Source organism: Pyrus communis, chromosome 13 (genome assembly GCF_963583255.1).
Source record: "Pyrus communis chromosome 13, drPyrComm1.1, whole genome shotgun sequence".
Lineage (NCBI taxonomy): Eukaryota > Viridiplantae > Streptophyta > Magnoliopsida > Rosales > Rosaceae > Pyrus > Pyrus communis.
The window spans coordinates 23,954,061-24,020,324 of NC_084815.1; the positions used below are offsets into that span (position 1 = coordinate 23,954,061).

Below are 66,264 nucleotides of genomic sequence, written 5' to 3' on the forward strand. Positions count from 1 at the left end.
TATGAGGCCCATTTATGTGTCATATTAGCACTTAACAGAATTTTTGACAGAATTGTGACGGAAGGACCACATTGATTTGTGACACCTATTTTTAGGGACTACATTGATTGATTTTCAATTTTAAGGACCATTTTGATGGTGAAGGTCAATTTCAAGGACCATTTGTGATAAAAACCCCAAATTAAAGTCAAATTTAGCCAAATGTTAGGGACATATAGTAAGTCCTCAAGCTCTTTGGTGGACTCCAACACGTGCATTCGATTTTTTTTTTTTTTTTTTGAGTACATCGATATTTTTATAGAAGGGATAGTTCCACACAATGGGCAGCCGAATTTGATATCGAATTTGCCATCCACGAGATTCGAATCTAAGACCTCTCAATTTTAAGTGAATACGAATATCACTAGATTGTAGTACTTAGTAATAACACGTGCATTCTAAACTAAGATGGAAATATTTAGCCTTGCACGGTTGGAGATAGAAAACTTTAGCCTACATTATTTTTTAAAGACTTTTTAGCCAAAATGGTTCCTGAGATTTGCATAACACATAATTTTGGTCCTTGAGATTTAAAATCAATAGAATTGGTCTCTGAGATTGTCCACATCCATTATTTTGGTCATTCCATTAAAAAACTTCATTAAGTGGTCCCTAAGCTTTTTAATGGAAGAACCAAAATGATGGATGATGGACAATCTCAGATACCAAAGTTATGTGCTATGCAAATTTCAGGGACCAAAATTATGTGTTATGCAAATCTCAAGGATTAAAGTTATGTGTTATACCCTCAATTTAACGGAGTTTTTTAACGGAATAATCAAAATAATGGATAGTGGACAATCTCGAGGACCACTTCTATTGATTTTAAATCACAGGGACCAAAATTATGTGTTATAAAAATCTCAATAACCATTTTGATTAAAAAGCCTTTTTTTAAATTATTAATTTTGAGGGGCCACGTTTAGCCTTCATGACAGGAGATGACCCAAGAGGGAGAATAAATTGGCATCAAATTTGTTATTTATGAAATTCAAATCTTAAACCTCTTACTATAGTTTTAGATTTCGTCGTTGAATATGACAAAATGTGGAGAATTGGTCCTTCATCATTAACTTTGTTAGATCTTTTGTTATTTCTCTTACATGGCATCAAAAAAATAAATAAATAAATAAATAAATAATAAAAAAGCTTGAAAAGAAAAAATCGTACCCAGACCTCTCTCCTCTCTCCCACCGCCTCCCACCAAATACTTGCGACTTCACCACCGTTTCTCTCTCTCTCTCTCTCTCTCTCTCTCTCTCTCTCTCTCAGATCTTAAATGATCAACATATTTTACTTTCAGAAAGAGCTAAGGGGTGGTGTGGATGCGAGATAGGTTGGAGATAGGGGGTTGGGCGGTTTGTTGGAGGTAGGCGTTTGGGGTGGATGGCGGGAGGTGGGGGGCTGGGGTGGTTGCGGGTTGCTGGAGGTAAAACTAGTTTAATTGTTTTTTTCTTTTTCTTTTAATGATCTCTTTTCTTTGTTTAATTTTTCTTAAAACATTTCAGAATTTGTATAAAAAAAAATAAAAAAAAAGATTTTGCCAGAAAAGTTAACAAATAGACCAATGCTATATGTACTATAAAATTTAAAAATTAAAACTAAAGAATTTTTAATTCAAAAAACGAAATTAATTTCAAAATAAAAATATAGGAATCAATTTTATAGTTTCCTCAATAAATTTATTTAAGGATTTTTATCACAAATAGTTCCTGAAATTGACCAAACACATTAAGATAGTCCTTGAAATTGAAAATCAATCAATTTAATCTCTGAAAATGGGTGTTGCAAATCAATGTGGTCATTCCGTCACAATTCTGTAAAAAAATTATGTTATGTGGTGATGTGACACATAACTGGACCTCACAAATGTAATTAAATATTATCACTTGAAATTAAAAATATTTAAATATTTAAAAAAACTATTTTTATTTTTGTATAATCGAAAACTTGAAAAAATAAAATAAAATAAAAGATGAATAGACATCTTCTTCTTCCCCTCCCCAATTCAAAACCTTCATTGCCTTTTAAAAGCTTTCGGGACTTCAGAAATCCTTCACACTTTGGATAGATTTTCGCTACTAGAGTCCATCATATGATCAACCTCCAATTTGGTTGGTTGGTTAAACAGTTAACATCAGCATCGCCTTTTCTTGGGCTTAGGCTCCGGTGGCTTCCTTTCCTTCGCCACAACCATCGCCTTCTCTTCCTCATCGGAACTCGCTGACAACTCACCATCCTCAACTATGTTTGTCCCACCCACACTCAATCCCGACTCGCCGTCGCTGAACTCGAACCGTGGCGCAGTCGAATCCCAGACCCAACTCAACCGAGTTTTTCCATTTTTATTTTTTTAAGTTTTTAATTATATAAAAATATTTTTTTAATTATTTACATATTTTTAGTTTGACATGGTAATATTTAATTGGATTTGTGGGATCCAATCATGTACCACATCAGCCCATAACAGAATTTTTTACGGAATTGTGAAGAAATGACCATATTGATTTGCGACATCCATTTTCAAAGACTACATTGATTGATTTTTAATTTCAAAGACCATCTTAATAGAGTGAGTCAATTTTAAAGATCATTTATAACAAAAACCCTTTATTTAATTATATATTGAAATATTAAAATAAGATAAAATGTACTCGAATAGTTTAGTAGATAGAGTAGTGTTATTTGGATACTTATTTTATTATTTTTTTTTTACATACTCTTCTTAATTTTTAATCATAAAATTGAATTAATAAAAAAATATCAATGAAAATTAATTTAACAAAAATGTACAAAAATATAAAATGGACGTAGATCGGACAAAATATATCATGGGTTTAAAATTGAAAAAATATATGTGGTTTCGAGCCATACGGGCCCGGGAATGACCGACTGCTGCAGTGCCTCTGGCCAATCCCAACTCGACAACGTTTTTGACGAAACCACTCTGGTTTTCCAACCCCACCCATTGCACTCTTACAGCGGTTTTGAAATATCCTAAAATTATATCATATAAATACAGCAGAGAATTTTTTTTTGTCAAAATATACAACAGAGAATTGAGTCACTCGTATATAGACAGAGAAGGAGATATACAGCGAGAGAGAGAGAGAGAGAGAGAGAGAGAGAGAGAGAGGGAGCAGAAGCCATCTGTGTGCCATCTGGTTCTTTCTCTCCCATTTTTTCTTGGTTTCTTGGTGGGATTTCTGGTTTCTCTAAACCAGGAGCAACCATATATTTATAACGAGGATTATTAATTATTAATTTTTTATTTATAATAATAAATAATTGTTAGAGAGATTATGGGGAGGGGAAGGGTGCAGCTGAAGAGGATTGAGAACAAGATCAACAGGCAGGTGACCTTCTCAAAGAGAAGGTCGGGGCTGATGAAGAAAGCTCAAGAGATTTCTGTACTTTGTGATGCTGAGGTTGCTTTGATTATCTTCTCCACCAAAGGCAAGCTCTTTGAGTACTCCAATGATTCCTGGTATAATATGTACCCTCTCAACTGCTCTTTGTTTCAACTACCATAGATTTTTTTTTTCCAAAGAAACCTCGGCTGTACGATTGAGTTCAACGTTCTTCTTGATTATATATCTTTTTACTTTTTGGTTTTTTTAGGGCGTGCTATATATTTCAGTTAAATTATTTGCGTTACATTATTTCATTCAGTGCTGTTGATAATATCCTTCTGGTTTATGGTGTTGAATTTTCCCAAGTATACCGATAATTTTGTGTCATTATTTTCTTGCTCCACAATTGTGAATTAATTTTTAAATAATATTTAAAGTTTCTTGAGTTTCTTTTGTGGGAATTTTCTCTCTCCTTTAATTTCATGCAAATACCAGCTGTTCGTTGTGTACCAGTGTACCACTGAGAGAAAATGATGTCTGTGAGAGGGAGAGGGAGAGGGAGAGGGAGAGGGAAAGAGAATATATATTCCTCCGGGTCTATGTGAAGGTACGATAAACCTGTTCATCCGTATAAAACAAAAACGGGAAGAAAAACACTTTTCGTTATGATAATATGTGGTGTCTTTTCGCTAATCTGCTTGGGGAGAAAGGGGAATGTCTAGATATAGGTTAAAAACAGACTAAGCGAGGAGAATAATTAATTAAACCCAAATTAATTTGGTTTGGATCCTTAATTCTAAGTATCTCCTAGTTAGACCTTGAAACGTAGACTAACTGGAATATCCTACATTTTCTTTCTTGTTTCAGTGAATATATATATATATATAGAGAGAGAGAGAGAGAGAGAGAGAGAGAGAGGTAGAGTTATATAATTAGTAATTAATGAATTGTTGTCTGAGATTATAGTATAAATTACACTCTCTAACAAGGGTTTGTGTGTGTTATTTGGTTTGTAAGTGGCATTACTTTCTTAACCATTTGTTTCTACCTTAGCTCGGATATCCTATAAGCAAATAGTACATCAAATCAGCATGAAGCAGCTTATTAAGAACCGGTACCTAAAACTATTTCAAAAGGCTAGACCATAAGACCTATTTCTTCTTTAATTATTATTATTGGTTGGTTGTCTCCCAGGCGGTTCCTTTAGTTGAAAATTAATTGATTTTCCATAAGCTTATCCCTGCAAGGATGTATGGATTGAGATTGTAGTGTACGAAACAAAAAAAATTTAACTATGAAACATATCCCCTTTATGTGTGTTGCATGGGGTGTTTGATGAGTGTGTTTCTTTTAATTAAAGTTTAGCATGCATATGATTCAATATCCAATGGATAGGGTTTTGTGTTTCCACCCATGTGTCTCAGGTTCGAAATTAATAATCATATGCCACTTGTTATGATTGTATTGATCCAGTTAGTTGTAAAGGAGTGAGTTGGTAAAAGTTCGTATTGTAATATAGAGTGTCGGGTTGCTGTTTAACATATTGTACGACTCATTGATCCTTATCATGTAATAAGCAATACAATTGAAATCCTCTTTCTCTCTCTTGTCCCGCTCGTCTCTTTCTTCTTCCTTCACCTACTGTTAATAGAAACTCCCCCGTCCCCTAAATTATTGTAATAGTTTCGTACCCTCCCCTCCTCTTAATAATAATTTAAAAATGGTTGAACATGCATGGATGAGGGGGTTTGGAGGGCTTAATTTGTCTGTGATTTCCATGGAGAGCTAGTTCCCTATGTTTATAGAAATATTTCTTTTGTTTTATTAATTGTCACTTAATCATGGTATTTTGAGAAAGCTAACCGAAGTACAAATATGGTTCACAAATGAGTATTATATTATTAGTTTGAAAATTTTCTAATTTATTCAGTTTATAATTGGCCATAAATAAATAGGAGTTATAATGTGTGTAGAAATCACTTTCCAAAAATATAACGTATGCATAAGATTCTTATAGTGCTTTTGGTTGCTGGAGTTCAAATTTCTCCAATCGTCATACGTATTTGTCCAATGTTCAATCCAGGTTAAGCAATTATATTTGCATTTGTTCAACTTCTTAGGTATTCTATGTCACAATTCCTCACTGTCCAGGTTATATAGATGTTTAATTTAAATTCGTTAATTGGTTTTGTCCAGTCAACTCTCATATATTTTCCCACCACAACACTAACACTTGCAAATAGTAGCATATATAACAAAAATCAACAACAATGTTAATTAGGTGATAATGTTTTAGCTCAACTTTCTTTATGTAAGCTAAAGAAGTTTCTACGCCACACACAATCGATAATATATCATGTTACATGTTTCCTCCTTAAATTCATTTTTTCATTTTTTTCATTTTTTCATGCTTGTTATTTAATATAAGAACACAATATTTGTATTAAGTTCATAGTTTTTATATGCATGAAATGAAGGTTTGTCTTATATACTATGACTACTTACTAGTAGATAATTTCCTTAATTTTTCGTATTAACAGCATGGAAAGGATCCTGGAAAGGTACGAAAGATACTCATATGCAGAGAGGCAGCTTCTTGCAAATGATAATGAATCCACTGTATGCCACCACACCCTCCTCTCTATCATTTATTGAAAGGCAAATAATTTTAGATGAAACTTTTTTTTATCTTCTTTTCTTGTTTCAAGCTATACAAAGCTAACTTGAGTTCTGACCAAATATGCATGGCTTCCTGCCTGGCTTTCTTTCTTATCTGAAAGCCAAAAGGATCACCATGAATTTGTTATCCATTGCTTTGTTGGTGTCAGTTTCCTAGCCTACGGACTGTATGATAACCATTTCATTTGCAGCTTTTATTTTGCACATTTTCTTAATAGCAAGAGAAGGAATGTGGAATGAAAGGACGGTGGAAAGGAGGGAGAAATGAAGGAGAACGTAGGAAACAAAAACTAGAAACGAAAACCTACTAAAAATTGTTTTGAGTTTTGAGTTTCCATTTTGTCTATTTAAATCCATGAACATTTGTTCCACTTCCTTCCCACCACCCTTCCTCCACCTTTGCTCATTCCTCTTTTCTCCCTTGTATTCCCCCTCTATTCCTCACAAAAAGTAAAAAATTAAAACTAAAAACAAAATGGTTATCAAACATGTCCTTACCTAGCATTGCGCATTACTTTTATCGCATTTTTTATTTGAAACAGTTCATTCATATATGGCATATTTTTATTCTTGTTTTACAGGGAAGCTGGACTCTGGAACACGCAAAGCTCAAGGCTAGGGTGGAGGTTTTACAAAGAAATCAAAGGTATACCAAGTGGATCAATTTAAGTACAAAATATCCCCCTTTATTTCTGTTATAATTAATAATTAAGGATCAAGTAATCAGTAAAAAATAGACTACTTTCACTGATCTTGATTGGTTTGCAGACACTATATGGGAGAAGATCTCCAATCCTTAAGTCTCAAAGAGCTTCAAAATTTAGAGCAACAGCTTGATTCTGCACTGAAGCACATAAGGTCAAGAAAGGTAAAACCAGTAATGAACAAATTAACCATCAAGTATTTGGTACATATACACTAGATTAATATTGAATTTTTATTTGTTTTTGTTTTTCATTTTTAATTTAAAGAAATAGGCTAACTAATTGGAGTATGATTTTCATCACATACAGAACCAAGTTATGTACGAATCGATTTCTGAGCTCCAGAAGAAGGTAAGCCTAGAAGGCATTTATATATAGGGAATGAGAACACACCCTTTCTCTAGTGCTACACATTCTTGTTTAATTTTGTTTGATTTATTCGATGACTAAAATTAAACTGAAGTATGTAGGAAGAGAGAAGGGTGTGCTGATTATCATTTATATATATATATATATATATATATGTGTGTGTGTGTGTGTGTGTGTTTGTGTGTATCTATGCATGGAGTTATGTATGCATGCAAATACATGCATATATAAATCCATATTTCTTTCACAGTAATGGTAGAACATTGTCTGTGTGTGCCTTACATGACAGGATAAGGCATTGCAGGAGCAAAACAACTTGCTGGCAAAGAAGGTACGTAACAATATAGATGTAGTGTGTTATAAAATGTTTAATTTCGTAATTCTCATCGTACTGGCATTGTGTACATTGTGTATTTAATTGAACCATATATAATTAACTAGGTGAAGCAGAAGGAGAAAGCAGTAGCTCAACAGCCACAATTGGAGCATGCGCAGGAGCAGAGGTTGGACTCCTCTTCCTCCCTTCTTCCACAGGCATTGCAGTCCTTGAACTTCGGGTTAGCCTTTCTCCATGTTTAGTTTGGGTTTCATTTTAAAAAAAAATTAGAGATGGAGATAATATATATTGGAAAACGAGGAATGAAAAATAATCGGAAGGTGGTGGAAGGGAGAAAAAAAAATGAAGAATATTATATGAAAACAAAATTTTAAGGCTCATTTGATAACCATTTGGTTTTAGTTTTTAGTTTTGTGTTTGTGAGATATGAGGAAAGTATGATTGAAAGGAGGGACGAAGAAGAGCGGAGGAAATATGTTGGGAGTGATGTAGATAAAACGTACAAGGAATGATACACAAAAAGAACACTAAAAATAAAATAAAAAAACTATTTGAAGTTGTTTACACTTTCAAGATGTTTTCATTCATTCTTTTTTATTTTGTTCCCTCCCTCACTCAAGCCTTCTTAATCCCTCATTTCTTCTTTATACTTTCTCCATATCTCAAGTACAAAAAGTAAAAATTAAAAATCAAAAACCAAAATGGTTATCAAATGGACCCTCAATCTTTTATTTTTAGTTTTCACTTTGTATGTAATTCCTTTCACATTTCTTCCCCCGTCCAATCTTCACTCTTGATTTGGCTTTGGAGCCAAAATGATCCCTGAGATTGACATAACTTCTCATTTTGGTCAGTAAAATTGAAAATCGACAGAAGTGGTCTCTGAGTTTGTGTAAATCATTTTTGTCCTTTTATGAAAAATCTATCAATATCCTCGTTAAATAAAGGGGTTGATCTGACAAAAATACCCTTAAAATAGTGATCATGTGGGCGTTCACGTGGCAATTTAATGAGGATTATATTGACAGATTTTTTGGAATGACAAAAATAATTTACGGTAAACAAACTCAGAAAAACTTCTATCAATTTTCATTGTCAGGAACTAAAACTAAGAATTATGGCAGTCTCATAGATCATTTTGGCAAAAAAATCTCTCGATATTCAATATTTTGTTCTCCCACATTTTTTTTCCATATATAACATAATATTGAAAATTAAAACTAAATAGTTATAATACAGGTTAAATTAATTCATAAACGTGTGAATATATATTATATTGCAGCAGCGGGTCCAATTACCGGGCCATTAGATCAAGTGAGGGAATACCAGGAGATAATCAGCAGGATGGAGATGAAACCCCAACTCCACGTAGACCTAACATGCTGCTGCCCCCTTGGATGCTCCGCCACCTTAATGAATAGAAGAATTCATCACCATGAAATAATATTATCTCCAAAGGGAATAATATTATATAACATCAATTAATCAAGTAAACATATTATACTTATATATATATCTATATATCTGTACCAAGAAATTAATTGGTAATGTGCATGATGAAAACCTTAGACTCGATCTAGCTCCAAATGTGTATCGTATGTTGGAATTCAATTAATATCTTAAGGGCTAGTTTGGTATTGTTGTGCTTCAAAAATAAATAAATAAAAACTTTTTTTGCTATGTTATGAGAATAAACTGCCATGAAATTAAGTAGTAAAGTGTTTGGTAAATTATAATTGTAAAATGCTTGTAGCAAAAAAAAAAAAAAAAAAAAACACACACACACACACACAATGTTAGTGTTTAGTAAATTTGTATGTAAAACATTTGTGGATGTGCAAAATGATTAAAAAAAAAAAATACTAGACGTATTATTAATTTAATTGTTTGGCAAATAAAGATCAATTATTAAATATACTTTTTTTTTGAAAAAAATTAATAATATTTATATCTTAATTTGAACCTATCACAAATACTAAGCAGTACGACAAATTACTTCAAAATATTGAAATATTTCAAACTAAAGAGCTATATTCACTAGCACAACATTGTTGAGGCACTTGAAATACCATCAACCAAATGATACATACTTCAAATAGAATAACAATCCAAATATTGTTCAATATAAAAGTTGTCACATCCTGGTCTGGACCCCCACCACATCCCGGGCTCGACTCCACAGTAGCACGATATTGTCTACTTTGGGCCCCGACCACGCCCTCACGGTTTTGTTTCTGGGAACTCACACAAGAACTTCCCTGTGGATCACCCATCTTGGAAATGCTCTTGCCCCTTTCTTGCTTAACTTCGAAGTTCCTACGGAACCCGAAGCTAGTGAGCTCCCAAAAGGCCTCGTGCTAGGTAGAGATGGGAATATACATATAAATATAAGGCTTACAAGATCCACTCCCCTGGGCAATGTGGGATGTTACAATCTACCCCCCTTAGGGGCCCGACGTCCTCGTCGACACACTTCCGGTCAGGGATTGGCTATGATACCAAATTGTCACATTTGGGCCCGGGTTCCCACCACATCCCGGGCTCGACTCCACTGTAGCACAATATTGTCCACTTTGGACCCTGATCACGCCCTCACGATTCTGTTTCTGGGAACTCACACGAGAACTTCCCAGTGGGTCACACATCCTGGGAATGCTCTTGCTCCTTTCTCGCTTAACTTCGAAGTTCCTACGGAACCCGAAACCAGTAAGCTCCCAAAAGGCCTCATGCTAGGTAGAGATGAGAATATACATATAAGGCTTACAGGATCCACTCCCCTGGGCGATGTGGGATGTTACAAAAGTAGTCTAATTAGATGCATTCATCAAACTGTATGGCTATGCTATTTCTCAATGCTTCTATCTCATATGATTCTTGAGCATGATAATCATGGTATTCTTCATCATCATCACTAGCGCTAACAGTGATCATGTTCAGAATGCCTCTTTATGTAGTTATGAAGAGTCATTATAGCAATGACAATCTCACTTGCTTATTGAATGAATAGTTAGGCTATCCTTTAAAATTCTTCATCTTTTCTTCCATACCCGAAATGTCTATTCAAGGACGCTCATAAGTGAAGTATGCATGTGGTTGAATACCTCTTTATGACTTGTTGGTTGGGCATCCATAAAAAAGTTCAGGAGATGCTATATTTCACCTTATATAGTCCAAAATATCCTTTCATTTGTGGTTACCCCGCATCTACTGAATAATATTTTCTTGTCAAATGAAAAATTTGTTTTCAAATGTAATAACTACACAAAAGTGAGTATGAAAAATATTAATACCAAGTACGAAGATTCCGGGCAAATAAGAGCAAAAAGTTTACCACCTGGAGGTTTTGGAAATTTAAATTTAGATTCCGTAACACCAAAAGAAAAACCCTTGTATCCAAATTTAAAAACCCAACAAGAAAACCTAACAAGGAAAGAATGAAATAAACTGAAATTTTTAGAGAAGAGAAGGAAGGTTACCAGAGGAAAGATACGAGCTAGGAGATGAGAGAGATGAGAGAGATCAGAGCTGGGAGGAAGGGCGCGAAAAATTTCAGATTGGGTCTGCCTGTGCAATAGCGTACGATATAGAAAAAGTGGGGTAGGATAACCATTTTGAAAAATTTATTTAAGTAGCATTATTCACTCAAGTTTTGGGATAAAAATAAAAAATAAAAAAATAAAAAATAAAAAAATAAAAAAAAGAAAAGGAAAATGATCCTCGCTGGATCCTTTTCTTAGGGATCCTTGCCGGATTTTTTTCCTAGGGATCCCACAATCATATCCGTTCATCGTATATCGTGCGGCCAATTTTTGTTAGATACTATTTATATTTGAATTTTAAATTTTAAATGATTTTTTACTGCACGATGTATAATGAATGAACACGATTGAGGGATCTTTAAGATCCAAAGGAAAAAATTCTAATGAGGATCCTTGTCCAAAAAAAAAAAAAAACCATTTTTTAAAGCTACCTCTTGACCGTTCAGCTTTTTGACTTCTTTTCACTCTCAATTGTGTAAAAAAAAATGGTTTTAAAATGGTTACCAAACGCTAAAAAAACCCCGGCTTTTTTAATACCCGCTTATAAAACATTTAAGCAATATCAAACTAGAACTTAATAGCCCATAACCTATGTAAAGGGTGGGCTACAATTACATATTGTATATTTATCTCCCCTCCTAATCTCTCTCTACTTATTTCCCCTCCTATTTAAACAGTTACGATTACGTCATGTCTACATCTTGTTTTGAATTTTTTATATTGAAAATAAGACAAAAAGAAAAGTATGAGAGGAGGGGATGAAAGGATATGGTAATAAGAAGGGAGAGAATCCTACTCCTTGGTATTCTGCTTAATTTTCCTGTTTCTTCTACGTGCATATATTGTGGTTTTTGGTAGCTCTTGTGATCGAGCTGAATCTTGCAATATGAAGGTTGACAATATTAACGTAACATATGTGAGTTAAGCCAGTCAATCAATTATCTTCTTATATTTGAATTCGCATCTCCTTCATGCTTGTTAGTGATATATACTGCAGCACTTTGGAGTAGTTTAGTCTAGGATATTATAACTCTGTATAGATGTCTTTTATCTTTGGTCGGATCGAGTAGATGGGGTACATGTCCAGCTTACAGCAACCTCAATGTTCTGCTGCCAAAAGTGTTGAATTCCCTGTGATTAGCTATGGGCTAACTAGCTAAATGCTAAGGTACTAAAAACCAAACCCACATTTGAAAACAATTTAAATTTAAACATGTAACATTGTAGAGTAGTCGGCCCTTATCATTTTGGTGGTACATGCAAACACAAGGGGTGCGTTCCTCCGTTATCAGTTCCAAGATCCTTATGATAAGACATAACAACTTTTATAATACAGATACACTACTACCGTAAGTCCATAGCCTAAGGTGCCATGGAATCCTTCACTCAGGGGAGATCTGGAGAAGGATTCTGATTAAAGAAGTGTCTTTACGAAAAGAGGAGCCCAAGTGCAACTCTACAACCATACATTTGAAGCCTAATACTATTACATAAACTTAGCTAGCTAATTACTCTTTCATTGCATTTTTCTTTCTTTTTGTATTCAGTAAGGAGAGAAGAATTGAACTTGAAAATAATATATACGTGGTAAGGAATAAATATTTTTACCAAGAAGAATGAGATTCTTTATAAATTATCTGACACAATATTTTATAATATTAATACAGAAATTAACATTAAACTGTTAAGTGAAAAGTCCAATTTCCTAAACATTCTCTATCCTTACCAATCTAAACTAGTGGTGTGAATGATGAAACACAGTTGAGACTTGAGATTAATAAATAAATATATTATATATTTCTACTAATTAATAAAACACTTATTGTCAACTAAAATCCTATGAAATTATCAGTTTAATATTTTAATTAAAACAGAACATGAATAAGAAATATGGGGTAAAATGTAATTTCACACAACCAAATTTTGCTGTTTTTTTTTTCAAAACCTCACCTACATGTAATTCTAACATATCTCTAATTAAAAATTAAAAAACCTTCCAACTCTCACATTCTCTATCACTCTCTTCCTCTCCTTCTATTTCAAAAACAAAAATAAAAAACTTTCTCACACACTTTGTGTGTGCCTAGATGCTAGTATTCCTAATACAAACAAAATCATCATACAGTCTGCCACGTCTGCTCTGCACTTGGCCATAGCGGTTTATTTATCTTCTAGATAATATTACAAATTAATCATGCGGTTGACATTTATGTCCCAATGATCTCTGCTTTCTGTTGGCTAGTAATGTATTGCTGATATATTAATCATCCCACACGGCCGGATGCTTAATTAGCCAATACATTTGGCAGACTGGCCGGCGACATTCTTCTAATTAATTTGGCTCGCAAACTCTCTCACTCTCTCCCAATCCCATATAATTAACTTACACGATCGAATTATTGCCTCAACAACCAACCATTTGCCTTGTTTAATTGGTGTAATGTACCATATTTTACATATAAGCAAATTGGAATGAACCTCCCTATATAAGTGCATTCTTTCTTAAAAAATGATTAGCTAGTGGCTTCGCCACGGTAATTCACCATTTTGAGGGGCCGGAAAGATCCAAAGGTATTTCAACATTTTCCTGAATTAGCGTCAGAAATTGAATCCAAGAATGTGCGTGTAAAATACGAACATGAAATTCGTCTCCAATAATGTTGTATGTAAAAACATATCAACTCAATTGAGGAAGTTTTTTCCTAAACTATTGAACTTTAAGTGTTTTCCTCTAAGAGAAATGTTATCAAAGGCCTACATACATATATATATATATATATATGTGTGTGTGTGTGTGTGTGAAAAAGCCGTTGTAATTTGATTTGATTTTTTTAGTTCGATTAGGCAAGGTGTAAGAGAGTTAATTTTTTTTGTAACATGTTCAATTTTTTTATGATGATGTTATCCACACACTATCTGCTAATTTCTGTTATTTAATTTTTTTAAATTTATTCGATCTAACGGTAAAAAATTAAGAAGTGTATGTGTGAATAGCACCACCCTTATATAACATCAATTAGAAACATCATAATATTACACCGTTTGCCTACAAATTGTTCAATTTTATATGTTTTTATTTATTTCTTGAAAATTTGTGTTTTACCATCCCTATTGGCCGAGCCAGATGGATGCCTTATTAATCCGAGAGACTATGATGTGCTTAATTTGATTTAAATTTTATTCGAGGCAATGATGCATCTTTAAACTCTTCCACTTATTCTCTCACTAATCATGTTAATGTAAAAGTATATATCTTTACAAGCATACTCTACTAAATTTGGATTTATATGTATCTAGTCATTCAGGTGATGGGAACTATTAAAAAGTATAATATCATACGATTCCATTTTTTGGGAAATTAGTCAAACTCTCAACAACTGGCTTTCTTCTAGTGTGGGATGTATGGGAACAAATAACTATATATGAAATGAAGCCGTCAGATTAATTCATGGCAAGCACGTCCAAGAAGTGGCCTACCATATAGAAAAAACAAAACAAATAAACAAAATAAGGAATAAATGCCCTTGAAAAAACAAAAGGTTCCAAGTCTGGCCTTATTATTTGTATATATATGTACATGTACAGCCAGCCATTTTTCCAACCAGCAAAACCAATATTGTCAACGAAAAATGAGCAGGAAATATGCAAGATTGTGTGGTGGCCGGCCGACTGTTTGTCTTCCAATCCATCCACTGTCTCTCCGGTCGAAACACACGTCTAGACGGCGTTCCGGTTCTGTCAAAGCTACTACTGATCATAACAGCACAGAGTTTTTAAACAATATCAGCAGCAGCGGGGATGATGACTTGAGTAGTACCGCAGAGGATGTGAAAAGTGGGAACAAGATAATGGTTGTTGTGGATTCAAGCCTTGAAGCTAAGGGAGCTCTCGAATGGGCACTATCCTACACTGTCCAATCCCAGGATACCATTGTTCTTCTTCATGTAGCCAAACCCTCCAAACAACAAGGTCAGAAAACTGAGATTAATCTCCTTGTTTTTAATTATCTTGTTTCATTAATATTAATTATCTTGTTGCATTAATCTTCTTGCAGACTCAAATGGGAAGACTAATTTGAGGGCTTTTGAACTGCTTCACTCTATGAAAAATGTGTGTCAAAGAAAACGGCCTGGGGTAAGTTTAATTAACAAATTCTTTGTTTTCCCCAAATTTGTTTCTGCATAACAGCAAAACTAGTAATGAATATGTTTAGTGATAGAATGTAAGTATCTGATCCTGAATCAGTTAACAATGATCGAGAAACCCTAAGATCATTTAAACTTTCATACAAGGCTTTCATTTTCCCGACGAGGTGAGATTTTACTCTCATGTCCATAACCATTCAATCTAGTAGCACTCGATCTCCATTATAAAAGTCTTGAGTTCAAATTTCGGGGCGGACAATCATTTATCTACAAAAAGAAAGACGTTTAGTTCATCATCGACTTCTGTCAATGTAGATCAATCATAGAGATGCCAACTATATATATGTATACAAATAAAGATCTCTATTGACCATTGAAAATTGAAATAGGTGAATGTGGAGGTAGCATTGCTTGAAGGGAAAGAGAAGGGCCCAAGAACAGTGGAAGAAGCAAAGAGACAAAGGGTGTCCCTACTTGTTCTTGGCCAAAAAGGAAAGAGGTCGAACTGGTGGCAGCTTATCAAGAGGTGGACGAGGAGCAGATCATCGGGGGAGGTTTTTGTGGAATACTGCATTCAAAATGCTGCATGCATGACGATTGCAGTGAGGAGAAAGAGCAAGAAATTGGGAGGTTACTTGATCACCACCAAGCTTCACAAGAATTTCTGGCTTCTAGCTTGATTGAAATATGACCACATGGTTCTTAGTTACATTTAAGAAGTCATTCATTTTTCAACGGAAAATCACAGTCTGACGCATATACAAAAGTATTTCACTGAAATCCAAAGAAATATGTTTTTGCATACATTTCAAATTCTAGAAATGATTTCAGCACACGTCTTTTCTCCCTTTGCATACCTCTATCTATTTGTGGTATTTGAATGTAATAAGTCAAACAAGAATCGAAAAACAAAAATCAATAGGTGTGTGCAGAAGAAGAAAAAAGGCGTGCGCAAATCATTTCTTGACTTTGGTTGTTATCTTCAATGAAGAATGACTACTTGTAAAAAAAGCCAAGTACTTTCCAACCATACAAGACGTGGTCGTTGGGACAACAAAAATGCTAGTAGAAATTGGACGTCAACGAAAAGTACGCCTTGATTGGAGATTATACAAGAAGTTTAAGGAATCTTGTTGAGTCTGCATTGTCGTTGTCGAGTCAACTCTTGGTGGTTGACACAAACTGCATAGCAGCTTCCAAGTTCAATCTCCTTCCTATTACACATGCTCAAGCCAAAAATCAAACCCAAAACTCAGTGCAAATTCTTAAGATAAAGAGTTTTTCTTCTAAATCAAGTTACTTCAAATACTAAGGCGGGCGAAATCGTATTCCCCATACAATTTGCATACAAATTGGGATTGATTGTGGCCTTTGAATGAAAGAAATGAAAAATCCTTTGACAGTTTGATATCTTCTCTGTATTCCCCATCTTCACAAGGTATGATGTCTCAGCAACGAAAAACGAGTTCCGAGCTCTGAAATAGAAAAGCTAATGAAACTGAAGAAGAATGATTTTCCTGTGTAAATGTGGTACCTATACGTTAAATTGCAATCCGATACAAATAATCAAATATAATTTATTCAACTGTATAGAGGGAGGACTATGATTTTCCTTAGGCATTCCAGGAAACAGCAGTGGCAATCGATCAACAAACGTTCTTACCTTGTCCTGTCATTTTCCTCTTTGCCTCTTTCTACTTGAATTCTGAATCGATCTCTGTAAGCATGAATCCATTGACGAGGTATATACAGATCTCATGTCTGAAAGTTCACTTGAAAACTCCCGGTCGTGGCTCAAAAGAATAACCATGTCTATGTCCTATGTCCAGACTTTCACCTGAAAACTCTTTCATGTGGCTCAAAAGAATAACCCTGTCTATGTGTCGTGTCCAGACCTTCACTTCAAAACTCTTTGCTGCGGCTCAAAAGAATAACCACGTTTATATGCAATTCGCTGCAGCTGATCATATCCTGCAAGTACCCCAGCTCCAGCGACCCCTAGAAGCATATTTGCCGTAACTCCTCGAAACAGTGCTGTGAAACCCTCAAGGTAAACAATCTCCCGAAATGCATGCAAGGCGTTACGATACTTTGACGGTTGTCCTGATGTTAGCATCATTCTCCGCCGAACGGTATCAAATGGATAGGCGCAGACCCCAGAGACTGTTGTAACACTCCAGCCAAGCAAAAAACTAGCTAAAAAATTCCCCTGAAAAAATTCAAATGATATAAACTGAGGCTGAGGATCATTCGAGAAGGAGAGCACATTAGCAGTTAGAACCAAGAATGATTAGACAAATTCAAATCCTAAAGTACACATGCATGCGAATACACTCGCTTTGAATTGTTCAGATAATACTGATATGCTTACCTCCAAAGGACCAACCAAAACAATAGGCTTCATGGTGTCATAAATCCCGAAGTACATTCCTCGATACATCGTAATTCCAATGATCGAAGCCCCAAATCCTCGATAGAGACCAACTATTCCATCACTTGATAAGGTTTTACTGTAAACATCTAGAATCCCACTGAACTGGCGTTGACCACTAACTGCAGACCCCCTCCCATCGGTGCCTAGCCGCGTACGTGCATAGTCCAGATGATATAGAAATAATGAAGTAGTTGCTCCAGCAGCACTTCCTGAAGCCACATTTCCAGCAAACCACTTTATGTATCCATCTTTCTCTTTTGAGCAGCCAAAGATGCTTTTGAAGTAACCTCTAAATGCAAAGTTGAAAGCCTACAAGCATTCCAAATTATGTTCGGCAAGGACTGTCAAAACATGACATTCATTGGATTTAACATAGCATACCAAGGGTTTCTGAAGTTTCAAGCAAAAATGTTGAATGATCAACTGTCCACTATCTTATGAGATGCCAAGTGATGGAATTAAGAAAAGTGGGTGGAGATCTCTACGATTAAGATGGTAAAAAAAAAAATTGTACTAAGCTAGTGGACTTTCCATCCAACACTGGTTGTGAAAACCCAGAGTATATATTTACAAGATAAATCTAAGGTCTATGAAAGCACGCATGGCAAACCTTTGATAAGATAGAGAATCCAAATACAGTATGAAATTCACCAAGCATTCCAGTTACTACATCTTCTCAAACTGACCGATATCTGAACCAACCAACCATTTCAAAGAAAGAATTCGACCAAGGGGAAAACGTCTTGAAAAGTTAACACACATCGTGAAATTGCTTGCTTTGATAGAAAACTAAACAAATGCATTAATCACTGAATGGGTTCACTGAAAAAATCAAATTACACCGATCTAATCATTCAATAGTTTAAGTGTGGGAGAGTGAAGCAGATGAAGTACCTGAGTAGGAAAATATCGAATAACATTGGCCTGGTTGCCTCGCCAAAACGACAACACGCCTTCCTCTCTAAACACCCTTGTAAAGCAATCACCAACACCCTTATAAGGTCTCTTAATCTGCCCTCTTTTTATCATCTCTCCCTGATTCTGCAGCAGAAGCTTCACTCTCTCAATGGGTGCTGCTGCACTCTTTGACACCAAGGCTGCCATTCCCCCCATCACAAAATCCACAGAAAACTTCTCTGACTTTGTTGCCATTGCAACCCCTTTCTCTCTCCTCCCTCCCTCCCTCCCTCTCTCTTTCTAGACCTGAACACTTCAATCAAAAGTAGAAATGAACCAACAAAACCAGAATACAATCAAATGGGTGAAAGATTAAGTCTTTTTAGAAATTCAACAACAACCCAATGATGAAAAAAACATTTAATTTCATATAAATTTCCAAAAAAAAAAAAAAAAAAAACTAACAATTTCCGATCATTTTCCCATTTCAGTCAAGAAAAAGCATGAAACTTTCTATCCCGAAAGCTGCTGGGAATATTATAAACCAAAAATTAGAGATGGGGTTTTACGTACCTTGAAGATTTTTGGAGAGAAATTGGAAGGAGAGAGACGGTGGAGTTGATGGGTAGCGTGGCGGGCTTTTCACTTTTAGTGCCGGATAACGGGTCGCTTTCCCATCACCCGAAATTACAAAAGCGGCTATTTTCAGAAGTAAAATTTTGGAAATTCGATGGAATCGCACTTCGCCGTCGATGACTCTCGATCGGTTGACTAATTGGACTCTGGCTTCGGAGGCGAGTTCTGAATCGTTGGATTTGTGTGGGAAAAAAACAAAACTGAAATAATTAAAAAAAAAAAAAACAGATTAAGCAGCGTTTGCTATGCCTATTAATGCTTGGAGGTTCAAACATAACAAAAACGGAGTTTTGTCAAACACGACCTTAACAAAAAAATTGGCAACATCTTGAACTGCTACAACTAGGGGTCGGCAAACAGGTCCTAGACCCGCGGGTCGGGGTGGATTCTTGCGGTTTGGGGTGGGTACAAGACAGGTCTAAAAATTATAAATACCAAACAAGCTGGTTCCTGGTAAATAATGGGGCGGGCCAGTTCTAAAGTTAGAGAAAGCAAGCCCCCGGCCCAGACCGTTCATTCTTACTGACTATTTTTTATTACCCTTCTCAGACCTAATTTCACTCAAGCCTCACCCTCACCCTCTCTCTCTCTCTCCCGAGTTCACTCCGAGTCTCATCCCTCATCTCTCAATCTCTTCCCAATCTCCTCCTGATCTCCTACCTCTTGATCTCCTCTCTCTCGATCTCCTCTCTCTCTCTCTCTCTCTCTCTCTCTCTCTCTTTCTCTCTCTCTCTCTCTCCCCCCCCCATCTCATCCACCCTAAACCCAACTCAACCCCTTTCTTCCTCTCGTCTTCTCCAACCTTCACAAAGCATAACCAGGCATATACCTAGGAACCAACTCAAGATCCATGACATCGTGCTCCGCCTCCGGCGCCGTCCTCCATAGGTACAGTAAAATTATACACACACTCACATATACACACATGTATATGTGTATCTAAATATTTTAATTTAAAATGTTAGCTTTGAATTTATGAAATGATTGTTAGGTTTTATGCGGCAGATGTGAGGGCGGAGAGCTTCGAGGTGCTCGATAAGTGCAAGAGGAAGGTTGTGGTGACAGCGAATCCGACGGTAATGGTGGAGTAGGTTTGGGTCTGGGTCGGGTCGGGCTTGGCCGAGGCAATGAGTGAGTTGAAGATCGGGAAAATGAGCGAGTCTGGGAGACAATCAAAACCAGAAGGGAAAAAAAAAAAAAAGTAAAGAGGACTCGTGGACTCGTCCCGAACCGACCCGTTTGAAACTGGCGGGGTTAGGTCCGGTTCCAGTGATCAAATTTGCAATACCCGGTTTGGCCTAGCCTATTTCCTTTTTAAGTGGGTCTGGTCCGATCCCTCTAAATTTTGGCCAGCCCCGCCCCGTGCCCACCCCTAGCTATAACCACGATTGAGTTACTATCCAGCTCAAAATTGATATATGAAAAGTCAATATTACCCTTAATGTTCTTTGTACTAAAGACTATTTACTAATAATAAGGCTTAATTTCTTTTTAACAAATAATAGGTTTAATTTTAGCTACACCTGTCGAAACTTAATTTTGACTCCAAAGTTGTTCTTCAACCTTTTCTTCTTCACCATCAAACCCAACTCAATTGAATCTAAATGGGTACCAGCTGAGACCTATTCATTCTAATCTTCTCCAAAGCGATAAAATTAGACGGTAAGACTTTTTCTTCTCGTCTAATCTTATACCACCAATATGCCTTTAACCAATTGTTAAGTTAAACTCACAATCTTAAAATACAAGACAAGTTGTATCCGCTTGTCAGTCCAAGGCTTGATTACCATGAAAAATGTTTCCAGAGGCCCCATTGTCCTTACAGTTCCACTAATCCGAAAGATTTTTATAAAGAAGTGAGTTAATATTGATGGTCTTTGTTGAACAAAGAGTGAATGGGTGGCAAGTTACTTTGATCTCACGCGAGCCTATACTTCGGCTACTAATAAAGGTGCAGGGGCAAGAAGGGGGCTGCTAGTTCAACTTGTCTTGTTCGTGAATGAACCGAAAATAAATGAAGGAGGCTGCCTTAAGCACCTTGTGTCGTCAGCCTTGTCTCATCCCATTGGGGATTTGGTATCCATCGGCCAACTTCCCTGGTTCATGCTGGCATTGTAACTTAGAAGTTAGCTCCAATGGAATCCAAACTTGTTTTCAATTTTTTCAAGAAGTGCATCTTAAGAACTCAGAGGCCGGCTCTATGTTAAGAGTCCAAGTTTATTTCCAAGCCCACACTTCCTAGTGACAAGCCTTTGGCTTGCACGGGTCAATAACCGTGGGCTCTGATACCATGTTGAAATTTTTTAGATTGACGGGCCCGTAGGGGCCCCACTCTGACAACACCAATAATGTCTCCAATTTTACCACAAAAGGTGTGAGGTTTTACTACAAAAAGTTTCGGCATTAGTTAGAATGAGATAATCCTATTTAAAGTCATTGATTTTCTTTACCCCCACCGATGCGGGATTCCAACATATTGCCCTGCTTTTCGAACCCCTCGAATCTCGTCTTTTGGATTTGGTTAGCGAGGTATATCAATGACTATGTATTTCATCTAGCATGTACGGTAGTACCATTACTATTGAGTTAGTTTAATATGGACCAACCAATAACGTCATGAAGTCTAGCCCAAGATTTCTGGGCGGTGTATCCTTAGTCATTGGATCCTTGGCTAAGGATCGATCTAACCACTTCAGTCACAATCTATGTTGCATATAGATCGGTTTATTCTAAAATTTTCAATTTTGATTACTTTCTCCACTTCTTTAAAGAAAGTCTCGAATACTTCATACCTCACACCACCACGACGATTAGTTGTTGAATCAAAACAAATCAAACAAAATATAGCTTGATGATGTCAATTTTAATCACAGGGGTGAATCACATTTTGAAGTTGAATTTGTATTGCAGGGGCTACTAAGCCAAGAAAAATTCGACTCTTTCAACTTGCCCATATACTGCCCGTATGCCGATGAGCTGGAGAAACTTGTACAAGAAAATGGGTGATTTGATGTATTGGTTTTGGAGACACAACCTAGAGGCCTAGCGTTTTGCGTACAGCACAAGAATGCAGAGCTTTTTCCTGTTTTGTTAATAAAATGGTACTGTTTGTTTTTTGTTTATAAAAATTGACATCGTTGTTCTTGTAAACCTGTTAAGTTAATGTTTTCTTTCATTTGTTCTTCTTTATTTATTCCTCTTTTTCTCACCACCCTTCTTAAGACCTCTTCTTTTTCTTTATACTTTTTTTATATCTCAAGGCTAAAAACAAAATAATTATCGAACAACCGTATCCTAAAAAAACAGCTCATGCCTTCACCTTCTAATTAAAGTGACTAGTCCGAGTGTGGTGACTTTTTTTTTTTTCTAAATCTTGCTATGTTAACTTAACTTTGGCAATCGATCGGTGGAAAGTGCGAACTCATATGCCATATTCCACATGATAGAGTGTGCTTTTGTAGGCACGTACATATATACTTGTGGTTGAGTTACAATATATAGCACGGTTCGTTCTTCTGTAAATTATGCAAGAAGGTATATATGGAGAGAAATACTTTTGCTAGTACCATGAAAAATGCTTCAAGAGGGGCTTTTTCAGTCAGTACTTTATGGAGCAACAAAATTTCCATATTTCCATCAACTGAACTTTCACTTCTTGTGCAGTTCAGGACATGACGTGCTACGAGTGCGAGTGCAGGCCGGACACTAAGAACACACTTCTTCTCACTGCCTGCTTGTCTCCGGCCAACTCGCTTCAATGGCGTAACCCGCAACCCCGTCTTCTTCTTACTCAAGGAGTAAAGAATCCTCCCCGTGTGGAAGCTGGCATCGTTCAAGGGGATAAGCAAACTGTAGCAGAACCTTTCAATATTACTCTGATTTTTTTTTTTTTTTTAAATTTTTATGATTTGTGCAGGTAACAAAGAGAAAATAAATGCATATAGGAACATAGAGACCCACTGATAACTACATTTCTCAGTTAATTTTCTTCTTTGTGCATCTGTCACATGTGATTTGTAGTCAGAAGGCAGATGGATGTCCCTCTCCCACTTACACAATCAATGTTTTCCAGTAGTTAGTCTAAATATACTAATTTGCCACTAACAGATGGAAGAAAATTGAAATCCTAACTAGCAACAGAAGCACATCTGATCTCCTAAAAGTGGCGAGAAGTCCAAATATCTAGTTAAGTTAAGGTTTGCTTGTCGGTGGACTCCATAGCTGACACTTGAGATGCAATAACTGGTTGTTAGAGATGAAGAAATTGGGGTTGCAGTGTTGCACTATAAAACTAATTGACAATTTGGAAGAGTAGTTCAATCTTTTATAAGCCTTTACAAGGTTTCTCTTTTTACAGATGTGAGACTTCTTTACCTTCGCATCCTCACACGCTCTCACATGTGATAAATTTTCAAGTTAAACACGTGGACACAAATGAATTGGGTGACTTAAAACACGTGTGGTCATTTGGTCGGGTGACTTGGAGCACGTGTGGTCATTGGGGCTAAACACGTGGACACAAATGAATTGGATGACTTAGAGCACGTGTGGTCATTGAGTTTCATATGTGGGTCATCATGCCCAAATAAAAAAAGTTAAGGTTCCACCATAAAATCAATCAACAATATAGGGGAGTAGCTCAATTACTTATAAGCACATGTGAGGTCCCTCCTCTCATTAATGCGGGATTCATTGTCAACATGTCCCCTCACGTATGACGAATTTCAACCCTAAAATGTGAACAACACAAACAAAGTGACATAAAAAGCGCGTGACTATTGAACTTCACACGCGGGACATCCTAACTACAGTAGTGCATAAAAATGAAAAAAATAAAGGGGAGAGTGCAAATCGAACTCAGAACTAGAGTAAATTAGTGAATAATCATTTATTCTAAAAATAGTTTTCGAAAGTCGAAGATATATTGTTCAATCGCTTTTATGTTGTATATCGCCCATCCCATGTTAATGTATTGGCCCTTTACATTTCATTTTATTAGTTGATGGCCCTTTTGAAAATAATTATCTAGAAAGTACTTGGGCTAAAAAAACATTTATATTTTAGAAGCAAGTTGAAATTTTTATTAATAATTAAAATAATTCAAAAAATACTTAAAATACTTTCTAAAAGTGCAACTAACCTTCGAGAAAAAGTTTTCAAGTGCTTTCATAAACACTTCTAAATTTGTATCCCAAATATCTTGAAGAAACACTTACTCTTTTAAAAAGTTATTTTAAAAACGCTTATATTCTAATACAATTTCAATTAAACCCATAACATATATGTTTCAAACAATGTGAACAAGAAATTTGAACCTGTCACCCTTTTTTGCATTCCAAACAAAAACATGGTACATTCATGCATCCAAACAAAAATAAAAATTGGTAGATTTGTATGGCAAAAAATTTGGTAATTAATATTAGCAAAAGTGGAAACTAAAATAATTGCAACCTTCTTATTTGTAAATTTATAAATAAAAAAAATCACATGGTCTCATGTGACTGCTTTATTTTCCCTCCCCAAAAACATCAGACACCATCTGCTGTCTCTGGTTAATGTCTTCCGCTGTCGTCGAAACCCCTACACACATAGTGACGACGACAGATCGCAAGCTGGATCACTCTTTGCTCTCTCACCCAAGAGCTAAACGCTCTGATTGTCGTTGCCCATCTCTTCAATTTTTCGATTGATTCGAAGCTGCCCGCCAAAGAGTGGGAGAAAAACAGAGGAAGATATCGATTTCGGAGGTGTGATTTTTGTAGGTTTTTGCTTGAAATTGCGTGAAGGTTGAGTTTTGATCGGTTTATCGAATTGGTGGGAACATTTGGTGGATGCCCAAGTGAGCAAACCGAGCTGATATGCTTGGAGGGCTTTTTGGTGGTTTTTTGATCAAATCTGGGACATGGGTCGGTGCGGATTCGTAATTTAAAGGTTAGTTGTGGAGGAAATTAGTCAAAGATGCGGCGGCGGGCGGCCGAGCATCGGCGCCCGGTTCGACGGAGGTTTTCGTATTGGATCTGGGCGCTTTTTGGACTCTTCTCTGTTGCAAGCCTGGTTTTGTTAGTTGTGAACCACAACCAGCATGAAGATCGGGTCGAGCAGCCGGTGCTGGTATGATTGCTCAGCTCTCCCATTTGCTGCTTTTGTGTGCGTTTTATGATCTTGATTAGATGAACTGCGTGTTTAATTAACATTTTAATTTGGTGTTGGTGGATGGAAAGTTGGTATGCTTGAACTGTTGTTTGAATCTATTTAAGGCTTTTGATGGCGAAATTTCGGATGAAGTACCAAAATGCAAAATTGGTTTTTTTTTCGTTCTTGTTTTGGTTGCACATTCTGTTGGGTTTGAATATTTGATTTTTCTTTTAATATGCAGTCAGGGTGTATATAATCCTTTTGTGAGTGGATCTCTAGTTGATGGAATTTAGGAAAGAACTGAACACTTTTCCGACAGCGGTAGCAATTCCTGCTGAAGCAAGTGTTGCAGCCCTTTAGTTGGCTCTGTTATGATATGATCTTATTGGTTTCTGGCTGCTACTCTTTATATAATGTTTTTTTTTCATTTATTTATTTCAAGTGCGGATTATATTTATAGTTAGCAGTTCAATTGTTAAGCTAGAGATCATATATGGTTCGCAGACAACAAACCTGCAAGCTAAGAGTTCAATAGAGCTTCCATTCCACATGTATAACTGTACTTTTACTTGCTGATAGTTGGGGTTAAATTGCCGTTCCTGTTATTGGATTGGTAGATTTATCTAACTCGTTGTGGTTTCCACGAGAAGCAAATCAGGCCGCTGATTGCTTAGTGCCGCTTGCTAGACAGAAGTTATGTGCCGGGGCATTGGTTGATAGTGCCCCAACTTCCCTTATACTCATCTTACCACGGGATGGCCTTCTATTCCCCAACCAGTGTGATTTTGATCATTGGGGAGTTTGTGTAATGGTTCTCCTTTCTTGTTTTGCTGTTTTTCTTTTTGCATCTCCTGACTGTTCCTCTTTGATCAGTCCTTGCTTTCGTTTTGGAATTTGGCCTGCATGTCTTTTCTGTTTGTTCATTTGGGCCTGAGGTCTATTGTTGTGTTCTTTTCATTGGAATGAAAGTTTCGTTGGCACAGGAAAAGAAGAAGAAAAACCCTGTCAGGGGGGAATCTCTTGTGCTTGCCTTTCCGCTATTTTTTTTTTTTTTTTCCTGATTGAATTGTTATTTATGTGTTTGTAGTTATCTTTTTTTTTTTGTATGACTTTTTGTATCTCATTGAAAATTTTTCCTATGTGCTACTTGACTTAGAGATCTAACTGTTTCCCATGTTTAAGTTCCTGCCAAAATATAACTTTGGAGTATAGAACTTCTGACCATATGACTTTGGTTTTATCTGTTCATACAATTGTAATGTGCATCAGAGAGAGCACAATAAGAAAATTGTAGTGATACGAGTGATACCCTAACTTGAATTAACAATATGACATTGTGGCTTACACGCAGCTGAACTCTCACCCTGTACTTATAGAAGCAATTTGACAACTAATGTCAAAGTTTAGATGGTCTCTAGAGGAAAATGTCTGAATTTGTATTTTGTTGATAACAGATGATGAATAATCTGTCAATCATTTTTGACATTGAGCCAGCTATTTGGTTTAGCAACATTTTCATGCTTTGTAAGTCATATTTATGCACTATCTTTGGTTTGGTTTAGTAGTGTTGGAATTGAAGCGAGGTCCCGAGTATTTCCTCCTAGGTTGATGTGAATTGACTTTTATTACTTTGTGATGTGGCTTGTCACTTTGTTCAGTGTCTTACTTGAATGTGACTGCCCTTTTGCAGGAGAGATATACGAGACTTGAGCAGGTTGCTCATGAGAGTTTAAATTTTACGGAAGAAATATTGAGTGCTAGATCGTTTTCCAGGCAGCTGGCTGAGCAAATGACACTTGCCAAAGCTTATGTTATTATTGCCAAAGAGCACAACAACCTTCATCTTGCTTGGGAGCTTAGTTCAAAGATCCGGAGTTGCCAGCTTGTACTGTCAACAGCTGCCATGAGGGGGGAGCCTGTGACATTAGAGGAAGCGGAGCCAATAATTAAAAGCCTATCATATCTTATATTAAGAGCCGAAGATGCACATTATGACGTTGCAACCACAATAATGACAATGAAATCTCATATCCAAGCCCTTGAAGAGCGTGCAAATGCCGCAGCAGTTCAAAGCATGGTATTCGGGCAACTAGCTGCTGAATCATTGCCCAAAAACCTCCATTGCCTAAATGTTAAACTCACAGCTGATTGGCTTAAAAAGCCATCTCTGCAACAACATGCCAAAGAGAAGAGAAATTCTCCCAGACTCATGGACAACAATATCTACCATTTCTGCATATTTTCAGACAATGTGGTTGCCACCTCTGTGGTTGTCAACTCCACCGTCTCCAATGCTGACCATCCAAAACAGCTGGTCTTCCACATTGTCACGAATGGGATCAACTATGGCACAATGCAGGCTTGGTTCCAAAGTAACGATTTCAAAGGGTCCACAATAGAAGTGCAGAATGTTGAGGAACTTTCTTGGTTTAATGCTTCTTATGCTCCTGTCGTGAAACAACTCCTTGATGCAGATTCACGAAAGTACTATTTTGGTGGATATCAAGATATGGATGTTGTGCCAAAGCTGCGGAGCCCCAAGTATCAGTCTTTGCTCAATCACCTTCGATTCTACATTCCAGAGATCTATCCGCAGCTGGAGAAGATTGTTTTTCTTGATGACGACGTTGTTGTCCAGAAGGATCTGACCCCACTTTTCTCGTTGGATTTGCATGGAAATGTGAATGGAGCAGTGGAAACTTGTCTTGAAGCATTTCATCGTTATTACAAGTATCTCAATTTCTCAGACCCAATCATCAGCGCCAAGTTTGATCCACAGGCATGTGGATGGGCCTTTGGTATGAATGTCTTTGATTTAATTGCTTGGAAGAAAGCAAATGTAACTGCACGGTATCATTACTGGCAGGAGCAGAATGCTGATGGGACACTTTGGAGGATGGGCACTCTTCCGCCTGGGCTTCTAACATTTTACGGTCTGACAGAGCCGCTCGATAGGAGATGGCATGTATTAGGACTGGGGTACGATCTGAACATTGACAACCGATTGATTGAGAGTGCAGCGGTGGTTCACTTTAACGGGTACATGAAGCCGTGGCTGAAGTTGGCCATTGGCAGGTATAAGCCACTCTGGGAGCGGTATGTAAATCAAAGCCACCCATTTCTGCAAGATTGTGTCACAAGCTAGAATGTGCTGCTTCTCGATTGCTCGTAATTCATGCGATCATCACGACTTTTAAACTCTCAGCGCCGGAAAATATGATCGCTGTTATTGTAAAGTCAGAAGTAGAAAATTTTTTGAATTTTGCTAGACAGTTTTCTTTTTGCATCATAGTTTTCTGAAAGAAAAGGAGCATTGTTTTTATAGAATTAGAAAAGTTTAAATTGATTTTTTGCCTGATGGGGTTTTCTTTTTCCCCCCTCTGCAAGCTGTAGAATTGGGGAGATGTTTTTTTTTTTTTTTTTTTTTTTTTTTTTCTAATCTTTTCCTTCTACGATGGCTTGAGAAAGGAAGAAATGAAATTTTCTGTTAAATATTGTTAATTAATTGATCGTTTGCCACCATTCGTAAGTGGAAGTTCTTAAGGTTGACGAGTTCGATACTATTTAATTATAATTTGCTCATCGTGTGCTTATTCCAAATCTCTCATTTGCAGCCCTTCTATTAACAGAACGGGAGAACTTGGAATTGTTTGGAGCATCATCTCTATAAAGTACCAATGAAATTGAATGTCGTTTAGTTATTCATGTATAGAATAAATTTAGAGTTGGTTCCAAGTAACATATTATGATTAATCGTCTATTTAGTTGGTACGTATAGATAACTAAGCGGTTTCTAGTTCAAATGACTTTTTGCAAAGATGATCTTTGAAAGATAATTAAGAAAACGAATAGTTTTGATTCGTATGATGAAAATATGTAATTTACAAATGGTGGATAAGGCAGTGCACCCTATGGGTTGAATGCCAGTATATTTAATTAGGGTAATGTTATGACGACTAAATTTGGAAACAAAATTTGTAAACTAAATGATGTGTCACCAATAGAAATGAACATGTTTATCAATGCTTAAGCAATGCATCCTATGGGTTGAATGCCAGTATATTTAATTAGGGTAATGCTAGGGCGATTAAATTGGAGACAAAATTTGTAAACTAAATGATGTGTCACCAATAGAAATAAACAAATTTATCAACGCTTAAGTAATAAACCAATCATCAACTTCTATGTTCTTTAATTTCCAAAATTTTGTCTACAAATGTCTCCCTAGCATCAGCCATTAAAATATTATCTATTAATCTAATGGTTCAAAATTTGAGTAAGAAAATTTATATGGATAATACTTTTGTGCTACTCATGGGAATCTACTTATCCCCTCATTTATGATTAATGTATCTTCACCATATGAATTTTACATTCGGAACCGTTCATACTCTTTATCATCATCTAAAGATTATATCTGTAAAAAATATCAATCAATTTGAAGAGTGTTTAGTCACATCCATGCATGTCAAACCAATCGACAATTTTGATAACAAGTATCATCTTTATAATGAAATGTCCATTTGTTTGATACATATGAATGTTTAAACGATCTTCAAATTGAATGATTTTTGTGCAGCATCTAAAGATTATATCTGTAAAAAAAATCATTCAATTGGAATAGCGTTTAGTCACATCCATGCATGTCAAACCAATTAACAATTTTGATAACAAGTATCATCCTTATAATGAACCGTCCATTTGTTTGATGCATATAAATGTTTAAATGATCTCCAAATTGAATGATTTTTTTGCAGATATGATTGTTAAGTGATGATAAAAAGTATAAATTGTTCTAATTATAAAATTCTTGCATTGAAGATATGTTAATTATAAGTTGAGGAGGTAACTCAAGCATTATTCAATTTATGTAGTGCCATGAATATTCCTTCCCCATATAAAAGGTTTACTAAACCTGTAGACTTTCGGTCCTGAATCCTTATCGGATCATCAGGTCTTCAGCCTCCCAATTAGTTTCTGAGGCATGCCACAATATCTCCAATGACGATAGAAAGGAAGACACAATCGAGATGTTACTACTTGAGCTCAAGTGTTACTGCCAAGCATTCCGAAAGACAAAAGCTGGAACACTGCCTAGCTAAGATAATAATTTCTAATTATTTGGCACTGAATAGCAATTATTTGATTCATGTGTTTCAATTCTTTCAAGTCCTTAGTCAGTTAGTTTAAGCCGTTGAATAAATCAAACAATCAAATATGTGTCAGTACTGAGTATCTAGAAATACCCAAGAAAACTCGCCTAGTTATGATCTCACATTAATGTGCCTCTCGACAATGCATTTTTGTGTTGGAGCATTTATTAGTTTATCTCGTATATGCAAGAATTATGCATAACTTCAAGCTCATGGACTCGTCATGGAATGATTTTTTTTAACTACTAATATTAAGGAGAGGGAAAGAATTCGAAACTATTACATTAATATAGTAGATGGGCAAGTTTCAAACCCGAGACACATGGGTAGAAACCAAACGTCCCAAACAATTACATATTACCCTTAAGTTTCTAAAACTTCAAACCAGATGCCCCAAACTTTTGCTCTGTGATTTTGTCAAGACGCTCGAGCATCTCAGGCGTTAGATGCTTCTGTGAATCTCCGGTCTCCCCTCGTCTGAAGAAGACATCGTTGCTAAATTTTTCATCGGTTTTCGGCCCCACATGATACGTCCCACTTTTGTTCACCTCCAAACTACTCAAGTTCTCAAAACTGCAAAACTTTATTATTTCTTGCACAGCCCCTTCTTTCTCTTCTTCTGAAGAAAATGGATACCCTATGAACTCTGCCAACCTCTTTACGCATCCTTCTGTATCAGCTTTCAAATCCTCAAACTTAAAAAATAGCACCTTATTAGGGTTTTTCAAGCTTGCTTCCCAGTACCCCAGTACATGATCCCAAAACGGGCCTGCAAGTGCAACCCCTTTGCAAAACAACTCAAATCCTTCTTCTAGAGAGAGAGGAGGGAGTCTATATACCTTCGACCTTAGTTTTTCAGAAAATGCCCAAAAGGAAACGAGAACATCTTTCGGGTTCCTTGCAATGTACACAACCCGCGTATCTGAATCCAAAAGGGAGTTCGGCAACGATGAGTGAGGGATATGGGATGCAAGCAATCTTGGTGAGGCCATAGAGTCGAGATACTCAACTGGATTGTCTTGGTGAACAAGCAACTCTATGTAGGGCACAATATCATGAGGGTTCTTTGTGAGCAATGGATGTGACGAATAATCGCAGTCTTTCCGGTTTTTTATGGCAATCATGAGAGCCTTCACCCATGTTGTACCACACTTGGGAAAGGTGGCCAGGAAAATGTCAGAGTCCCTAGCCCTAAAATCCTGTTGTGCCCAAATCACACCTTCAAGAAAAACCTGGGGGTACCAGAAGTTCTGGTACTGGTAGTAATGCTCAGCTGCCCAGCCTGTGTCCTTAGGGAGGGTTGAGATAATTTCTTGATCAACACCAAGAGAGACAGAAGCCATAATCTAATTAAAAGACACGAAACAATTAATCTTGTAATTAATTAATATAATTCACAAGAACCACAACATTTTATGGGGTCAATTTGTGGATGCAAATGTGTTTAGTGTTCCCTTAATTCATGGACTTGACCCAGTCATAAACATATCCTATCCGCAAAATCATATGCACCAACTTCAAGCAAAACAACTCCATGAAATTTCAACATTTTGTAAGAAATCGTCTTCTTGCATTTTTGAAGCAAAACCATCATAATTATATCATCATAATTCGAGTCTCATACCGCATTCTTTTCAATTAATAAGATTTATAATCTATTTAGCCTATTTTGAGTTAAAGTGGTTTGCAAGTAAAATTTTAATAATTTCAATTTTAGATAATTACTAGAGAGTTGATTTCTAAAAGAAATAGCTTCAAGCCTTCAACTGCATTTCTAACAAAAACTTCCAATTCAAATTATCATTTCAACATATATATTATCATAACATTCCAACTGCATTGCTAACAATCCTTGGTTGCTGGGCAAGGGCCCGGGCTGATCCTCAGTAGCCCAAGCTCGAAACATACCGGTGGTATTGAAAGGCATATATCATATATGGTGACTTCACCTACGGCAGACACGGCAACCAGCCCTACATTTCCTTTTGGAGCACCCTCCTCCACGACCGCGACATAATCTGCTGCTTCCATGAGAGAAACACCTTTGAACTCCATAAGAGCTGCCACATCCCTTGCAACCGTGCCACGAATAATCGCTTCGGCTTTGGCCGTAGCAGAAACTGCGCAGAGATTGTTGGCATATGTCCATGCACCAATAATGGGCGTGTCCCCAATCCGGCCAACCATCTTATTGACTAATCCGCCAATAGAAGCTGCAGAAGCTAACAGTCCCAAGTTTACTATCACCATCGGCGTCTGGGGTTTCTTCCTTCTCATCTTTGTGAAGGGCTTGTGGTAAGCAAAAAATATTCACACATGTAATACCTCGGATTTTTCTAAATTTATATATATAAACGTTAAAACAACAACCAAAATTGGCCTATTAGCTCAGCTGGTTAGAGCGTCGTGCTAATAACGCGAAGGTCGCAGGTTCGAGACCTGCATGGGCCATATTTTTTGCATTTTTTTTTAATTTTTTACAGTAATTTTTTTATGTTTTCACAGAATATAAAATGCCGGACACTTTTATTTTTGCATTTTTTTTTACGACAATTTTTTATGGTTTCACAGAATACAAAATGCCGGACACTTTTATTCTGCTTTTTTAATATTGTTTTTTTTTTATATTTTTTACGATAATTTTTTTATAGCTGAATTGGTTTCTACAAGTTTCTAACCAAAAGTTGATGATATGTTTTTCAACAAGAGAGAAGTCATGAATCGAGAAAATAAGAGATGAAATTAATATGAAACCAACTAGCTCACATAATTTCTCTGTTTTCCAAATTTTTATGTGTAGGATTACGAATTCTAAAATAAAATTATTACTTTTTTAACTCATGAAGAATTACAAATTTAGAATAATTCTACTGCTCATGTTTTAGTAAACACAATAATTCAAGAATCGAAATAATTCTAATTCGCATTCCATACAAAATAAACAAGCCGTAAAAGCTTTGATGGTACAATACAGTACTAGGTCAAGAATCAGAATAATTCTAACACTAAACCCAGTTTAACCTTATATAAAACATTCCATCAAGAAATACTACAACGTAAACTACAGTGGCTGAGAAATTACAAAGCTTGTTTCGACCAAATAAAATAAAACAAAACTGCAAAGCTTGTAAACCTTCTTGTTCTACACACCGAGAATTCGAAAGAATGAAGTTAATCCCGTCAGTATCCCATTTAGCGTTAGGGATGTGGTGGTGGTGGTGACGGTGATGGTTGTAGGTACCCATTGCCCGTTCCTCTACTTCCGTCTTGCTTCACCGAAGATTTCAATGACTCGGGAGATCCCCGTGTGTTTAAGTTTTCTGCTTCAAGAACACCCTGAATGGACAAGAAAACCAGTCAACACAATGACGGGAGACAAACCAACATAAACGGATACAACAACAACAACCACCTTAAGGATCATAATTGCTGTCTCCCTATGTAAATCTTCATTATATGCCGTGCACACAAAACTCTGCGACACAAAATGTTTCAAGTCAAGTCAGAGAGAGAGAGAGAGGGTAAATATAGAGAATGTGAGACATACTTGTACACAGTTAGGGCAGCCACCATATCTTGAGCAGCTGCAAGATGTAAGAAGTTCGATAGCAGAAGTAAAGAGCTCCATAAATATCGGCTGAACCTATTACATGTCCAAGCATATCAGTTTCAACAGAGGGTCAACATACATATTGCTGTCCAGAGGTCAGAATTATCTCCGGAAACCAAGCCAGGGCATCGGAACGAAGCCATCTTCTGATGATTTACGAATTTGAACAAAGTTTCATCTAACTCACCTGTACAGAGACACCAGTCCCTCCACGATGCTGGTCATATAATAGAATCCTTTCTGGAAAGTAGGATTTGTCAGTAGGGTATGGACACTCTGGAGCCAAGTCAGATAAGTTGCATATTATCCGTCTGCACATGACAACATCAAGCATCACAATGCAGTCAGATGCTTTAAATTCTTAAGAAAATCTCAATGGCGAACAAGAATGTTATATAAGAAAGAGAAATGTAAGGGACTCACAAAGGCACAACGTGTAGAACAGCATGTGTTGCAGCATGCAGTCCAGCACGGAAATCAAGGTCTTTCGCCTCCACTGCTTCCCTTATCCAATGTGGAACTGGAACCCACACTGCCTGTTTGGATGAAACGATGAAACATTTTATATATACAAAAGAACCAAACAACAATTTAAAGTTTAAAAACACCAAACAATAGAACCATTGACAAAGTTAAAAAGTACTCAGGTTTACCTGTGACTCATAAGTATATTCCGGAAGTTTATGTTCAACTGATTCAAGTACCTCGTGCGTTGCTTTACATATGCTAAAGTATCCAAGCCATCTAGTTGTTACTTTGCAAGAATCTGTTCGGGCAGATGTTCTGGAAACCTTAGGTGGATGAGCCTACAACACCAGGACGTGTAGCAGGTGAGCGTTTAGAAATCATCATAACTCATAAGCATGATGAAATGCCATAGAGAGGAGTATGAGACATAAACAAAAACAAAATTCCAAGTTAATGAATTGAAAAATTGCAGAGATAACTGTTTCAAGGCACTGAACAGCGGCCAAAGCTGAACGCTGGCCTCTTCATTGTATGGGGGAGAGATACGGGCAATCCAGAAAGGGTGTACTATTGACTACTTCAATATCAGATATATGAGCCTACTCCAAATATCTAACAATAATCCTGTATAACATACAAACTTATCTGTTCCTGTATTAGTATCCAAATTCTGAGATACAAGACCATCATGGATTTCCAATCACCAGATTGACTCATGCAATTTATGGAAAGGCATTCAGAACAACGAATAAATGTTAAGAACTGACATACCATATTACCACCCATGATATGAACTCTTGTGCAATCACGGGGTTTTGTGTAATAATCCAAATTAGCTGCTTTGCATAAAGCTTCCTTACTCCACGTATCTAAGCTTGTGACCAGGTATGTATTTCCTTGGTTCATATAAACAGCACCTTTATATACCTGGAGTGAAGTATCATTAAATTGTCTAAAGAAAATTAGTAAAGATATAAATGGGGTGTGCAGAATACTTAATAGATTTCCAACAAGATAGCAAATGTACTATTAATGTGCATTATAGTTTACCTGAAAGAAAGCCTTGCCCTCCTCGATCTCTTCAAGGATTTCTTTCTTTTGCTGGTCTATAACTTTGTATTTCTCAGAATCTATTGATCGGATGCTTACTGAACGTGAAGGCATTTTCTAGAAAAAATATGCACAAATAATGTCATGTTAAAAACCAAAGCCAGTCTTCCTTAAAATATATACACAGAGCTCACTAGAGCACGCTACAAGAGGAAAAGAAACTATAACCAAAAGAACGGAAAAATCAACTCAGATAATGCAAAGAAATTATGTACCTCTTGCCCAATATAGTTCCAAATCTCAGCAGACGAATTACAAGATGGATCAAGACTCAAATACCCTTTATTTTTAAGAGGCACTATGGCACTGTTCATACCAGAGCCGAAAAACCTTTCATCATAAGACGAACTCAGGGGGTGTTCTAGAGCAGCACAAACCAAATGCTGTGCAAGAACCTACAAGGAAACAGATATCAAGAAGCACAAAATCATTATCGCCATTTCTTTAGACACAAACAAATGGAAGGAATATTGATGATGGAAAATTTTAAACCATTTGGTTCTTAGCATCGACATGGCAGCGCTCAATTGGGCTTCCAAAAAGTTTATTTGGTTGTTTCATGAAGTATTGATCAAGGGGCCCTTCAAATGCAACATACACTGCAAGAGAATGTCTCTCTCTCCTTCCAGCCCTGCCAGCTTGTTGCCACAAGCTATTAACAAAGACAGAAAAGTGCAAACAATTATGGAAAGCAATAAAATACTAAATCGTAACAATTTGAACAATAAGCTAAAGCATTGATGGCCTGGAACTATACCTAGATATACTACCAGGAAAACCCAAATGAAGAGTTGCATCTATGTGTCCAACATCAATACCCAATTCAAGGGCATTTGTTGCAGCAATACCACAAAGTTTTCCATTGAAAAAATCCCTCTCTATCTTTCTCCTATCCTGCTCCATCAGTCAATCAATTAAAAACCAGTTGTATACCTCAACCAAAATTAACTACTGGCAGAACATAATGCAGGGTGAACAGCTTTTACTAACCTCTGCAATGTAACCACCACGATAAGAACATATAGAGTCCGCTAAATTGGGTGCGGTCTCCAGAAGAATCCCACGCCTGCAGAATTATATTAATTTATTTCATGAAATAAACCTTCTTTACTATATTAGCAGTAAGTCCAAACACAAGGTAAATAACAAAACCATGGGGCTAACAATGCCATAAATCTTTAATCATATCATGTGGCATTTAGTACTGAAATACATGAAAGTGATTATACATACGTATAGCACAACACAAGTTCACAAAGCTTGCGTGTTTTGCAAAACGCAATGCAACGTAGACCATGCTGTACCATTTCAGCGAAGAGGCATGAAAGATCCATCATTGGGCTGCAAAGATTAATTAATGCATCAGGTGTTGAGGTTCCAAAACCACAAAAAGAAATCTGCATCATGACTGAGCCAAAAAAATATTGAGAGAAACAGAAGTGAATACCAGAATTTTAAGGTACTAGCAGTGTATCACATGGTAAGGTCCAACGAAACTACCATTTGCAATTCCAAGTAAGCAGCTTAATTTAACTACTAAGATACACCGCTACTTAATATGAAATATGCTAAATGTCTACTTCACAGGAGCTAGGAGGCATGTAATCATTCTTAGCAACCAAGCCACTCAAACTACCCTATGGAGACAGATCAACCTTCTTAGGGACCATCGCATGCTCATGCCCTGGACGCCTCTTAAACTATCATGGAAAGAAAAAGAGGCATTAAAACTGTGGCAGTCTAAAGATGGGAAAAATCACATGGTATAAAACTTTTCAAGCTACTCTCATTGCTAACTCAGATTTAGAATGGCATGCAAAACCACAGATCATGGTTAAAGAAATTACTCTCATTCTGCATGCCCTATATATGTAGCAAGCTTTTACCTTGAAGTATGGGGATTAGCATTTTCAACAGCAGAGTTACCATTATCCATAATATTATTGGTTGTCGTCGACGTCTGTAAAGAAACAACACTAGGCTTTAGCAAATTAACTAATATCTGAGTTGATCACAAAGAATAGGATATAGAACACCAACAGTTTGTCTTTGTAGATTCACAATAGGATTCCAAAGGACGAAAAGCTTTCTTGCAGACGGACTTCCATCATTCTGAATCAGCTCTAAAGTTGGTAGACTAGCAAGTTCCTGAAGAATCAGAATATGACAAATTGACAACTCGTCTCAGCAACCTAACAATACAATACAACAAGTGGAACATATGCATGCACAAAATTCATCTAGTTAGTTTAAATGTCTTCTCAACACCCCAAAGCTATACAGGTTGAGCTTCCCACCAACAAGGCTATGTGCTGAAACAAAATTATACAATGATAAACCAAATTTATTTTCTAAACCCCAGGCGGTCTTGTTTCTTTTACTCATCGAATCAAGATAATTGCGTACTATTGAGAACAAGCTCATAAAGGCACAAGATGAAAATCATCAAATAAAAAAAACCATCAATGTCGAACTTTGTATAACGAGATAAATGATTTTATAATTCTAATTGAAAATCTTTACCATGCAATGATCATGAGGATTTGCCGAAGTTGCAGTAGAAAACACAAAAGAAGGATCACTTCCATATACTACAAAGAAACAAACAGCTTTTTAGCTTTCCAATTTCAATGGAAAAGTAAACAAAAAGTCCCATATTTTGTAAACTCAAAGGGAAAGATTTACCATGTGAGCAGAGCCGGCGAAGTCTTCTTAATATTAGAGCAGTATGACAACCAAATGCTCCCTTATACACATGTGCCTCATCAATGACAACAAACCTAACGTATCAAATATGAAATCAATCTCTGTGGTATAATTAATGTAATAATATACCAATAAAACTGCAGTATATGAAATCAATCTCTGTGGTATAATTAATGTAATAATATACCAATAAAACTACATACTGCTCAAATAACCTGTTAAAATAACTTAAATCATAAAACACCAAAGAAACGTAAGAGCATGGCATGCAAACACACGCGCACACAGATAGATGAATCACCTGCTGACAGAAACGATTCATGAAAGTCCAAGAGACAATACCTGAGATTTTCCAAAATCCGCCGAAATCCTTTATGGTATGGCAGGAGTGATACATGCAACATATCTGGATTTGTGATTAGCTACATTCAAGCAGATAAGAATTTCAGCATAAACTTAGGAGAGGAAGCAAACTAAGTAAAATGCCAAAAATCACCAGCCTAGCATTTTGACGCAGCCATGTCCTCTCCTCCTGAGGAGTGTCACCGTCATATACACCAATGTTTAAGTCACAATTGAATCCTTTGGTTATAGCCAACAAACTTCTTAGTTGATCCTGAGCTAAAGCCTGCATCATAAATAATTGGGATTTATAAAAAATAAAATAAAATAAAAAAAATTATTTTTTATCAAACACAAGACCAAAGAAGATGGTTTTTGCATCCTATGTACAACCTTTGTTGGAAATAAATATAGAGCACAAGCGGATGAACTGTGGGACAGAGCTTCTAAGACCGGCAGATTGTAGCAAAGAGATTTTCCACTCGATGTCATTGTTGCCACAACAACATTCTTCCCAGAAAGTGAGGCTTGTATTGACTCTGCCTGTAAATATCATGAGGAAAAAAAAAAGAAAAAAGTTGAAACACATTAACCAGCTGGTTTTCCTCAGAAGGGCAGTAGCATGTAGCCTAGAAAATATCCATACCTGATGAGTATATAATTGAGTGATTCCAGTGCTACGAAGTGCAGATCTCATGTTTTCAGATAGTTCATGTGGAACTTCTACATAAGCAGCTCTCCGAGCACTAATGTCTTCAACATGCACTATCTGCATCCACAGTTTCACAGTGCAGCATTAGCAGAGGTTACAATGTACTTACTGTTAGAGACTTGACAGCATGCCAGATCCAAATGAGTCTTAGGGGCATAAGTTGTGAACAAATATTTTATTTGGAAAATGTTTCATAGCTTCCAAAAACCCAAAGTGATTATCCTACAGAGCTTCTACCTTACCTACTTCAATTTTTTGGGTATTTCACCTTTTCATTTCCCAAAATTAAACAAACAGTTACAAGAAAAGTGTAGAGAAAACCTGTCCTTTCGATCCAAGTCCCTCTCTAAGATGTTTAATCATCTCCTCTGGTTGGAATGAATCTGTTAACTGTTGACACAAAACAGTGTTACAATAGTGTCATCTCTCAGAGCATACAAAAAGAACTCCGCACTTTGAAGATCAAAAGATACTGATAACTCCAGTGAGACATAACAAAACAATTAACGTCCATTAGTCAAGGATCTGCTACCACTTCTTTTCTGTAGGTAGAAATCCTCCATCAGGTGTTCATTGTCATTCATTATCACATTAGTAGGCTGTTAAAGAACATCTAACGATAATTGCAGCCTTTTTCTAATTACTAAGCAACTTCTATTCTACATGTATTAATACCAATGGCTATTGGATCAAATGCAATCTCCTCTCCCCTTAGGTACTAACTGGATGGAGGCACCAGTTAGTATGCCAGTAAATTCACCAAGGGCACAAATGTTGGATTACAGTACAAAAACATGTCAACTCTCTACAAGTTAATTAGATGATACTGAATTGATATCACCTTCGATTTTGTTTTTCCACCTCTGTAGAGTATGAAGATTGAACATACAAGATACAACTTATGATAAACAAGGAAAACACAAAAATGGAACCTGAATAAAGTAAGTTGAGGATGAAAAGTTGAAAACCTACACAGCATCGATGTTTTCTTGAAGCTTTAGATTGATTTCGGTCAAAATAATTATTTGAAGCTGCACGTGTTACCCTTAGTCGTTTTGCTTCATTTCCTCTTGTAGCAGGACCACATTCCTTCACTGATTTGAGCAAGTCTTCCAAGGAAAAATCCATGGAAGTCTCATTTCCAGTTTTAAACTGCCATGAAAATTCATATCAAGTTGTAATCTATAGGATTCGAACACTAATAATGCTCATAAAAGACAGGCATAGAGAGAGAGAGAGAGAGCGAGAGAGAGAGAGAGAGAACAATTAGACATACCATTAACAACTCTACAGCCTCCCACAAATTACTTCTGAAAGAACTTTCCCGTATTTTCGATAAACTGATAATCTTTGAAATATCCATTTGCTTGCAAGCTAGCAAACATGAACATGACCATATGTAAACAAACTATCCAGTTAAAAGCCCATATATTTATTTTAGAAAACTCTGGAAATGGTAAAAAAAAAATTCGCACATCTTCACAATACCATATTTACGAAGATCTTCATTTCGACCATTCTGTCCTGTTGAACCATTGATAATAACAAGCACATTACCAGAACCTTCCAGCTCTGCATTCTCATTTGCAAAATGTACTACCTGCATTACCAAAGATCCAGATGGCAAAGATTATATTACACACAGTAAAGATGTACTACCTGCATTAACAAAAAACCAGATGGCATAGATTATATTACACTCAGTGTGTTCACACGGCGGCATAAATTACCTTAGGAGAAATAATGGAAAGATGCTCTATGTCCTTCATACCAAGCCTAACTCCAAATTTCCCAAGCTGGTGCAACGCTTGCTCCAAAACGATTGAGGTTGTTCTCACCTGCTGTAATTGAAGAAATGCAGAAAAAGTGTTTAAGAAAGCAAATGCCTTCATGATTATCTTCAACCACGCTGGACACAAGCATGAACTACTATTGCCTTTATGCAGTCCGGTGCCAAAGCCCTGTTGCCGCAAAACAGCTCTTCTCCACAACAAGCAGTCCCGGGAATAAGGGTCTGATAAACAACTCACCGTCTCCAAAACCTCAATAAACCTTTTAAAAGTCTGTTCATCAAGGACACTTCTATTTCTACTAGAACGCAATATATCCAATACAATGTCATCACAATCAAAAGTTCCCATTTTTCGCTTTGCTCCACAAGAGCGAGAACTAGTGGCTTCATCATTTACCTCACTTCTACCTCCAAGATTGAAACTTCCTACACTAGGCCCCTTCGGAGTTTTATCATTTGAATTGTCATGTAAAAAGGTTAAGTCTTCCATCATATCAGACCACACCGAATCAGCAAACTTCTTAATCGAGCTTTTACTAGGACAATTCACTGGTGTTTTCGTTTGTTCAGATTTCGGGGTCTCATTACAATTCGGGTCTTTCTTAGTAAATGGGGCAAGCACTAGAAACTCACCCGGACGAATGTTGAGCCTTCCAATCTGACTCTGCAGCCTCAACTTCTCACCCTGACACACAATTACACAAAAAAAAGAAGATAGTAAATTGCAACATTTCCCTTGTTGGCCTTCTCCCACTCCAAATTAAGAAGGGTGTTTTTCTAAAGTATTCCGCTTTGAAGTGTTTTTCTCTAAAGTGTAATCCCGTCTAAGACTTACATGTAAAAGACCCTAATTTGAAAACAAAGAGAAGGAGAGAAAGAATTGCTACCTTGAAAAAAAGGTGAAAATTGGGGGAGCTTTTGGCTGGTGGGAAAAATTGCTTGAGAAGGAGCTTGAGGCCGTCGATGGTTTCGTCGACCGGGACCGAAATCGTGGCCGGTTTGCCTTCCAGCGCACGGACCTGGATCTCAATCAGGCCTTCCGCCATGCTCCAATTGCTTCTCTCCCAAGCTTCGGAATTCTCACTGGCAGCAAGGGTTTCTTCTGGTTTTTTGCTTTTTGGGTTTGGCGGGGGAATTTCAGGCTGTCACTCTCTCTCTCTCTCTCTCTCTCTCTCTCTCTCTGATTGTAACTTTTATTTGGCGCAGGTCACGTGCAGTTTTGGTGCTTGACACGTGACATTGCACTAGGCCCAAATGATGTTCTATCCTAGGCCCAAGGGAACATTAAAAACCCCATGGCAATTGTGTATCTTGTGGGCCAACATTTTATCAATCATGCTGACAAACTTTCAGGTAATTCAATTGGTTAAGAGTCTTTTAGAGCGTCTCTAATCTTTAGATTAAAATCTAAAATTTTTAATCCAGAAACAATTTTTCTACTTTAACTCTTTTCAGTTAAATTTTTAGCCCGATATTATTAAATAATAAATTTAAGATAATTTTTTTGTTCAACTAACGTTTTAAAAATAAAATTAAAAATTATGTAGACTATTCTAATTTAATTTTATGAACATTTTATCATAAAAATATTTAGATTCCGATAAATATTGAAAAATCACTAAATCAACACCATAAAACTCGTGGAACGCTATGAATAATATGAAACTTATTAAAAAAAAATTATTACTTTAGCCGTTGGATTTAAATTTAGACCGTTAGATTTCTTTTTTTTTATAGGTGGATTTGATCATATTAGATCTTAGATGTTAGATTCAATGAATTTATAAATATAAAACTAAAAAATGCACATATATGACAGGCCGGCCCACTAAACCAGAGGAATCTTGGCCTAAATTTGCCCCATAAATGAATTTTGTGTTAAAAATCATATTTGCCTCTAGGGTTGGAGCAAATTGGAGTAAGTTTAGAACCTAAAATTTGAGTTTACTCCAAAGGTTGGAGTAGGTCTTAGTACTACAGTTTAGTGGTATTCCTCTTCACTTGTAAGTGAGAGATCTTAAGTTCAATTCCCGCCAAAAGAAAATTTGAACCACATTATTGCTAGCCCATTACGAGGCTTAATTCACTCTTCCAACCCTAAAGTAGAAATATCGTTTGTTCAAATAAAATTAAAAATTAAAAAAAAAAAAAAAAAAAAAAACCTTAGTTAAAAGCATTTATTTTGCAATCGAGGTCACATGTCCTTAATGTTCTCCTCCAATCACTCATCATGCTCATCAACACTCATCCATGTTTATTTTGTTGACATTTTATGGCCTTAATTGCTTAATTTCTTAATTTTCTTTGACAATAGTAATTTTATATCTTAAACCCCTCTTTGTTTATGCCAATCAATTTTCTTTTCTTTCTTTTTTTACTATTGAAGACTAGAAAAGGGGGAGGAATGTTAGGCAAGTGAGAAGAAAATATTCACTCTTTCAACCCTAATGTAGAAATATCCTTTGTTAAAAATAAAAACAAAAAAACTTACTTAGTTAAAAGCGTTTATTTTGCAATCGATGTTACATGTCCTTAATATCCTCCTCCAATCACTCATCCTTGTTTATTTTGTTGACTTTTTATAGCCTTAATTGCTTAATTTCTTAATTTTCTTTGACAATAGTAATTTTATATCTTAAACCCCTCTTTGTTTATGCCAATCAATTTTCTTTTCTTTCTTTCTTTACTTTTGAAGACTAGAAAAGAGGGAGGAATGTTAGGCAAGTGAGAAGAAAAAATTAACGCTTTCAATCCTAAAGTAGAAATATCGTTTGTTCAAAAAAAAAAAAAAAACTTAATTAGTTAAAAGCGTTTATTTTGCAATCGAGGTTACTTGTCCTTAATGTCCTCCTCCAATCACTCATCCTTGTTTATTTTGTTGACTTTTTATAGCCTTAATTTCTTAATTTTCTTTGACAATAGTAATTTTATGTCTTAAACCCCTCTTTGTTTATGCCAATCAATTTACTTTTCTTTCTTTTTCAACTATTGAAGACTAGAAAAGGGGGAGGAATGTTAGGCAAGTGAGAAAAAAAATGATAATTACATTTTTTTTTTTCTTCTTCTACGCACTTTTCTTTATTTATGATCAGATTGAATAAATTAAATATAAATAACGAACATGATTGCAAAGAGGTTTGTATTTCTGATCCACAAAATAAATAAATCAATTATAAACAGCATGATTAAAAAGAAGTTTGTATGGAGAAAAAAACACATGTGATTCTCATTTTTTTATGCGAAAATCACTTGCCTAATTTGGACTCTCTCCCTTTGATTGTATTATTTTGACATTATAAATTGCCTTATTTCATTGTTTTGCAGAAATATTATTCTTTGCCAAATTGAATGATCACCGACCAATCACCAACCTATGTTCAAATTATTTGAAATGGCAGAAGAAACAGTGAGTAATCCATAAGCGTGACGTTTAGGTTTCAAACTTACATGCAAAGTAAATATTCTGGAAGATATATATATTCTAGCCCATCATATTTGAAGGGGAACAACTTTCTTCTGCATCCGTGAAAAGCCTACCAGAAATTAACATCATGGACCATTCTGCCGTTGAAAAAACTAGTGTGGATCTATATATACACGTATACATACACATATAGATGCATATATTACAATCTGCATTGTTAGCAGCTACAGAAATTGAAAGAAAGAAGAGAATCCGCCATGGCTGCTGTGACTAGCAAGCTCCTCCTCCTCATTGCAGCTCTTGCATTAACGTGTTGTACCCCTACCACAGAGGGTTTGAAACGCAGCATCACAAGAATGCAGTTCTACATGCACGACGTCGTAGGCGGGCCAAACCCGACCGCAGTAAGAGTTGCAGGCCGGTTGTCCAACTACACAGGCACGGACCCAATCGCCGCCCTTTTCGGGTCAGTTTACATGATGGACAATCCTCTCACGGCCACGCCTGACCCCAAGTCCGCCCTGATGGGACGGGCGCAAGGGATATACTCCATGGCCTCGCAACGGGACGAGTTCAGCCTCCTCATGACACTAACGTATGGGTTCACTGGTGGAGCTTACAACGGCAGCACATTTAGCGTGGTGGGTCGGAACCCGGTGATGAGCGAAGAGAGGGAGATGCCGGTCCTTGGAGGCACCGGCATGTTTAGGCTTGCTCGCGGATTTTGCATTGCAAGAACTCATTCTGCGCACCAAATGGACGCAATTATCGGATACAATGTCACGCTCATACACTACTAGAAGATTTATAATGTTACACACAATTTCTCAGATTAATTAGATCATACCGCTATATTTATTAATAATTTTTGGTGTTTGACCGCCACTGTATTAATATAACATGATTTTTTTTTGGCATGAATTAGGGGATGATTTGCCAGCAATAATAATTACATAATTTTCTTTTCTTTTTCGTTTTACAATGTTTAGCAACATAACTGACTAATTACTAATTATGGATTAACACTGTAACTCCCTTGACATTCATCCCCCTTTTTTCAAATTCAAATAGTCATTTAAGTTTTGCCTCCTCTCTCTCTCTCTCTCTCTCTCTCTCTCTCTCTCTCTCTCTCAAATTGAGATAATCAAAATGTGCAGCACACCATGGACAATGACAAGGCTAGTGAGATGGCGCGTGAAGGGCTGGGCTTCATGTTTCTTGGCTTGCAGGTTTCCTTTGGGTAAGCGCAATGATCGATAAAACATTCAAATAAAACCCCATTTAGGAGGTATTTGATCTTAACTATCGTAGTTTATTTCAAATCGGGTAATCCTTTTTGTTTTTCTTCTTCTTTTTTGTTTATATAGATGATGAACCAGCCGGGAGATTTTGCCCTGCAATGCCGCAATTGCCAATACGAAACATGGCTCTCGATACGCAGGGCGAAAGCAGAAGCAATGAGATGGGGAAAAAGATGTCGCGGCACAAAAAATGTGACAGAGAGCGACGATTAAGACATGGTCCTAAACAAGTTAAAGACAGCAGTTCCCCGGTCGAAAATACGAGTTCTAATGACTCAAGCTGCAGGCCACATTTTTCAGATGAGGAGGAGTATATAGTGTTCTGCTTTAAAGAAGATGGAGCATTTGAAGTTGTGAAAAACGGCAAAGTGGAAGCGTCGAACGTGAGAGATTGCGCGTCAAGAAACTCGCCGAGGCATGTCAATCGGAAGGTTAGGAATTGCGACAGTGTTGATGACCGAGAGAAGGGGAAATTTCCCCTTTAAAAGAAGGTTAATTTGATTAATTTCTTTTGCTTTTGTTTGATCAAAACAGCTTAGTTATGGGGAGGATACAAAGGCAGTTGAAAGGCGTAGCAATGAGGAGAGGTTGACTGGAAAAGCTTATGATATTTACCCCACAAATGATGGAAAATCTATCATCTTTGACCAAAAGGTAGAGTCCCTTCTTTTATGTTTCAAATTTTCCTTTCCAAAGAATATGCACGTTCGTTATAAACTGTGATTTGTCTGTACGAAGGAATGACTGCTTACATGTAAAAGTAATTCTACCTTATATCTTCTTTTCTTGAAATATAATTATTTTGCAAAGGACGAGGAAGACGAGGAAACCTACTCCGGTCAAGAACCGCCTCCGAGTAGCAATGTCGAGAATCGTCCGACCGTGTCAGTTGAATCAAGCGATTCAAATCAATCGGACGGCAGCACAGGCTCCTTCGCGTTTCCGGTGTACGTTACCAAATACGTTGTTTTACAATATAGTTAGGCAATTAATTAAATTAATACATGATTAATTCCTGATAATACTTGTGCGAAATCATGATCACAGGTTGGGATGGGAATGGACTGGCAGTCCTGTGCAAATGCCGAAATCGGAAGCCATGGACTTGAGAAAGCACAAGGCTCGCTGCATCGGCTTCCAGTTTCAATGCTGTAGATTCTGAAATTTGCAATGTGTTTCTCTCAAATTTTTACCCCTTGAGATTAGATTAAGCATAAGCAAATTTTTGTGTCTAGTAGAAGTAATAAAACGATCGCCATTTACGGTTCATACGTTTGTGCTTGTATCTTTGGACCGTATTTAGCGTCCGATCGACTGGCATGACCTCCAAACTGCTGAATTCGAACAGACGAAGTACCAATTCATTGTGTTTTCAGAAAAGCAATTCGATCTTCGTGTTCATTTAGCGAAAACAGAAGATAATAATAAAACGTTTGATCGAGGGAGAAATCACGTACGATTATCAACAAAAATCACGTATATCATCCCGAAAACTAGATAAACAAGAAAAGAAAGACTCACATTTCACATAACCCAGCAAAAGGGAAGAAATAAAACAAAAATATACAACAATAAACAATAATTCAAGCAGACTCACCGCAACGCAAAGCCGGTCAATACCTAGCGGCGCTAAACCTAAATCATGTGAGAACAAATGACTGAAGATGTAACCTTGCACTGCCTGCAGCGGCAATAGATTCTTCGTCTTGCTTTTCTTTCGCAGCGGCAACAGCAGCGACGTATGCTCTTCTAGCTTCTTCCATTTTCTTCATATGTGCCTCATCCAAATCATCCTGTTCATTAAAGCAAGGATCTTTAAGTTGCAAGGAATGCAGCAGCCAACACGCAGATACACATACATGAACAAACAATTCTCAACACATGCGATTCAGTTAACCACACACAGTAACCAAGTAATGAACGAACAGATATCTGAAAATTTAACAGTAATGATACAGGAATCTGATTGCAACATAGAGGGGTCTCAAGCGATTAGTTAGTATATAAAACAACAACTGACAGAACAAACCAAAAAATATAAAAAGGAAATGAACCACCATATCCAAGGGACAGGGTTGTGAACTTACAATGTGAGGAAGATGATCCACAGTATTCGTTGAAATATCATAATCTTCACCGTATACAACGGGATCAGCTTTCATCAAGCTTTCAAATAGGAGCATAAATGATGACATCTGTCCTTTCAAAGAGTCTTGCTCTCCTTGGAGCTTCTCCACTTTCCTGTTGGATGTCATCACTTCCCACTGTAACTTTTCCAAAGCAGCTTGCTTGTCTGCAAGCTTAATCTGTGAAAAAGGACGGATGTTAATAACGTTATAATTCACAAAAAAGAGCGTGTGTGCATCAGAGAGAGAGAGAGTCCGTGATGATATTCCAGTTTAGGCAAGTGGCTATATTGTGGTCTAGATTAAACCAAAAGTTAATAAGAAGATCCGAACATTTTATAAAATAATAAAGAACACGGATATCTGTTTCTGCATTAACACAGGTAACGTTTCAGACAATCGTGCCAATTTGGATAAAGATCAAAACTAATGTCACAATTAATATTACAACCACAGTTCACAAGTGCAAAATTCCAGATGGAATAATGTCAGGTATCACAATTCAATAAAATATCATGAGAATTCTCTAATCACCGCCAAGGCACCAAGTGATGCATACATACCTTTGCATCAGAGAGTTGTTGCTTAACAGCCTTTATTACTGCATCTTTTTCCAAAACTTGTTGCTTATATTCATTCAGTTTTGCTTGAACTGCATTCATTTGGTCCTTTGAGATCTCCGATGACTTTAAAAGTTCCTCCTTCTCTGCTACTTTCTTTTGCAAATCTTCCACCTGTACCCTTAATGTATCCAACTCTTCTTTTTCCACTGCCGAAGCCCTCGAGGAAAAACTTGAAAAGCTGTCAGCATCAAGGCTGCCAGCATTTTTGCTTGAGTCCTTGTCACCATGATCCCTCTTCTTTCTCGCGGGAATGGATTGAGCCGCATTCCTCCCTTTTTGTTCAACCTTTAGAAGATAAGAGGAGAGGAACATTAGGAACCCATTTGAGAATCATGCAAAGAAATAAAATTGATCGAAGTTAGGAATACAGAAGACTTTTATAACCCTTAAAAAAACTGAACTGACATACGAAGTAAGAGCTTTAGAATCAAATGAAATCCCAAGGATGATTGGTAATGGAAATTTGGCATCAATAATCCACCGAATCGAATGAACCTCTTAAATTTTGCATTACTTGTTTCCTCATAAGGAATATACAAACTAAACAAACCATAAAGGAAAATAAATTATTTGAGGCCTTGGAACACACTCAGATGTCAAATTCTTCGAACGACACCAATCGATAGTCCAAACACCACCAATTTTACATTCCATCATGGTAAAAGCGAAACCTAGACAGTTTTTACTGCAACTATAAAAGCACACAATTTTCCCTCATAAATCACAGTTAATTGTTCTTAAATTAATAAAGCTATCAAAACAATACGAGTAGCAAGCATTACTTGTGTGCATAGTAACTGTAACAAAATTTAAAGAATGCCATTGTTCATCACAGAGATTAGCAATCACAAGTTCCGAAAACCGAAACATCATACTTTTTTGGATAAGGATTCTCTTGAAGGTGTCTTGGTGTACGCCACCGAACCCCGCCGCGTAAACGAATTGCTAGCTTTCCGATCCTGAAAGATTTTTTCCATGAAATCGTGAAAGAAGCAAAAAAAATCACTAATTTCAAAATCCCCATTCAATTTTCTTCAAAACCCAATCAGAAACAAGCAAAGCAGCAACCTTTAAAACTACCCAATTCATCCCAAGTCCGCCAGTAACGGTTATTTTCCCCAATTTTCTCGGCAACCAAACACATTAGAAAGAAAATCCCAGAAAGCCCTGAAATTCACAGTTCAAGAGAGAGAGAGAGAGGGATTACGATGAGGGACTGGACAAGAGGCACGATCTCGACGAGGTCTTTGAAGAGGACGCGATCGAGATTGCTGTTGGTGGCGGTGGAGGAGTGAGCCAGTGAGGACTGAGTAGGGCGGTGAGTCGGGGACGAGTTGACATCCCCGGAAAGCCAGGATTTCGGGTCCCCGAAATTCCTCGAATTGTCCTGCGATTCCAGGAAGTGCTGCGGGTCGTACATCCTCCTTCTTCCCCGATTTTTTTTTCTTTCTGAAAACAAAATTCAAAAATCAAAAGTTGCAGAGATAGAGTGGCACAGTCGGGGGCAGCAGCGTTTTCAAAAACAGTTTCCTTTTCGAACAATCGATTTCTCAACGAATAGTGCGTTTTACCAAAATGTCCTCTCTTTTACCAACAAAAGAAATTAAATTGGAAACTTGGCCAAAATAAATATTTTTCAAATCTCAATTGCTGAGTTGAGGAGTTTCTCGCTATGTGGTCGATTTTTAGTTATTGTGTCATCAAATTTTTATAATTATGTTGTTGATATTTAATTGATTTCTATAAATTAAATTGAACCAACTTAAAGGCAAGCTCACATTTATATTTGATGGTTCATTGAGTCTACAATATGAATCAAAAAGTTCGAATTTTTATTACAAACTTTTAAACATGTTTTTGGGAGCTTGAACGGCTTCAGATGCCCAAAATCAATTGTAAATGATAGCAAAGCAATGTGTTTGAACCGGGACATTGCACGCTTTTTGGTAAGGTATTATGCTCCTAAACCAGAGCTCGGAAATCCAATCTGTAAATTCTCTTTGTGTGTTACGTCTTTTATGTTGCCATATCGGTTGAATTCAATATTTTCAACTTTAATTCTGCTTTCCAGAATTTGAAACATTTTATTTTCTTTAATTTTCTTCGTCAAAATTGACCTACATCTTGTCCTACATCAAAGATACATCATGAACTAGTTAAATTGATCCAATTTTAAGTTTAAGGTAATTAAATCTGTTCGGAGTTTCAAGTAATTAGACAGGTACCAACTGCCAAGTGTTCAATTTTGTTGATTATTTATCTGAATTCTCAAGTAATTCTTTTTCAAGTATTTTTTTTGTTGTTGTTAGATTTTATAGCAAAGTCACCTGCAGAAGATTGCTAATTCATGGGAAAATTCTATTTATTCTTTATTTATTTTTCTTTTAAAATCCACCTGCTTTTATTATTCTTTTGATTTCATAGGTAACCACCTGTTTGGTTGCCAAGAAAATCCTGGTGAAAGGAGTAAATAGCAGATAATTGTACTTATTTAGTAGGACATGTGGGTCTGTCCCCAAGAACAAAAAAAAAAAGGAAAAGAAAAAGGAGATGCCACCAAGGAAACATAATCTACAAGATTCTGTGTTTCATTCATTCCTTGGACTTTGGATACATTTTTCATTTATACAAGCGATACCCGAGATGAAAAAAACACAAAATCTCGATGTAAATGTTCATAACCGCTTGAGTTGCAAGCCCCTCCCACTCGACTCTAAATACATGCATTATGGTTGAGCATATATGTAGATGCAGAGCAGCACGGAAGAACCTGCTTGGGATTCATCTGGAATGGTAGAGAGGTAGGTAAGTTTATTTTATTTAGCAATTGTAATTTAATTAAATGATTATTTTGTCGAGTAATTTAGGTTATGAAAAGTTGGTGAATTGAGAATCCTATCTTCCTAGTTTTCGGTATTTTCTGTGGCTTTTAGAATACCTTCTGGTAAAGATTTAGATCTTAATGCAGCCTAAGTCAAATAATTAACTTTAGTTAGTAAGGGCTTTGCCCAAATATAATTATTTAATCACCAAAAGAAAGATATTTAATTAATAATTGTAACCAAAAGGTGCTAGAAGGAGCTTTCACAGCTACAAAACTTGGATTAGAGAAATGAGAAATGAGAAATGATAAGGGTGACCATCTCAAAATGAGATTCTCGATAGATTTTCTACCACTTTATAGTTTAACGTTACTTTCCGTTCTAATATTATAAAACATTACACTAAAAACATGAGGTAATAGAGAATCTTAGAGACTCCCACTTTTGAGATAGTCTTCTTAGCATTTCTCATCTCGAGAAATACTCTCATTAAGTACAATATCACAATATTTTTGGCTCTCATTAAGTACAATATTCACAATGTTTTTGGTTAAGACGACTCTTTATGGATTCTCTGTCATCTCATATTTTTTACACAATATTTTATATTGTTGACACAAGAATTAACGTCAAACTGGCAGAAAGTCTATGAAAAGTTCCTTTAGCATTTCTCTAATGAGATTGAAGAGCTTTTAAACTATTCTAACTTAGATAAGAAAGGAGATTCGAATAGGTTTACTTCCCCATCTCAACCGTCTTTATAACAACCAGAAAATTTTGAAAGAAGAAACATTGAATCATGGGTTTTTTCTTCTCTGTTTTTTGGTAACTTAATTAATGTATTAACCAAAAAAAGAGGGCAACATAATCCAGAAAATTAGTTGGCAAAAGAAATTTAAATCAGGATTATATGTGACGTTCAGTTCACCTAATAGTAATTAAACCTCACCATATGTGTTCTCACAAATACGCAAATTCCCATGTGCCAAGTAACCATGCTCATGTAAAGAAATTTTTCAGTGTGCCGAGAACACGATCTGGTCTCTACACTGTGTCGAGAACACAGTCTGGTACATCTCATCAAGTATAATAATACAATTCCTTGCACATTGAATAATTTTTTGCTTATAAGGGAATTTTCATTGGATTTGTTACACAAGTTTGGAAGTTTAATAATTTTCTGCATTTGCTCCTGGTAAAAAAACTGTCCAAAATCAGGACGCCTTATCTCTTAAATTCATTCTTTGTATTGAAGCGGTATTCTAATCTAATTTAAGTTAAAGGAGAGAAATCAAACTCTCGAGAAGAGGGCTACACTACTTCAGCCAACTTTGCTAGGCTCGGCTCGTTTGCTTATGAAGAGTTTTCAGTAAAATCTGTTTGCTTTTAAAAGACGGAAGGAATTGGTCATCTTCTTACCTCGTAAGCCAGATTCTGCTTTTCCCTGCTTTTTTATTTAAATACAAAAGTGCTTATTTTGCAAGTTCTTATCCTTATATTTGTTGCTTCCTTCTATTTTTTCTTCATGGTGATTTGGCCTCAGGATTTTGTATCAGCCCTCCAACAGCTGCACTGGTGAGTTCATGATTTTTGTTACTTTTTTCCCAATCTCACCTGCATTCTTGACGTCTATTTATGTGGATTAAATTAAACAACCTAAGTTTTAATCTCGAATATTAATCTGTTGAAACAAAACCCTGCCTCTGAAGTACGATTTTTCGCTAATGCAGGTCGCGGAAGGATTGTTAAAATCTGGATTGTTTGGAGAAGGTTCTGATGAAATGGTGGTGTCTTCTGTTTAATAAGTTTTAGCTTTTCTTTCGTATTGATTACCAGTTCAATAGGGATTCCATGGATGGCCATTCAACCGCGGTCTTCCAGCCTGTTTACAAGTCCTTCAAGTTCAAAAGTTCCGAAGCCACGAAGGGATTGAAGGTGGAGAAAAGTACTAGTTCGAACGATGATGATAATCTGTTCATTTCCGATTTGCTAAGTCAAGACGGTGAGGCGGTTCTAAAACCACATCCAGATGACAGTCAGAATATGCATGCTACAAGGGACGCCGTGACAGCTAGTGATTGCGCGGCTTGGACGAATTCTACTAGAACGGCTACTATGGACTATGACTTGCCAGAGCTGGTTGCATTCCTTCAAGGGAGCAGCAACTACCAGTTCTTTAAGGACATTGGCATTGACAAGGAAGTTCGATGCAAGGACAAGTGTTTCGTAGAGCACTGTGAATCCTATCATAGTAGCTTTTCTTGCGTACTTGATTCTGATCCGGACAGCGAGGGCGAGTCAATTAGAGAATCTCTGGACTCGGAGTCATCCACTTCAACCGATGAGAACGACGGCAAAAAGGATGATCTTTCAAATGATCATTCAATCAAGAAGATCATATCCGAAAAAGTGATTTTGGTTAGACAGGTAAGTCGCTAAATATTTCGTTGCTCGAACTAAATCCCCTTGAACATAAAAGTCTTATTTGTTGCGTCTTCGGAAAACTGTCAACTGACGCATTTTACCTTCGAGCGAGTAGGATGCAACTGTTGAAGGATAATATGCTCTTCTGTCCTGTCTTAAAACAGTCGGAGTAGATTAATGCCACTGACGATACTACCATTTCATTAGGTTTAAGGGTCAGTATCAGATGGCAAATCCGACCAACCAGTTGGATTTTATTTTACGCGTTTTGAGACATTAAAAAAGGTGGAGAACCAAAAGATTGGTTTTGGATTTTTAATTGCTGTCACATTTTTATGTCATTATCTAGACTTGCAAACTTCCAGCACGAATCAATGCTCGATCACCACTGCATAAATCGAGCAATACGGACACATACATACTGGAAATATTGTACGCATACACTACTAGTACATACCTACTTGATTCCGTTTCCATTTTCGCGTTGTTTAGGGTACAAGTAACGCAGCCTTGGCTGCAAACTCAATAGGACTATCAATAACTAAGGCAATTGGCGACAACAGCCGGACAAGCAATGCCTCTTTAAAAGGTGACCTAGAAAATACAATCGGAGCGAAGTTTCATGCCCCAGAAACGGAAAACTTGTTGAGGCATGATTCGTCGAAAGATAGGATGTCAGATGGCCTAGCAGAATCGTGTCAACGACACCAGCATTGCCGCGGAGAATCCAGTTCCTCTGCATCCGAACTTCCTTCGGGCTCATTTTCGTACTTGAGAGGAATACCGGGTTTTGGCAGCATCTCTCATCGGTCGAGCAGCAGCACAACTAGCTCCGAGTCTTTCGCTTTTCCCATGTAAATTCTCATAACTTCACTAACCCAAATTTCTACTGCTTGCTCTTATACATTTTCGTCAGTTATCGTAATTTGTGATTATGTGGATAATCATAGTTTTTCTATTTGAATTTTGACATGATGAGTAGATTATCCTCGGAATGGAATGGCAGCCCGGCGAGAATGGGGAGCGCTGACGAGCGACAATTGCACCAGCACCGGCACTGGGTGATGCGATTTCTCTGCTGTAAATTCTGAACGTGACACACACACACACACACATACATTTTTGGCTTAAGTGTTTCGTCCGGGATGTTAAGCCCTTGTGTATTGCCTTATAGATCATACACACATATTCTGATGTAAACAATAACATAACATAAATCCATTTAAAAATATTTGGATTTTCTGCGTACATCAAGGTTTATTTTATGAAATTTTTGGTATTTAGGATTGGATTCATTGGACTAAATTAACCACTATATCGAAGGTATGTTGAAATAATGAATACAAAACTGTGTTCAACTTGAAGATAGAGGATGAATTACTTATTAATAAAAGTTATCCGTTACGATCATTGCGATGGTTCTAAAATACTCTAGGTGCTAGTTGGGTGGCAGACTAGGACCTAGCGACTAGGCTACTACATGAAGAAAAGTTAGGCATATAATGAGTGTTCTTAGACCTCATCTCCCCTTCTCTCCTTCCCTCTTACAAAAAATTCAGTGTCAGGAATACCACTTGATACACCAAATGTCATAATGGGATTGGTTAAAATTAATTTTTCAAGTTTCCAACCAATTATATTATTACATTTGGTATATCAGATGGTGTTTTCCGCTCACTAAAAAATCTCTCCTCTCTCACACCACCATTTATCCTTCCCATGGTCCCACCTTGGTTATCCCTTTGCCCTCCGTTGACATCATTTCCCCACCACCTCACTCCATTTCTTCCTTAGTTCACCACAACGCTATTCCTCTGGCTTTCCCGACGATGCAAGGCCTACGGCGTTGCTCCAACGACGTCATCCACCTCGGCCTCCTCACTTCCTCCCCCCAAACCACTTTTCTTCCACCCTCTGCATCAACGTCGCCGAGTCCGCTGAGACCCGCATCCGCCACCTCATCTCCGAGCACCCTGTCGTCACCTTCAGCTGAAACTCCTGCTGCATGCGACACGTCATGAAGAAGCTTCTCACCACAATTGGCGTCCACCCATCGTCATTGAATTGGAGGATTACGAGATCATTGCTCTCCCTTACGACGACCAGCAACAACAGTCTTAATATTAGAACCGCCTATCCCTCTCCAATTTCAGTGAACGTTTTAGCCAAAATCGCCACGGTACTCCACTGTCCAGCTCTTAGCGGCTGCCTAATCCCTTCCCAATTTTAGTGAACGTTTTGGCCAAAATCGCCACGATACGTCACCGCGCAGCTCTCGCCTAAACCGATTTTTACAACAATATCCATTACAATCCCCACAAAATGGTAAGTTTATAACTGGTAAGTGTTTTTCATGTCTAATTCTCTTAAAATGAAAAATCACCCATCCACTTATTGGTCATCCATTCTTATTTAGTCATAGACATCATATGAAACCTAAGATTATTGATAAGCATCCTTCTATAAACCCTCGGACTTATGAAAAACAATTAAGTGCATGTGACGGTCACATAACACATGTCACTAATTCATAGTTTGTATGTCATGAACTTACGTAACAAGTTAAACATAAGTGGATTGGTAATACAAATTGGAGTGGGATATATGGTCCTATTCTCAAAACGATCTCCAAACTGGTTTATTGACAAAGCTAGATCAACAGTAAAAGAAACTTAAAAGTTTTTTTATTTTATTTTTAACAAACGATATTATCTACACTAAGGGAGAGCGAGTGAGCTTAGCTTCACAATAGGTTAGTAATAATATGGTTCAAATTCGTCTTTGGCAAGAATCGAACATAAGACATTTCACTTACAAGTAAACATGAATACTGTAGTACTAAGTGGCAAAAGCAACTTAGAAATTAGAAATTAATAATTGAACAAAAGTACTCACATACATTGATAAAAGCAATATTAATGGAAGAAGATTCCAGAACTTTCGGTGCATGAGATGAGCAGTCTTAACAACATGAGCTACAAGACCCTTGCAACACAATACTTGTCGCAATTGATGACCTTAAAACTCTTATAAATATATAGGGTGGTACTATCCACACACCCTTCTCAATTTTTAGCCATTGTATTGAATGAATTGAAAAGCATTAACCGACAAAAATTATCAAGAATGTGTGAGTAGTTAAAAAAGAGCTACAAGCCCCTTGCAACTCAATACTTGTCGCAGTTGATGACATTAAAACTCTTATAAATATATAGGGTGGTATTATTCACACATCATTCTCAATTTTCTGCCGTTATATTGAATGAATTGAAAAGAATTAGCCGACAAAAATTTATAGCAGTGTAAAAAGTAAAAAAAGATGCGTGAAAAAAAGCACTACCCAATACACATAGCAAGCTCCATTGTCAAAGGCTAGATGTTTAGTTGAAAGTAGAAATCCCTTAACATGACAAACATACATAAGGGCTTCCCCAACTATGAATGTCAAAGAGAGAATCGTCACGAAAACAGAAGGCCCACGACAGCCATATCTACCTAACTGTGAGGATCTTCAAAGTTCAAAGTACTTGCAATGTGAAGTGACAAACCATGCCACACTGTTGCTTGGCCGCAACATGGTACGTGGCCTATTTATTCGTCTTTAATGGCAGTTCTTAGGCAAGAAGAAGGGCCAAACAGGTCACATCTTGATCCTCTGGCCTACAGTTATGGTGGCGTAGTGTCGTACCCCGCTCCCATCGACCATTGCTTGCTTGGACCAGTGCAGCTTGCACATGCATCACAAACAATGTTGATTGATATCTCATCGAGGGCGTTGCATATTGGATTATGACAGTCACCTCATAACTCAGAGCAACATGTCTGCCTTTTATACTTTAGTTCGAATTTCCTTCCAAAGTGTAAAGTTTCAAAATACCATTGATTAGTTTAATTTTGAGTTGCTAAAGTATGAGAATTTTGAGTTGCCTCGCACATCATAGCTAGTGAGGTAGGAGCATGAGAGTCGTTGGGCTCAAAACATGAGATAACCTACTTTGTACAACGAAGGAAGTTAACACTCCACTTTGAAATAAGCAACTTAATTACTTATAAGCATATGTAAAAGTCTTTTAATTTTTCAATGTAAGATCACAATTTCAACAGAAACCTTCTTACTTCAAAAACTCGACCCACCTTCACATATAATTTCACTCGTATCCCTTGAGTCCTACGTCATCCATAAACTTCCCTCCATCCCAATATCATTGGCATGGTTTGCCTAATCAAAACATATAATATTTCAAGTCCTCACGAGGCACACGGACACCGAATGCGTGAGTCATGGGGGAGAAGAGTGAGTCAATCACTGAGTCAGGAACCACTTCCTGTTCTGAACTTGCCCATCTGGACCCCACTTAACCCCGCGCACCAGTACGAGAGATTTTTTAATTTGACCAGTACACGAGATGGTACATCACGTGTCACTATACAAAATGTAGGATATGTGTGCTAAAAAGTTAATAACTTTAAAAATAAAAATAAAAATCTCACCACTTCTATTAAAACACGTGGTGTACCACTTGTATTTCCGTCACACCTAAAAATTTCTCCACTAGTACCCATTTTTACCAGTCCCCACCAACCCACCCAACTAACCTAATCTGGGTCCATCGGCACGTAGTATCCACGTCACCATCATCTCCCCCGCTCCTCCATCTTCTACAGCTCACTCCAACATGCATACGTTCGTGTGTCTATCTACACCCCTTAGTTGATGAGAACCTCCATGTAACCAATACATCATCTTAGATCAATAATACAATGTCAAAAGTTGAAGCATTTATATAAGAGAGATTCACTTCAGATCTCTGTATCCGGAGCTTGAGGATCACGAGATACTCAATTTCAGTAGTATGACTCCTATTATTAGCCGGCTGACTGGCTCGTTTTACAAAAGTAGCCGGCTCACTGGCTCGCTTCACAAAAGTTTAAAATCTTGAACAACCGGAATCTCTTTTTCTCTCTTGAACGGTTTGAATATCTTTGTTTACAAGCTCCAGACACAAAGATAAGAAGTGAATCGCACTCCATTTATACATAATATTATATTATTGATTAAGACGCCATGTTAGCGTCCTAACATTTCAAGAGAAGCATGTAAGTCATTCCTTTGGTTAACAAGAATGACATACACAAGTGAGACGCCATTGTATAAATAATCGTAAGCTTATTATTATTATTATTATTTCTAAGTAGTTTGGGGAACAATTGATCTACAATCAATCAGAATTCGATATAGCAACACATTAGTAATAATACTACCATATGTAACTTTCACACGTAATAATGCTCGATCAAATGTAAGATATGTGACTATTGTAACGTACTAGTCAATAATTATACGTAAGTTTTTCTTTATCTCAAATCAAGTTTACCGAACAATAAATTAGAATTTATAACTAGAGAATGAGAGTACATTTTTACCTTTCTTACCAATATCACTCTCGTTACATGATACGGTAACATACTCGATTGGATTTAAGATTTTGCCTCATCGAGGACTCAGTTGTCACTGTCAGTGACTGTGTGAATACACTATACAACAGAGTAGGCGAGAGAGCCAGGACAAACCGACCCTCCCAAGCCCCTGGCACATCACCTAGGCCCACGTGTCCTATTTCGTTATCATCCAGGGCTCCCCCCTTCCCCATCCCTCCGCCACGTGGAGCCATAATCGCGCATGGGCCTACTTCCCAATCCAAGTGGGCCCCCGCTCTCCAAACCAATTGCCAACCGAGTCGCCCCAGTACCCGCGCACTGCACAAACCTCCCCCAACACCACCCACCGGCGGTACCCGCCAAAAATAAAAATAAAAATAAATATCTAAACCTTGATTACCCCCACTGTTAATCCTCACTTACAGTGATGACGTGGCAAACCCTTAAGTGTGTTTAAATGTTGATAAACAGCTACTAATAATTCTAATTAGTAAAACTTAACTAAAATTAAGAGGCACGACTTGAGTTACGCAAGTTGATTAAATCGGACCGTTCGTCTTCCCATACTTATGTTTGTAGTAAGTGACTAGATAGACTAGCATTTATGAATAACTTAAACTAAGATGGACATAATAGAAATGAATTATACTATACCATCTGACCAAATCAAAGCATTCGTGTTTTCATAGTTAAGTTCGAATTTTTACTCCATAAATTCAAAACAACATTTCAATAGAAAAAATTGAAATTAACGAAGAAAGTAATCTGAGACACGAGTGAGTAATTCTAATATCTGTCTCTAAATATCTGATTAATTCAAATTCATATACATTAGAGACAAATCCAAAAACAAAATTATTAAAAATAAAAACTAACACGAAGTTTGTTGCAGATTAACCTCGAGAGGCAAGAGTGAACCCAAACACATTCCAAAAAACCTACTGATTGTTATTGACACTTCAAAATTTTTATTTTCAGACTTCTCGCATGTAATTTTTTTAATAAATATAGAAAATTCGAAATGTTAAAATTTTTAAAGTGTCAATAACAATTCATAAAAACTAATAAAAAGTATAATAATTATATGAAATTTTATAAATACAAGTCATATTATATATCCATAATTTTATTTTCAATTTTCAATTTTATCTCAAATAATTATAATAATTATTTGAGATTTTCCCCTTTTTTTAAATGGATGGTTAATTAGAGTGAGAGATTTTACGGGAGGTAGAGAGTAGGGTGGTCTTGATCGGCCCATTGACTTTGACTCCAGTATGCTTGATCAACGGTGTTACGAAGATCAAAAAAACCTTGATCAACTGATCCCGGTTGCCAATCCAACGGTCCAAATTCTCCTCTTCCGACGCCGTTGGATCTGTTTTGGAACACTGATAGATCGACCTGCGCCGTCTGATCCAGTAATCCACCACTGATCTCCTGCATCTTCACTTCCTGGTTCTGCTGCCCCCATTGGTTTTGATGAACTTGATTGTGATGATGATTACCAACTTGGTCTTGATGATCAAACGGCGAGCCGTTGATGTTCCCGAAACTAAACGGCACGTCGTTGGAAGACGTGATCAAGCTCGTGAAGCTCCCAATCTCGGAGAACATTCCGTTAATCTCCGTACTCTGCTCCAGCAGCGCCGCCGCCGACGCTCCGTGCTCAAAGCCACCGTTCGCGCCGCCTTGACAAATGAAGAATTTGGATTCCGGATTATGAATATTGGTTAGTAAATTGGAAGCAGAGCCGGTCGAAGACGGTGCTGAGACGGCCTCCGTGGCGGCAGTAGCGGCGGCGGCCGTGGGGTTGGTGAGGCTCGAGCTCTCGCTGCTCGAATGAGAGCTGGATTTGTTCTGATGGGCGCTGTTCGGTTGCGGCGGCGGAGGAGGGGGAGACGATGTCGGCGATGACGAAGATGAATTTTTCGGCTTGGAGCGTTTAGTTTTGCGACATCCGCCGCCGACTGGGACGTTACGGAGGACGCCGCCTTTGGTCCAGTAGCGGCGGCAGGCCTTACAGAAGTGGCGGGGCTGGGAGAGGTTGTAGTTGTTGTAGTAGCAGAACTTGGTGTGGAGAGAATCGCACCGCGGGCACTTCAAAGCCTGCTGGTTGGGGTGCTGGTGCGGCCTCAGCCGCCGGTCTCCTCCTCCCGAGCCGCCGAAGAACCTCCCTCCTCCTCTCACTGAATGAATGTCTTGCATTTCAATTACCGTATTTGACGGATTACTGAATTTTCCGGGTAAATTGATCGATCCCTGGATTTTCCGGGAAAATTCCGCTCACATTTGCCTAAGAGTTTGAGTGTGCAATCTTTTCCTTCCCACACACTCTGTTTTCGGTTGCTAATCTAGAGAGAGAGTGAGGAGTGAGAGAGAGAAGGCGAATAATAAATTGTAAGCTGCGAACACCGACAAATATCCCTCCCACATCTCTTTCCAAACTCTTTCTTTTTTCTGAAATTACCAAATTAGCCCCGCGACACAAGCAAATAACACAAGGACACTGAACGATGCTTGGAGTGGCAAAAGGACCGAAACCGCCTTACGATGTCAGAGTCCAACTGTTGCAGCCGCCGTGAAGACATGGGAGAGGAATGAGATCTGGCCGTTGGTTGACGACACGTGGACGGACGGTAGAGGAACGGGAGGATAGTCGCCTTGTCGGCCAGCCTCATTTTATCGGCTGAGGAACATTAACTGGAGGAGAGAGCGCCACGTTGCGGAATGTTACTGGGAGTTGTGGAAAGTACGTGGAGGTTACTGTGTGATTTATCTGACGTGATGTTGTCTGTTGAGAGGCTTCGACAGTTGGAACTTGCGTGATGTACGGTCCTTTAGGGGGCTTTAGTTGAATCGAACTGTTTAGGACTGAATTAACTTTGTAGATTAAGTTGTATCGATTTGATTTAATTCAAACAAAATAAGAATAGTTAAGTATTTAATGCAATGCAAGACTAAAGTTATAGACTAAAACATATTTGGAACTTGAAATTTATTTTTTTCATTTTCTAAATCACTTTTCCTGAAATCCAATCCTCCATTTCAAAAATTCTAGAATCTAATCCAAAAACCCAAGACCCAGTCCAAAAAACCCAAAATCTTCGTTTCAAGAAACCCATAATCCAATCGAGAAAACCCAAGAAAAACCAAAGATGGCGTATTTGGAGATTGTGAGGAGTCCGAGATGACAAGGACGCGAGAGAGGGGGGGTCATAGCAATCCTATGGTATTTGGGGGGTCTCGCTAAGACTATCTAGCAAGCCCTTAGTCTAGTTGAGTGAAACTTAATCCCATTAAAGCTAGTCCTTGTGGAAAACAAACATTGAATTGCACTAATCTTTAATCTAGTTTAGTATAGTCAGAGCTAACAAAGTCAAACAAGCACACCCATAATTTATAATCTAATTATTGATGTTTAACAAGAAATTCTTAGTAAGCGTGAGTCATCAACTCGTGTTAACTACGCCTCTGCCCTTTGACACGTTGTTTGTCACTCATACTAATTGAATAGTATGGTGAAGTGTTCAAATCGCAACAATGTGGGGTGATTCATTGCCCGCCATGTCACGAGAAGTCTACTCAACCTTGCCATTTAGAGGGAGAAGTCATAACAAAGTTTTCATAGAGGAACTTGCATAAGGATCATTATCGAACCTGCCTAGCAAAACAACTCGAGAACCATTTTTAACGTCGAGAGTTAGGGGGATGTGTTGATGTCAAAGGTGCCCATAATTTCCTATAATTCACTTGAAAAACAATATAAGTAGAGTTAATCACATTTACATTCTCATAGTTTGGGACTTATAACAATTTCATAGTGAATTCGGCTTCACAAGAAGTAAAAATGAGTCATTGTGTTTGATTGACCATATTTGGTTCATTTAAAACTGAACCTAAAACGACATGGAGTTAATTAACAATATGATAAGCTTGCGCGTGTTTATATTATACCATTTTAAACGAGGGGTATAAATAAAACCATCCCAAATCAAGCCAATTTTATGTATCAAACTTATCCTAAGTGCATCGTAAAAGCGTAACAATTCATAATTTTACAAATATTTAAAAAATATGGACCAACGTCACCGAGCTATTGGTGGAATCTTCTATTTTTTTTATTTATTTATTTGAATTTGGTCATTTTGCACTAAATTATGGATACCAATGACAATAATATTTCTCCCATTTCTTATTCAAAAGGCGAACCTCTCATTCTAGTTTGGCGACCTAAGGGGCCTTTAATCTTTTGATTAGAGTAGGGGTCGCAAGAGAGCAGAGCATACTGCCATGCCATAATTGTGAGTTTATTTATAGTCGCGATTGTTACCGTAGTGTACAAGATTGAAACTTTCACGAAAAAAATATGGAATTGTGAGGACGATCCTCCCGGTAAACTGACCTGACCGTACATATTCTAGTGCCAAACGCTAGAAACAAAAAAGAATTACTACATTTGAAGAGATTTTTCAGTATGACCGTCACACAAGATATAATACATCATATGTCTCTATATAAATTGTGGAATATGTGCGTTAAAAGGTTAATAACTTTAAATTTAAAATTTTTCGCCACTTACATAAAAACACACGTATACTATTCGTGTTCCCGCCACAACTGAAAGTTTCTCCTACATTTGAGAGTGGAACCCTCCTGACTTCCACTATAGCCGACAATTAATCATCAAAACTTGACGGTGAAGGCTTTAAAGGGAAGCATCGTATTGCCCCAAGGAGGGGGTTATCCCTCAATTGGACGAAGGATAGGCTTTCATGTACTAAACAAGGCATTGACAATTATTTTTTAGGCAAAACTTGATCATTGAGTACTAAATAATTAAGCTTCTAAAAGAGAATTATCTTCCGCTATATACCAGGAAATTATTATTGGCACTCCAAAAAATCATTCCTTACGAGTGTATTTTTCAGTCTAAAAATAAAAAAATTGGAGTGTACATTGAGAATTTTGGATTGTCAAGAACAATTCCATGTACCAAAATATAAAATTAAGAACACCAAATTTGTTTGTTCACCACTCTTTGGGGGAGAATAATGTTTAAAGATGCCATGTCGTAGGAGCATTGTATAAAATATCGGTATCGATACGCAAATTTGTGGAAATATCCATGGATATATCATTATTGATATTGATATCGATATCAATTGCTTTAGATGAAAATAATGAAAATTAGCTAAAAAACTTGGACATTTAAATGAAAGTTAGGGAATGTTATATGACAATTTGTCGATATTTAAATATGTCAAAATTATTGATGAAATAGGTCGATTTTAACCGAAATTTAAAAGTTTATCTGATATCTTGTGAAATTTAAACTTCACCACCATTTTCATATCTTTTTATGATATTTTCACAGAAATATCGCATGTATCGAAGAAATTCATACACTGCGTACAAGAAAATCACTACCAAGTCAAAAGTAGAATCGCACGTTAGGCTTTGAATCATGTATTGAAGAATAAAGGGACTTCACATGTGCTTATAATTAAAGAGTTGGTTTCACATTTTCACGTGTTACCATCGTAAATCTCACATCGAGGTTGATAGATACAAATTAGTGCAACTAATTATATCCAAAATGGATTACTTTCCACCTTATGATCATGAAACTTGACATTTTGGCAAAGAAATTAACCAACCTTGAATTCAAATTTTAATAGGAAAACTAACGAAAAGTAAAAAAACACTTCCCTTTTAATGAAAAGTCATAAGGTATAGTGAATAGTACCAGGAAAATGTATAGATGTGATTTTTTGTTAAAAGTGAACAGTGTCGGAAGTGTTTTGTTAAACCTCCCAATTTTAATTGATCCAACTCATACAAGGACCAAAAAATTATTGCAGAATTGTACACTAGCTAGAATTGGCCCTCCTACGCTTTGAAATGCATGCATTTGATTAAAGGATGGATGTACGATCAACCCTCTCTCTCGTTTTTATTAACCATAAATAATGCTTAATTGCTAGCCGTTGTTAGTACTCATGTATACCATATACTAATAGTCTTGTGATATGATGTTTATGGCTCCTATTGTACGGTCCTACCAACCGCCATTTGACTTCTTTTGGAGTGCCAAAGTTTTAGGGTTCGTTTGGATGTGCTTTTTAAATAACTGAAAGCGCTTTTAGAGAAAATATTTTTTTATTCCAAAAACACTTTAAGTGTTTTCTACAAAAAACATCAGTTATGTGTTTTTTCTAGGAAGCACTTTAAGTGATTTTCCAGGATTTATTAGCATTTTTACTAAGGATTGTTTCCAAAAATATTTTTACCAAAAGTGTTTTCAGTCATTTTAAAAGTACGTCCAAACGAGCTCTTACTCATTTTGTCATTTAAAATCTTGATTACGTACAAGTGATTTAAATTGAGTACTAAATAATTAAGCTTCTAAAGGAGAATTATCTTCAGCTATATATCAGGGGATTATTATTGGCACTCCAAAAAAATTCATTTTGCACTCCTTACGAGTGTATTTTTCATTCTAAAAATAGAAAAATTGGACTGCACATTAAGAATTTTGGATTGTCAAGAACAATTCCATGTACCAAAATATAAAATTAAGAACACCAAATTTGGTTGTTCACCACTCTTTGGGGGAGAATAATGTTTAAAGATGCCATGTCGTAGGAGCACTATGTAAAATATCGGTATCGATGGAAATATCGATATGCAAATTTGTAGAAATATCCATGAATATATCAATATCGGTTGCCTTATATGGAAATGATGGAAATTTGCTAAAAAACTTGGACATTTAAATGAAGGTTAGGGAATGTTATATGGCAATTTGTCGATATTTAAATATGTTGGAATTATTGACGAAATAGGTCAATTTTAACCGAAATTTAAGAGTTTATGCTGATATCATGTGAAGTTTAGACTTCACCACCATTTTCATATCTTTTTCTGATATTTCCACAAAAA

General features: G+C 37.0%; 11 protein-coding genes and 1 non-coding gene across 16 annotated transcripts; 7 read left to right on the forward strand and 5 right to left on the reverse strand.

Annotated features, from left to right (window-relative positions):
* Positions 1 to 3,205: 3,205 nt before the first annotated feature.
* On the forward strand, positions 3,206 to 9,157 carry LOC137712932 (agamous-like MADS-box protein AP1). 2 transcript variants are annotated; one of them, XM_068452137.1, is made up of 8 exons: positions 3,206 to 3,526; positions 5,933 to 6,011; positions 6,653 to 6,717; positions 6,840 to 6,939; positions 7,085 to 7,126; positions 7,434 to 7,475; positions 7,586 to 7,701; positions 8,764 to 9,157. In XM_068452137.1, the coding sequence occupies exons 1-8, from the start codon at positions 3,342 to 3,344 to the stop codon at positions 8,900 to 8,902; spliced, it is 768 nt and encodes a 255-aa protein (XP_068308238.1). In that variant the 5' UTR covers positions 3,206 to 3,341; the 3' UTR covers positions 8,903 to 9,157. The 2 variants fall into 2 exon arrangements, with proteins under 2 accessions (XP_068308238.1, XP_068308240.1); XM_068452139.1 differs by having other exon boundaries at positions 8,767 to 9,157.
* Positions 9,158 to 14,608: 5,451 nt separating this feature from the next.
* LOC137713282 (uncharacterized) lies at positions 14,609 to 15,988 on the forward strand. Its single transcript, XM_068452571.1, has 3 exons — positions 14,609 to 14,989; positions 15,075 to 15,154; positions 15,555 to 15,988. The coding sequence occupies exons 1-3, from the start codon at positions 14,650 to 14,652 to the stop codon at positions 15,843 to 15,845; spliced, it is 711 nt and encodes a 236-aa protein (XP_068308672.1). The 5' UTR covers positions 14,609 to 14,649; the 3' UTR covers positions 15,846 to 15,988.
* Positions 15,989 to 16,235: 247 nt separating this feature from the next.
* Positions 16,236 to 19,166, reverse strand: LOC137713281 (ADP,ATP carrier protein ER-ANT1-like). Of its 3 annotated transcripts, none has more exons than XR_011065294.1 (5): positions 19,070 to 19,166; positions 18,494 to 18,802; positions 17,537 to 17,908; positions 16,829 to 17,374; positions 16,236 to 16,640 (listed from the first exon to the last, which is right to left on the reverse strand). XR_011065294.1 is itself a non-coding variant. In XM_068452570.1 (4 exons), the coding sequence occupies exons 2-4, from the start codon at positions 18,749 to 18,751 to the stop codon at positions 17,063 to 17,065; spliced, it is 942 nt and encodes a 313-aa protein (XP_068308671.1). In that variant the 5' UTR covers positions 18,752 to 18,802; positions 19,070 to 19,166; the 3' UTR covers positions 16,678 to 17,062. The 3 variants fall into 3 exon arrangements, 1 of the variants encoding a protein (XP_068308671.1); XR_011065293.1 differs by having other exon boundaries at positions 16,236 to 16,682; XM_068452570.1 differs by lacking the exon at positions 16,236 to 16,640 and having other exon boundaries at positions 16,678 to 17,374.
* A 5,476-nt stretch (positions 19,167 to 24,642) lies between these two features.
* Positions 24,643 to 28,783, forward strand: LOC137713207 (hexosyltransferase GAUT11-like). Its single transcript, XM_068452482.1, has 2 exons — positions 24,643 to 25,243; positions 26,958 to 28,783. Exons 1-2 carry the CDS (start codon positions 25,091 to 25,093, stop codon positions 28,410 to 28,412), a joined length of 1,608 nt encoding a protein of 535 aa, XP_068308583.1. The 5' UTR covers positions 24,643 to 25,090; the 3' UTR covers positions 28,413 to 28,783.
* Positions 28,784 to 30,791: 2,008 nt separating this feature from the next.
* Positions 30,792 to 32,697, reverse strand: LOC137712404 (cytosolic sulfotransferase 5-like). Its single transcript, XM_068451489.1, has 2 exons — positions 32,329 to 32,697; positions 30,792 to 31,766 (listed from the first exon to the last, which is right to left on the reverse strand). Exons 1-2 carry the CDS (start codon positions 32,695 to 32,697, stop codon positions 30,792 to 30,794), a joined length of 1,344 nt encoding a protein of 447 aa, XP_068307590.1.
* A 100-nt stretch (positions 32,698 to 32,797) lies between these two features.
* On the forward strand, positions 32,798 to 32,871 carry TRNAI-AAU (transfer RNA isoleucine (anticodon AAU)). Its single transcript has one exon. It is a non-coding gene; the product is annotated as a tRNA-Ile (tRNA).
* A 460-nt stretch (positions 32,872 to 33,331) lies between these two features.
* On the reverse strand, positions 33,332 to 42,295 carry LOC137713096 (uncharacterized). Of its 2 annotated transcripts, XM_068452350.1 has the most exons (27): positions 42,048 to 42,295; positions 41,099 to 41,845; positions 40,857 to 40,968; positions 40,645 to 40,742; positions 40,341 to 40,520; positions 39,690 to 39,758; positions 39,303 to 39,425; positions 39,050 to 39,199; positions 38,811 to 38,942; positions 38,657 to 38,736; positions 38,294 to 38,388; positions 38,132 to 38,199; positions 37,649 to 37,756; positions 37,495 to 37,568; positions 36,842 to 36,949; positions 36,599 to 36,674; positions 36,366 to 36,502; positions 36,101 to 36,260; positions 35,824 to 36,003; positions 35,549 to 35,665; positions 35,270 to 35,425; positions 34,684 to 34,836; positions 34,454 to 34,566; positions 34,218 to 34,341; positions 33,968 to 34,063; positions 33,833 to 33,895; positions 33,332 to 33,756 (listed from the first exon to the last, which is right to left on the reverse strand). In XM_068452350.1, the coding sequence occupies exons 1-27, from the start codon at positions 42,204 to 42,206 to the stop codon at positions 33,619 to 33,621; spliced, it is 3,816 nt and encodes a 1,271-aa protein (XP_068308451.1). In that variant the 5' UTR covers positions 42,207 to 42,295; the 3' UTR covers positions 33,332 to 33,618. The 2 variants fall into 2 exon arrangements, with proteins under 2 accessions (XP_068308451.1, XP_068308453.1); XM_068452352.1 differs by lacking the exon at positions 33,833 to 33,895.
* A 2,364-nt stretch (positions 42,296 to 44,659) lies between these two features.
* LOC137712084 (dirigent protein 23-like) lies at positions 44,660 to 45,387 on the forward strand. Its single transcript, XM_068451228.1, has one exon. The coding sequence runs from the start codon at positions 44,842 to 44,844 to the stop codon at positions 45,382 to 45,384; it is 543 nt and encodes a 180-aa protein (XP_068307329.1). The 5' UTR covers positions 44,660 to 44,841; the 3' UTR covers positions 45,385 to 45,387.
* A 346-nt stretch (positions 45,388 to 45,733) lies between these two features.
* On the forward strand, positions 45,734 to 47,257 carry LOC137713518 (protein BREAKING OF ASYMMETRY IN THE STOMATAL LINEAGE-like). Its single transcript, XM_068452824.1, has 5 exons — positions 45,734 to 45,824; positions 45,952 to 46,316; positions 46,420 to 46,539; positions 46,696 to 46,832; positions 46,933 to 47,257. Exons 1-5 carry the CDS (start codon positions 45,734 to 45,736, stop codon positions 47,045 to 47,047), a joined length of 828 nt encoding a protein of 275 aa, XP_068308925.1. The 3' UTR covers positions 47,048 to 47,257.
* A 60-nt stretch (positions 47,258 to 47,317) lies between these two features.
* LOC137713517 (protein MICROTUBULE BINDING PROTEIN 2C-like) lies at positions 47,318 to 50,200 on the reverse strand. The gene is made up of 5 exons (XM_068452822.1): positions 49,842 to 50,200; positions 49,510 to 49,593; positions 48,575 to 48,919; positions 47,973 to 48,191; positions 47,318 to 47,678 (listed from the first exon to the last, which is right to left on the reverse strand). Exons 1-5 carry the CDS (start codon positions 50,052 to 50,054, stop codon positions 47,526 to 47,528), a joined length of 1,014 nt encoding a protein of 337 aa, XP_068308923.1. The 5' UTR covers positions 50,055 to 50,200; the 3' UTR covers positions 47,318 to 47,525.
* A 2,576-nt stretch (positions 50,201 to 52,776) lies between these two features.
* On the forward strand, positions 52,777 to 55,072 carry LOC137712063 (uncharacterized). The gene is made up of 5 exons (XM_068451209.1): positions 52,777 to 52,878; positions 53,000 to 53,031; positions 53,187 to 53,883; positions 54,373 to 54,734; positions 54,863 to 55,072. The coding sequence occupies exons 3-5, from the start codon at positions 53,308 to 53,310 to the stop codon at positions 54,969 to 54,971; spliced, it is 1,047 nt and encodes a 348-aa protein (XP_068307310.1). The 5' UTR covers positions 52,777 to 52,878; positions 53,000 to 53,031; positions 53,187 to 53,307; the 3' UTR covers positions 54,972 to 55,072.
* Positions 55,073 to 60,035: 4,963 nt separating this feature from the next.
* LOC137713577 (dof zinc finger protein DOF5.4-like) lies at positions 60,036 to 61,598 on the reverse strand. Its single transcript, XM_068452891.1, has one exon. The coding sequence runs from the start codon at positions 61,525 to 61,527 to the stop codon at positions 60,541 to 60,543; it is 987 nt and encodes a 328-aa protein (XP_068308992.1). The 5' UTR covers positions 61,528 to 61,598; the 3' UTR covers positions 60,036 to 60,540.
* Between the last annotated feature and the right edge of the window lie 4,666 nt (positions 61,599 to 66,264).

Excerpts from the sequence above, each read along its gene's own strand:
- LOC137712932 (XM_068452137.1), top strand. The coding sequence starts at position 3,342 with ATGGGGAGGGGAAGGGTGCAGCTGAAGAGGATTGAGAACAAGATCAAC. Across the intron at positions 6,012-6,652 it reads CAAATGATAATGAATCCACT|GGAAGCTGGACTCTGGAACA; the intron begins GTATGCCACCAC and ends CTTGTTTTACAG. Across the intron at positions 7,476-7,585 it reads ACAACTTGCTGGCAAAGAAG|GTGAAGCAGAAGGAGAAAGC; the intron begins GTACGTAACAAT and ends ATAATTAACTAG.
- LOC137713282 (XM_068452571.1), top strand. The coding sequence starts at position 14,650 with ATGAGCAGGAAATATGCAAGATTGTGTGGTGGCCGGCCGACTGTTTGT. Across the intron at positions 14,990-15,074 it reads CAAACCCTCCAAACAACAAG|ACTCAAATGGGAAGACTAAT; the intron begins GTCAGAAAACTG and ends ATCTTCTTGCAG. Across the intron at positions 15,155-15,554 it reads GTCAAAGAAAACGGCCTGGG|GTGAATGTGGAGGTAGCATT; the intron begins GTAAGTTTAATT and ends AAATTGAAATAG.
- LOC137713281 (XM_068452570.1), bottom strand. The coding sequence starts at position 18,751 with ATGGCAACAAAGTCAGAGAAGTTTTCTGTGGATTTTGTGATGGGGGGA. Across the intron at positions 17,909-18,493 it reads TTCGATATTTTCCTACTCAG|GCTTTCAACTTTGCATTTAG; the intron begins GTACTTCATCTG and ends GAATGCTTGTAG. Across the intron at positions 17,375-17,536 it reads TTTTGGTTGGTCCTTTGGAG|GGGAATTTTTTAGCTAGTTT; the intron begins GTAAGCATATCA and ends GAATTTTTTCAG.
- LOC137713207 (XM_068452482.1), top strand. The coding sequence starts at position 25,091 with ATGCGGCGGCGGGCGGCCGAGCATCGGCGCCCGGTTCGACGGAGGTTT. Across the intron at positions 25,244-26,957 it reads GGGTCGAGCAGCCGGTGCTG|GAGAGATATACGAGACTTGA; the intron begins GTATGATTGCTC and ends GCCCTTTTGCAG.
- LOC137712404 (XM_068451489.1), bottom strand. The coding sequence starts at position 32,697 with ATGAGAAGGAAGAAACCCCAGACGCCGATGGTGATAGTAAACTTGGGA. Across the intron at positions 31,767-32,328 it reads TATGCCTTTCAATACCACCG|ATTATGGCTTCTGTCTCTCT; the intron begins GTATGTTTCGAG and ends TCTTTTAATTAG.
- LOC137713096 (XM_068452350.1), bottom strand. The coding sequence starts at position 42,206 with ATGGCGGAAGGCCTGATTGAGATCCAGGTCCGTGCGCTGGAAGGCAAA. Across the intron at positions 35,666-35,823 it reads GGAACTATATTGGGCAAGAG|AAAATGCCTTCACGTTCAGT; the intron begins GTACATAATTTC and ends TATTTTTTCTAG. Across the intron at positions 33,896-33,967 it reads GCTGCCCTAACTGTGTACAA|AGTTTTGTGTGCACGGCATA; the intron begins GTATGTCTCACA and ends TTTGTGTCGCAG.
- LOC137712084 (XM_068451228.1), top strand. The coding sequence starts at position 44,842 with ATGGCTGCTGTGACTAGCAAGCTCCTCCTCCTCATTGCAGCTCTTGCA.
- LOC137713518 (XM_068452824.1), top strand. The coding sequence starts at position 45,734 with ATGTGCAGCACACCATGGACAATGACAAGGCTAGTGAGATGGCGCGTG. Across the intron at positions 46,317-46,419 it reads CGAGGCATGTCAATCGGAAG|CTTAGTTATGGGGAGGATAC; the intron begins GTTAGGAATTGC and ends TGATCAAAACAG. Across the intron at positions 46,540-46,695 it reads CTATCATCTTTGACCAAAAG|GACGAGGAAGACGAGGAAAC; the intron begins GTAGAGTCCCTT and ends TATTTTGCAAAG.
- LOC137713517 (XM_068452822.1), bottom strand. The coding sequence starts at position 50,054 with ATGTACGACCCGCAGCACTTCCTGGAATCGCAGGACAATTCGAGGAAT. Across the intron at positions 48,920-49,509 it reads GAGAATCCTTATCCAAAAAA|GTTGAACAAAAAGGGAGGAA; the intron begins GTATGATGTTTC and ends TATCTTCTAAAG. Across the intron at positions 47,679-47,972 it reads TGGATCATCTTCCTCACATT|GATGATTTGGATGAGGCACA; the intron begins GTAAGTTCACAA and ends TTTAATGAACAG.
- LOC137712063 (XM_068451209.1), top strand. The coding sequence starts at position 53,308 with ATGGATGGCCATTCAACCGCGGTCTTCCAGCCTGTTTACAAGTCCTTC. Across the intron at positions 53,884-54,372 it reads AAGTGATTTTGGTTAGACAG|GGTACAAGTAACGCAGCCTT; the intron begins GTAAGTCGCTAA and ends CGCGTTGTTTAG. Across the intron at positions 54,735-54,862 it reads GAGTCTTTCGCTTTTCCCAT|ATTATCCTCGGAATGGAATG; the intron begins GTAAATTCTCAT and ends CATGATGAGTAG.
- LOC137713577 (XM_068452891.1), bottom strand. The coding sequence starts at position 61,527 with ATGCAAGACATTCATTCAGTGAGAGGAGGAGGGAGGTTCTTCGGCGGC.